The sequence below is a fragment of the Crocodylus siamensis genome, chromosome 10, assembly GCF_052110815.1.
Source record: "Crocodylus siamensis isolate JL-2025a chromosome 10, ASM5211081v1, whole genome shotgun sequence".
Lineage (NCBI taxonomy): Eukaryota > Metazoa > Chordata > Crocodylia > Crocodylidae > Crocodylus > Crocodylus siamensis.
In genome coordinates, this window is record NC_143404.1 from 16,663,635 (window position 1) to 16,735,723 (window position 72,089).

At 42.9% G+C, this 72,089-nt stretch overlaps 1 protein-coding gene across 1 annotated transcript; it reads left to right on the forward strand.

Annotated features, from left to right (window-relative positions):
• The first annotated feature begins 22,691 nt into the window (after positions 1-22,691).
• On the forward strand, positions 22,692-49,291 carry LOC149856290 (uncharacterized). The gene is made up of 7 exons (XM_090020484.1): positions 22,692-22,767; positions 25,307-25,394; positions 41,200-41,285; positions 42,005-42,112; positions 42,653-42,690; positions 47,052-47,109; positions 49,185-49,291. Exons 1-6 carry the CDS (start codon positions 22,692-22,694, stop codon positions 47,076-47,078), a joined length of 423 nt encoding a protein of 140 aa, XP_089876610.1. The 3' UTR covers positions 47,079-47,109; positions 49,185-49,291.
• Positions 49,292-72,089: the final 22,798 nt, after the last annotated feature.

The window sequence follows — 72,089 nt, forward strand, 5'->3', positions numbered from 1 at the left end:
GACGCTGAGCTCCTTTGGATGGATGGCTTTTTGTTGAGACAGCACTATGAAGTCCTGATGTGCAACATGCCTTCTAAGAGCAATTTCTATATAGATATATTGTAATTTGTGTCTTTCTTTCCTCTAGACCAAATGCGATTGGATGTGTTTGTTGAGCAGAACAGATCAGAATGCATGAAGGATCCAGTGACAAAAACTGCAAGTGTCATGGAACAAAAATACCTTGAACTGACTCATCATGAACAAGGAAGACGCTGAGGGGAAAGGAAGGAAGACAAGCTTAGGGCTAAACTGTCCTCTGTGCTGTGTCAGAATATAGCCCAACTGTGGCAAATGGGAGGAAAGGTAGATTTAAATGATCACTGTGCTCCCTGGCTCTTGAAACAGGCCTGCGACCATCCCATCTCAGACTTGCTGTAAATTCCACGAACTTGTAACAATCCCCACGGAGCCCACTCTGGTGGTGTGAAGCCCACCCCCCTCCCCCCGCAGTTATACTGCCAATTGAAATCATGTGCTACAAAGGGAAAAGAGGATGTCGAACTGGACAACTGAAAATTCCACCACACTGGAATCCTTGCTTATTAAGAGGGATAGATACTGGCCTTTGGCTTCGGGGGTGGGTATCCATAGGAGCCGAGGTGCATTAGTGAATTCCTGCTGATTTTTTTTAATACAATTTGATCCCTTAAAATCTTTTGAAAATTCCTGAATTCATGAAAAAATTGAGATTTTGCTACAAATCTGTTTTGAAACTTGCTAAGCGGTCATAGAAAAATTGTCATGAAGGTAGAATAAATATATACATAAAGATAAACACATAATTTTGAGGTTCAGGGATGGGTGCCAGGCCTCTAGTTTTATTTGCTCATAGTGTGACATCATGCCAGATTCGACATCATGCCAGATCCAAGAGGGAACTAACCTACATGTGTTGGCCTTTTTCTCCATCCCTTACCAATGAAAGATTATTTTCTTTGATAAATATATACTCAAGTGTTCCAGTCTGCAAGAACTGAAGCACTTGGCCTTAGCTTACCCCATTACTTTCCCTGAGAATTTATATCACATGCTATTTCAACCGTCTTTTTATTTTCTTTCCTTTGCTCACTTTCAGCTAAGAAAATGCACCTTCTGACTGCCCTCATGATTTGCCCTGTAGTCCTTCAGGATTATGGCATCCGATGGCTTCAATCCCCCAACTGATATATTTTTCCCTTTCTCCCCGTCAAATTCTCCTTTCACCAGAAAACCTCTATCTTGGACTTGTCTGCAGATTCTAAGTTGCTCATCCCACTCTACTATATTTATTACAACTAATTTAGATCAGCATAATATTGCTGCTGTTTCAATACACACGTATAATAATGCAGTGTATCTACAACCAGTTCAGCAAAGACAGCTTAATGCATTCTCCTGACCCCTTGATTTTTCACTGTATCCTCAAAAGTCCAGCATACTAGCAGTGTTGGACATTTTTTAAAGGGTTCCTTGGGTTTTTTTCTTTTCTTTTTTGAATCAGAATGCAAGTGACTACTATAGAAAGGTTTTAGAGATGTTAATACTGTCAGAAAACATACGTTGATTTCCCCCCTATATGATTACATTCATCAGCTGACTTCATTCCTTTTTCACAGAGTTTAAAGGCCAATTATGGTCACATCTGAGGCTAAATTAGAGTCTATGAGATAAGAGACACAGGAGCACTGGTTCTCATTTATACTAGCCTGTCTGGCAGAGTAAATGGGCCTTATAGAGATCAAAAATGTAGAAAATAGATATGTTACTTACTGCTAAGGAAACATAAAAAGGCCTCCATATAAATAAGGGTCCAAAATTGCTCCAAAAACGAGGTCCTGGGTTCTCACACCAAGTATCAGACTATTCCTTTGCTACCTCAGCATCCTGAGATTGCTTAGCAAATACAACACAGGAGACTAAAATGACATGACAGTGATTCTCAACCTGGTATAATCAACGTAAAATTAAATCTGAAAGCTCTTACTCTGTCCCCCTCTCAAACATATCGCAAAAACACTACATAACAAAGAGATAGATGAGCACAGTGGTACATCACTGTAGATTAAATTCATCTCAATCATATATAATCTAAGGAGAAAGAAAATGTTTTTCTTCACATTCCTGGATATCCACCTTCCTCTCTTATTGAAAAAAGCAAAGAACACAAAACTTGTCAGCCAAGTGATGATTTTGACCCCTAAGAAAAAAATGTGGAACTCTGCTACATGCCTGAAAATTACATTCAGGTTTTAGAATGATTAATTAAAATTGATGCTTTAAAAACAGAAAGGGTAAAGGACCTTTCCTTCTTTTCAAATGTTTTCTGGATTAAATTCACCTCTTATTTTACTGTGCTTAAGAAGTGTAAAGTAGTGGAATCCTGCTGATCTTTTGGGATTTCAATCCCCATCAGTATGCATTTTCTTATTTAATGATGCTGCCCAGCAGTTCTTTGGTTTCCAGATTTTTTCAGTTGCCCACAGTCTTCATAGAGGAGGCAATAATGCCTTTTCTTATAATTAACAGCATGGTATAACAATACTAAGAGGTTTGTTTTGTCTAATTGGCTCCTTTGCCACAGGACAAAAGATTTAAAAGAATGAGTGTGTTTAAGAGAGGGAGGAAAAAAATAGAAAAAACCCCCAAACCGTTAAAGAATGAATGTCAGCTCTGGAGTTGCATTATCTAATTACTTATGACTAGGGCTCTCAATTAATAGCTGTTAACATACGTTATTAACACGTTAACTGACTTTTGCATTACATTTTTCACGCATTAATCATGCACATGGCTTGGGAGCCACACCCGGGCTTCACTCCTGGGCTGCCTTCACTGCCACCTCTGCACCACCCAGAGGGACAGTGGTTGCAGTGCAGAGGAGCCACAGGGCATCCTGGGCATGGGGTGCAGGCTGCTGCAGCAGGAAAGCAGGGGGGCACATGCACAGACACACACGAGTAGCCATAGCATGCACGCAGCCAGAAACACAGCCCAGAGGCATATAGAGCAGTTCCCAGCAGGTAAGTTTTTGGAGGGGAAGGATTGCAGGGAAGGAAAGGGGTGGAGGGCACAGATCAAGGCCTCCATGGTTAGGGAGAAAGGCAGGGGTAGAGGCTGGGGTGAATAGGGCCCCAGGGGCAGGGTGGGTCATCCAAGGGCGTGGGGGGGGTGCATCTCCCCACTGCTGTATGCACCCCTGGGAGAGGTATGGGGGGCATGTGTCCCCTGGATTTGTGTGCAGGATGGAGACAGGCTGCCCATTGTGGACTAGGGCTCTGTGCCTTGCTGCCTTTGCCTTGGGAGTCACATACTGGATGAGGAAAGTTACCTATTCAGAAATGAGAGGGATAGAGAAAAGATGATGCATTAATCAGCCCCTGAAATAAGAGCCTGGCAGGAGTTTTGGCTATATATGGATAGAGAGTAGGGCAGGGAGGCACTCTGTAGTCTAACTCATTCAAAAACACACAGTGCCCCAAAATCATCTGCTGGGTCCCAAAGTCATTTAAGGAACATTAAATGATTTGGCACATCCCCTGGCAGACAGAGGCACAATATGGTGTTGCGCAGCTCCTGGGGCAAAGGCAGCAAGGCACAAAGCCCCAGTCTGCGGTGGGCAGCCCGTCTCCAGCCCGCACACAAATCCAGTGGGCATATGCCCTCCATGCATCTCTCGGAGGTGCACACAGCAGCAAGGAACCACACCTGCCCCCATGCCCTTGGACAAGCCGCCCACGGCTCCATCCCACAGCCCACCCTGATCCTGGGGCCCTATTCACCCCAGCCATTCACCCTAGCCCCTGCCCTACAACCTCCCTCACCATGAGGGTCTCAATCTGCCCATCCCTTCCCTCTCCCCCTACTCCTTTCCCTCCTCAAACTTACCTCCTGGGAGCTGTTCTGAACACTACCAGGTTGCATTCCTATAGGGTTACCATATTTCCAGTTTCAAGAAAGAGGACATCCGTTTGGGGGGGGTGTTTTGATTGTGAGGGGAGCAGTGATACACCTGTGCCCTGCTTGTGCCCCTCACTTCCAAGCCGCAGCCCCCACCCAGTCCTGATGCTGCCCCTCACTCCTGACCCACAGTACCCTGCATCCTGCCAGGGCATACAAGGGACCTCCCCTCCCTGGGCTTCAAACCCCACACACATATCCACAGCCCGCCACACCTTCACAAATTCCCCCACACACCCCCCCACACCCAACCATGCCAAGTACCTGCATAATTTTGCATAATTTTTAGTTTTTAGCTGTGCAATTAAAATCACAAATGCCATTGATATTTTTAATTGTGCAACTATTTGCAAACATTTTTTAAAATCATTTGACAGTCCCACTTGTTACTATACAGGCACTGTATACATATACGTGGAGTCAGTAAAATAGCCTATATATTAAAGAAGTCACACATTTTCTAGATATAGAATTCCAGGGCTCATGCTTTCATCAAAAGATATGTCCCCCTTTATCTATCTCACCCTGGATATGTTGAAATTGATGGAGAGAGGTGCACTTGGATTGTGCAAAACCCCATACAATATTCTTCAAAAGAGCGCTTCAAATTACAGTTGATTTTTCAGAGATTAGCACAGCCACCTTGCTAAAAAAAATGAAGCTTCATCCAGGAGAAATGAAGAAGAATTTGATACTTCTCTTTTTGTTCTCACTTAAGAATGTAGGCCATTTGCAGATGACACAAGGGTTTAATTCTCCCTAAATTAAAGCAATGTTTTTTTAAAAACAACCCTTCAATTTAGGGTGAAGTGAAACCCTGTGTTGTCTACACCTGTGTTGGAGCCCATGTTGGAGCCTGCTGCCTCTCCAGTGGCGGGAAGGGGAGAGCAAGCTGATGGTGGGTAGAGTGGTCCCTGAGCTGGGAGGGGGCTGGTGCTTTTCTCTGTGGCAGCAGCACTCTCCCCCCACCCCCAGGCAGCACCTGCCCACAGGCACCCAGCTTGGGCAGTCCCAGGGGCACCACAGCCATGGAGAGAAGCACCGGGCCCTGTGCAGTGCAGTCAGGCAGGCAGACTCCAAGGGGTAAAAAAAAAAGATCAGGCTCCCCGCTTTTTTATTTTTTCCTTCTGTGGAGCCTGCTATCCCAGGGTGGTGCCAGGCTGCTTGCATTGTCTGCCTGCACAGCCCTTGAGCCACACAGAGCCTGGTGTATCCCTCGGTAGTTGTAGGGCAGGAAACAAAAACTCCTTGGAGGTGTTTTATTTTGCAGTGCCCCAAAATCATCTGCTGGGTCCCAAAGTCAATTAAGGAACATTATGCCACTGGATGTGCTACAGCAGCTAGAATTAATGTGCAACACGCTGCCAAACGTGCAAACAGCAATGCCACTAAAGTGGTGCAAAAGGCATTTAACCCACTTTAAACCCGCTAAAAAGTGTCTACAAACGGTAGTCTCTAGATTCGTTTAGAGAGAGGCAGCAAGGAGAATGCTTGGGTTCTGGTGCATCTGATTGTGAGAAACTCATTCCTGGCATCCGAGTTGCAGCACTTTCTTAGTTTAAATTCCTTCACTAACTTTTGTAAAGCAGAACTGTTATTTGAACCAATAGTGAAGAATGTCCAGTGTAGTGAAAATGTGAACTGTTTTGTAAGTACCAGGCATTTTTATTTGACTGAAACCACTAGAAATTGTTCCACAGTCTACATCTGGTGAACATATATATAGTTTTTAAATATCATGCTGTAGGACAGATTCAGTGTTGGTTATATATTGCAGTGTCACTGCAGTACTTCAGAGATTTAAAGGGGTTGTAACCCAAGACCAAAACATCACCAGCAGAAAGTTTTTAACTCTGTTTATTCAGTTGGGCCCAGGAAGGCACATGGAAGAGTTACATAGCATTATGCTAGCTCTTCCACTGATGTAGGGTCAAATAAGGACCCTATGACAGAAATGTAATATGGAGCTACTCAGCAATAGCTCCAAGCCATGTTGGATTGTGGCCAGATTTAGCATCAGGAAGCCAAAACCAGGCCTCTGATGCCTTTCCATCTGTCCCACGCCAAGCAAAGCTCTGGCACAGGGAAAAATCTGTCCCTTTATATTTGATGGCAATTAAATTAATGCTGCTACCAACTGATTAGAGACAAAAATGATTTTTACTTTAACTGTAGTGTGCTTGGAGTTTCAAAGGCCTCTTAGACCATAATAAATATGACTTAGCAGTGTGTGGCTTAGCAATAGCTCTAAAAATAATAATTCTTGGTATTCTAGAACTAGTATTTATTACATATTCTACTCTGATAGACCAACATTTGATTGATTTTCTGTTTTCTTCACATAATCCATTGTCTAATCCATATTATTTGTATGATAAATACATTTCCTCTCTCAGTACAGAAATGCCAGTAGATCAGTTTTCACAAGTAGCTCTATATTAATAAATCTGTATGCACAATGACTTTCAAGAAAAATCCTATAACAGCTAAGTAATGGGTGGTCAAAATGATGCAGCAAAAAAAAAGTTAAATAGGGTAAGATATTTTAGTTGCAAGCTTCTAAAGGTTTAATTATAAACATTAGTAAAAAAATATTCCAACTGAGTTGTTTTAACATAGAAGAGAGGAGATCCTCTAGTGAGAAATGAAGTGGCATCTGCCTTGATTCTATTTGTTTGTTTGTGTGTAAGGCCAGCTGCTGCCACATAAAAAACCCAGAAAAAATATTTTGCCATCATTTCTGTTTACACACCATTTTCTTTCTCTTCTTTAATCCTAATGGGATGGGTATGAAAACAGGAATGCTGATTATATGATGTATATGAATTCTCTCTCTCTCTATCTATCTATCTATCTATCTATATATCACTGATGCTGATCATTATAACATTATCATCAAGAAAAACATCTTGATGGTAATGCTCATCTACATGATGTTCACATACATGAACATCTCTCCACACAGGAAAAACTGCCCTGAAGGATCTGTTATGGTTACCATAGTATCTTTAAAAATTGGAAGTCAGGTTGGATGAATGCCCCTTCCCAGACTGAAAAGATTTTGAATGCTCCCTGTTATTAAGATAACTGGTACTTACACAGCTAGCCTAATAATAATCATGGGTTCTCCAGAGGAGCCCAGCAAAGTTACAACACTATGCAACAACTGATTTCTCACAACAAAATTCTTTTAATTTAAAATGTGAGCTTTTGAATGTTTTATACCCAGTCCTTGGCTGTTTTTCAACCATGACAAACTGAAAGGCAGCAGCTAAGCATTTTGTGATTAAGGTCAGACAATCATTCAATGCTAAGGCAAATTTTCAAAGAAACTTCAAAATGCTTCTATAATGCTGGTGGGTACATGCAAATAACCAGGTTTGGATATACAAAATGAAAGCTTGTGTGTGCAATTACTCAAGCTATATGCCAGATACAGAGTTCCATTAGTGCAAATGAGTGTTTCTATAAAAAATGAGTGCATTTATGGAGATCTTTTACCAAAGGAGTCCTAACATTTACATTAGCATGACTGAAGAAGTACAGTCCCTCAATATTGCATTCTTCAAAATAAATTTATGGTCAACTGGAGGAATGGTACAATTTGGCCTAAAGACATATTACAAAAAATAAGAGCGCAGATTAAAATAATTAGATGCCATTGACATTAACAAGGATTTATGCGCTAAATAATAGGGCTGTGTGAAACTTCACCGTTACATTTTGCCCCTTTTTTGGCAATTCAAAGGAACAGTGTTTCGTCTCAAATTTCATTTTGAGTCAAAACAGCTGTTCCAGTCCATTTCATCGAAACAGAAATGCTGCTTTGACACTGTTTTGAGTTTCGCTAGGGATGGAGAGTCAGACCAGCTGGGCTGACTTCCCATCCCCAGTGCTAGATCACGCCGGGGGGGTGATCACACCAGCTGGGCTGACTTCCCATCCCCAGTGCAAGATTTGGTAGGAGGTGGGAGGCAAGCCAGCTGGGCTGCTTCTCCAACCCCTGCACTGGTTCATATCGGGAGCAGCAGGCAGCCCAGCTGGGTTGCCTCCCACCCCAGCATGATCTAGCATGGGGGTCAGGGAAGCAGCCCAGCTGGGTTGATTCCCACGTCCTACCGAATTTTGCGCTGGGGATGGGAAGTCAGCCCAGCTGGACTGACTTCCCATCCTCATCCTATGGTCAAAATATTTTGACTTTTGAAACGTTTTGACCAGTCTCATTTTGTTTTGAGGCTATTTCAAGGGCTTTTGTTTTGTTTCAATTTTGCTGTTTTGACCTTGAAATTGGTTGAAACAGTGTCAAAATGAAATGGCCAGCGAAATTTTGCCCAGCCCTACTAAATACCAGTTTGGATCTAGCTGTATGAGCTAAGAGTTTAAATTTAGACACATGCCATTATACACACAATTATATCTGCATCTCATTTAAGCTGTAAATGTGTGGTATGCATGGATTGATTAGGTACATGTGTGACCTGTTTTCTGCCATGCACAAAACATGCATGCACAAATCTGCTATTTGTAATTGGACACTGGACATCTGCATGCATAATTTGTTCTGTGTGCTCATGTGCATGGACAATCTATAGGCAGGACAGACTGTGAAGAGAGAATTTAAAACTCATCCAAGTTAAGTACAGACAGTCAAAAAGCCCAAAGCTGAATCAATTCAATCTTCACAGGTTAGTCTAAACTACATAGACTGAGCTGATAAGTAAGTGAACAGATGTTCACTTTTGATTCTGGAAATGCAGCCACCTGCCTGCAGTGGCCCAGGCTAGAAGCTGGCGGGCACAGGAGCATGCTTTCATGCTTAACTGGAGCAGACAGGTAGGGCCAAGCCTAGCCTGACCACTCTGTAAGGGGAGGTTTGTGGGGGAGGTGCAAAGCATCATGGGATGCTGGGGGACTGTGAGTTAACTTGAATCTGGAGGGGATCTGGGACAAAAGTTCAATAAATCAATTTAACTCAAATCAGTTAAGACTGGTTGTACACCCATCCAGGTTTATCTTAAATCAGTTTCAGCCATTTTAAAAGTGATTTATGTACACTGAACCTCTGTTGTGTTACAGATTTGAATCAGTTTGCAATCACATATACCAGTTTATGTGTAATTTCTAACTCTAGTTCAAGAGATCCACTTTTACTGCTGCCAAGCTACTAAAGATTATTAATCTTTTCTTAAAACACGCACACTTAGTCTGCTGACTGACATTTTTTTATCTTTCACTTCAGTGGGATCTTTCTCTCATGCTGTTGCACGTTTATAATTAATACATGTTAATGAAGGTAAGTGATCCAGCTGCCTGTACCCTGGTACAGGGTTTTGCTGAGTGCTTGTTTGGTAGGCTGTGTGTGTGTGTTCTGAGAAGCAGAGAGTGATTGCTGACTGTTGAGTGATTGTTGATTGTTGTGGGATTGCTGACTGCTGTGTGATTGCACAAGGGTGAGTCAGCCCAGGCCCAGAAGTGTATTAAAGGAGACTCCCCAGGCAACCAGGGAACCTGTGACCAGGAAGTCAGTGAACAGTGACTGCAAACAGAACAGGCAGTTTGCAGGCCAGTTCTTAGGCCTGTTTGTGGGTAGTAGTATAGCCTATTACCATACAATGGTGGGGATGCATCATACCGCACAGCTTTCTTCCTTGCACCACTGAAGCATCCACCCAGACAGAACCCATGGTTCTGGCCTCCACCCAGATGAAGCCCCTGACACAAGGCTGTGGGGGCTGCCTGGCAAGGCTGCCAGCAACTGGGAATGGGAGCAAGGTCACCCCCACCCCCAGTGAGGTCCCCGGAGTCCCAACTGACTGAGCTCCAGGCCCAGATAGGCAGACTTTGTGCCATTAGGGCCCATGAACAGGAGACTTATGACTACTACAGTCAGGCTCTTCTCCTGAAGAATGAAGAAGAAGATAAGAAGATAGAGTAGAAGGTGATCAACAAGAAGTCTGGCTGAAAAACACCCACCTGGAGCTACCTGGAAGATGGTCATCTCAGGATCCAGGACATGCAGGACTAGGACTGCCCCTCCCTGGCACTGCACAACATATATGCTCCCCTCACCCTGCATGAGGAGGCTCCAATGGAGACACCAGAGGAGGAGGTGGGTAGTCAGAGAACTGCCACCCCGAAGAGGATACATTTATAAGTCAGCAGGGCCATGTGAACTTCATCTGGCAATTTTAAGGGGGCTGGCCAAAGTCATCACGGGACCCCTGGTGAAACTTCCAAAACTCGTGGCACTCTGGGGAGGTCCCTGAAGACTGGAAGATAGGCAATGTTGTGCCCATCTTCAAGAAGGGGAGGAGAGAGGACCCAGGCAACTATAGGCCAATTAGCCTAACTTCTAGCCCAGGGAAAATCCTGGAAAAATTCATCAAGAAGTCTATGTGTAATACACTTACCGAAGGTAGGATTCTGAACAACAGTCAGTATGGATTTGTTGCAGGAAGGTCTTGTCTTACCAATCTCATCTCGTTCTATGACCAGGTAACTTACCACCTGGATAAGGCAGACTTATACTTAGACTTCCAAAAGGCCTTTGATCTGGTACCCCACATTCTCATGGGAAAATTGGAGGATTGTGGGCTTTACTGTTTGACAGTCAGGTGGAAAGGAAGCTGGCTGCGGGGTAGGACCCAGAGAGATCTAATGAATGGATCTGTGTTGTCCTGGTGAGAAATGGCCAGTGGTGTCCCTCATAGAATCATAGAATCAATGAGTCGGAAGGGACCTAGACAGATCATCTAGTCCAACCCCCTGCCATGGGCAGGAATGAGTACTGAGGTCATAAGACCCCAGCCAGGTGCCTATCCAGTCTCCTCTTGAAGATCTCCAGGGAAGGTGAGAGCACCACCTATTCCAGGCTCTGGCCACCCTTACAGTGAAGTAGTTCTTCCTAATATCTAATCTAAACCTATCCTCCCTCAGCTTGTGACCATTGTTTCTGGTGACTCCAAGGGGGGCCCTGGTGAACAGACTTTCCCCGAGTCCCTGCTGCTGGCCCCTGATAAGGATGTAGGCAGCCACAAGATCCCCCCTCAGTCTCCTCTTGCAGAGACTGAAGAGATTCAGGTCCCTCAGCCTCTTCTCATGGGGCTGGCCACAGAGGCATTCAACCATATGAGTGGCCCTCCTCTGGACCCTCTCCAGGTTCTCCACGTCCCTCTTGAAGTGCAGTGCCCAGAACTGGACACAGTACTCTAGCTGCGGCCTGACCAGCTTCCCATAGAGGGGGAGCAAGACCTTTCTGGACCTGTTAGTGATGCCCCTGTTAATGCATGACAGGGTGCAGTTGGCTCTGCCTATTGCTTCATCGCACAGGTGACTCATATTCATCCTCGAGTCAATCATGACTCCAAGATCCCTCTCTGCCTCTGTGCTGCCGAGAGGATCAGCCTCTAACCTATAACCATAATGCTGGTTCCCTCTCCCCAGGTGCAGCACTCTGCACTTGTCCTTGTTGAACCGCATCCTGTTCAGATCTGCCCACTTCTCTAACCTATCCAGGTCTGCCTGGATACGGTCCCTGCTTGCCGGTGTATTCACTTTACCCCACAGCTTGGTGTCATCAGTGAACTTGAACAGGGTACTCTCCACATCCTTGTCCAGATTGCTAATGAAGATGTTGAACAGCACCAGCCCAAGGACAAGCCCTGGGGGACTCAGCTGCCCACACCCTTCCAGGTCAACATCAACCCGTCCACCACCACCCTCTGGGTGTGCCCCTGGAGCCAGTTTGCCACCCATGTGACTGTGCATTCATCAGTGCTGCAGTCCCTCAGCTTGCCCAGTGCTGCTTTAGCCTCCCTTACCAAATCCCTACAAGCTCGGGTCAGGGAGGTGTCAAGTACGGACCCCCTTAGAGGTCCGTACTTGGTCCAGTGCTTTTCAACATCTTTATCAATGATTTGGATGTGGGGGTGAAGAGTTCACTGGCCAAGTTCATGAACGACACTAAGTTATGGGGGAGCGTGGTCATACTTGACGATAGGTTGCAGATACAGGCGGACTTAGACAGGCTAGCAAGTTGGGTGGATTGGAGCCAGATGAAGTTCAATATTGAGAAGTGTAAAGTGTAAAGTGCTCCACCTGGGGATGAACAACCCTCAACATACTTACAGGTTTGGTGGTGCCATACTGACTAACACCATGACTGAAAGGGACCTAGGGGTAATAATAGACCATAGTATGAACATGAGCTGTCAGTGTGATGCTGTAGCCAGCATGGCAAACAATACTCTGGCATGCATCAACCGACATATCTCAAGCAAAACCAAGGAAATGATTCTTCCACTTTAGTCAGCATTGGTGAGACCACAGCACTGCATCCAGTTCTAGGCGACACACTTGAACAAGGATGTGGGAAAGCTTGAGAGTGTCCAGAGAAGAGCCACCCATATGATCAGAGACTTGCAAAGCAAGCCATATGAAGAAAAGATGAGGGACTTGGGCCTCTTCAACCTAAAAAAGAAAAGGCTGAGACAGGACTTGGTAGCAGCTTACCACTACATCAGGGGAATACATCAAGGACTCAGCGAACAACTGTTCACCAGGGCATCCTTGGGGAAAACCAGGAGTAATGGCCACAAACTTCTGGAAAACTAATTTCAGGTTTAACACTAGAAAAAGCTTCTTCACAGTCAAGGTGTTCAGACTGTGGAATAAACTCCCTCCAGAGGTGATGCAATCACTTACGCCGGAAATCCTCAAGAGGAGACTGACCGGTCACCTTGCTGGGGTCACCTGAGCCCAGTTGTCTTTCCTGCCTAGTGCAGGGGAGTCAGACCTGCATGCTCCTCAGCGGACTCGGAAGTGGACCAGAAGTGCTTCTGGTCCACTTCCAAGTCTGCCACCAAGCACTCTGGGGACCACCCCGCACTCCAGTGGGACACTGCATCCGCCCCACCATCTCAGTATTCACGAGCCACCTGGTACCTTGAGGTATGTAGACAAAAACATTTAAAACTGTGTCTATGTCCAGAACATTGAATCTCTCCAAATCGATTCGGAGATATTAAAAGGTCTCTTGATTTGATTTGGATTTGGAGATTTGGCTGCCAAATTGCTGAATCTAATCGGCAACTGAAGCTTTGCCCAGCCCTAATACATTCCTTTTCTGGGCCTCAGTTCCACCCCTTCTGTTCTCCTGTGACCAAAGTCTTAAGACCAATGACAGATCCTACTCCTGGGGGAAAATAAAAATAACTGAATTCTAAACACCTGGCAGAATGGGTTGTTGAGAAAAATTGGGGAAAAAAACTATTTTAGAAAGAACATCTACTAACAATCCAATTTCACACTTGCAATTTGAAACTCCAAACAACCAATAAATGCAATTTTAGCATCAGCAGTTTATAAAAGCAAATTGCTGAATACGTGTTCTAAAAGGATGAATTCAGCTGTATTTTTTGCTAAGATCTCTCTCTCTCTCTCCCTCCCTCCCTCTTTCTCTCTCTCTCTCTCTCCCTGTCTTAGCAAAAATACAGCTGAATTCATATATATAGTAGAGTGCCTTCCAGAGAATTACTGTCTGATGTTAGGTCAGGCCTGTGCTTTTAAAATTCAGACCACAAGCATGCTGCATGGGTGCATTTAAGTCACTTGAGGGACAGGCCCAGCTTTCAGCAGAACTTGCATCAGTAACAGCTTTTTGATGGTATCATCACAATACTCAGCATACCAAACACTTGTAAACAAGTTTCTAAAATAGCTGAAGCCAACTCTGACAAGCAATTTCCATTTTTTGATGCCTTCTCAATACTAGGCTTCTACCAGGCCTGCTTATGCTGCAATCCATTAGCGTGCCATTGAAATCAATAGCTTATTATTTGGGAATGAGTGGAGCATTCAAGCAGGGGAATTAACTAGTCTGTAAGTACAAAGCTCATTCAATATGCAACACCCTCTTAGCTTGGTAGTTGAAACAACTGTGATCGTGCTACATCTGCTCAGCTTTCCTGATGCTGTAGAAAGCAGTAGATTGATTGCAAATTGGCATTGTGATTTTTTTAAAACCAGTTAACAGCTGCCAGTCCTGGCTGCAGCTAGGACCACCTCCACAGAGCCTTACCAGAATGAATAGCTGCACAGCACCAAGCTCAAAACCCTGGTGAGGGGAATGGCAGTGACTTTCACTCATCGTCTGGGGAGAAGTCCAGGAGGGAAGAGATGGACAGACTGAAAACAGATTCAGGGTCTATGTTCCACGTGCAATGTCCTCAGTGTGACATATGGTGCTCCAGAAGTGATTTTGCAACCCAGAGGACAGGAGGTGGGGAGAAGGGGGTGCTGCATGCTGGAGAGTATAGACCCCACACACACTGGCTGCTACATCCACAGTGCAAGCTCCCCACACTGTGGCTGCCTGCTGCTACACAGACTCCCTAGGGGCCACCACCCTGGTGCCCCCTCTAAATCAGTGCCAAGGGTCATGCTGTGGCTGTGGTCCTGCCACTCGTACCTGTCTTCTAACTTGCCTCGAGGACTCTGTAAAGGGATCTTAGGAATCTGCTCCGTGTCTGCCTTTGATAGTGCCTGCACCAGCATAATTTTCCTCTGTCTAGACATATAATATTAGCAGGTCCCCAAAGGCCATTCTGGCTTTTGAAGATCTCATTTTGGACAGCAAGCCAATGGATTTAATTCATTTGTGAGAGACGGTACATTTTAAAGTCTCATTTAATTTCCAAATGGGGTTTTTCTAGACAGGACCACTATGGCCTAATCAAGGCGACCTCAACTTTTGATCAAAGGAGGAAAGGAGAAAAGGTCTAACTTGCACAATTTAATTTATATCAGAAAGAAATATATCAATAGAACAATAGACAGTACTGTGGGCACTTCTCCACAAGAGATATTCCAAATTAAAAATGGAATTGAGCCAAAAAAACACAGATTGTGGATATGCCTAAATGAGGGGGTATTTAGAACCAGAGTTTGTTTCAGCCCATAGTCAAGATCACTCCAACTCTAAAATATGGATTAGGGTCAATGTTCAGATATTGAAATGCCCTAAAATTCTTTTAAGGTTTTGGTTTGGACCTCTCTTTGGACGCTTGGTACAGAGCAGTGATTTTCAAACTGGAGTGCAGGTATCCCTCTGGGTATGCAGCGCTTTGCCAAGGGGTCCATGCCTAAATTTTAATAATAGCTGTGGAGCCTCTGATTGGATAACATGCAATGAGTAATGGCACTGCTGTCAGTGCCAAGACTCTTCCTAAAAAAAATGCACATGCAGTGAACATGCAGATACACTGGATGCAGGGAGTGTGAGCAGCAGTACTTTGCAGCTAAAGAGGTTTGCAGTCAAAAAAAATTGACAACTACCATTACAGAGAAAGCAGGCCAGTGCCCGTTAGTAGTTATCTTTAAAATTTTCCAGATGCCAGGGATCACATAGTCATTTGAGCTAATCAAAACCTGGACTTTTCATTCTGATGGGACTTCTAACATTTTGTAACTAGAACAAAATCCAACACATTTGCCATCACTAAGACGTTCAGAAAGATTTTTCAGGTTTTCAAAGCTTCTGTTAATTTTTTTTTTTCAAAATAAAATGGAGCAGCCAACGACTTCGATGCCCAGGTACTCTGGAGCTTAGGGGGTCAGGGCTTCCAGAGTCCTGCAGCACACTCAGAAGCTGAGGAATTTGGAGACTCCTAGCTGTTGCAGGAGTTCCCAAAGACCCATTTCCTGGGCCTGGTAGCGCTGACACCACCGTATCCAGCTTGGTCTCTTTGGATCTTCTAGACTCCCAACTGCACAGCAGGGCATTTCATATAGCAGGGCTCCCCAGAGCTGCAGATGCTAGAAGTCCAGTCTCCCCAGTAGCACATCAGGTAAGCTGGCAGGAAACTGGGTAGTTTTCCAATAGAAATATGCCCATGTTTGAGCAGAACTTCATCAAAGCTGAACTATTCCCGTGAAACATTCCAGTTCTGTGAAAAAAATCCAGAAAATCTGTGTTGTCAAAAATTCCCACCCAAGTCTAGTAGCCATGTACAATAAGTAATTTACCAAGGAATGAGACATTTTGACTTTCCATAGTTGTATGAAACTGGTCCAGGACTGTGGGGTTTACAATTTAAATGGGATCTTCTCCTTTGTTTAGCTTGGTGGTACCAGAAAAATGGCCTCTTACGGAGATACTTTGATCAATTTTGTTGCTTCTTCCTGATGAAGTCCGGGAATGGAGTCTGCGAGGAGAGGATGTCGGCAGAGAAATGTAACACAAAGTTTGTTTGGGGCTAGTAGTCCAGACTTGGGCCAGAGACGATTTGATCAAAATGAGCTCATCCATTCCGAGGGCAAAATGCCAAGATCTGTACTTCACTCAGGAAAGTCTGCAAAGTTCATTTTTAATCAGGTTGTGCATTTGCCACGTTCGTGTTAAAGAACATCATTCATTATTTGTTTGTGCAGTTTATTTTCTTGTTGGAGACATTGTGAAAGTTTTCTTTAATTAAGAAAATGCCCAGCCTGGTATGTTTAATGAGGTGACCGTAAAACTCAATAGTCTGTTCCCAAACTTGAATTATAATATACACAACTTGTTTTGATATGTCTACTGTCATTTGAAAATGGATTTGATGGTGAGTCAGTTTTTGGTCAGACCACCCAGAGACATCATTAATAAGTTAATATGCAAAGTGATATACACACCACCTCCTGCTAGGGACCTCTGACATACCAATTACAAATGGGAACAGCTATTGCCTACTCTTGGATTTTATCCCATTCTCCTGTGCTTTAGGGACCCAACTCCTGAAGCAAGTAAAGTCATTAACACTTGTTAATCAGTTCTTTGTAAAGAAAAAAATATGCATAAGCTACAAGCTCAGTGTTAATTTCTGCTTCTCTCATACCAACCGTTAGTGAAGGACACGCTCTCTTCTTTAAGTCAGGCACTAGTGACAGTTCTGATTGTAAAAATCAAGCCCTCGGTACAACTACTCATGCAAGTAAGGGCTAGCTGATTTTGCCTTAATGATATAGGTGTTGTAGAGGGATCCGATGATTGGGACCACAGCTTTGACAGAGGTTGGAAGCTTTTAATGTTTTATGTAATATTGTATAGGACTCTAATGTGCAGTTTTTTGTAACTGCTACTTCTCCCTTAGGCACATAGACTGGAAGAGAGTTTCCAGGACCATGTATGGTCCCACTTCCCTTGCAGGTAACCACACTTCATAATCCCTTCTTCGTGCTGCATTCTCTCCTGTTGTACCTAACACATAGCTGACTATGATTTGTTGGTATGTGATTGACTACAATAATTCCAAATTAGAGTACTTGAATTAAGATCCTAATGACTGGTATCAATGATTAGCAGGAAGTAGCTACTCATTTTGAAGCTGATCCTGTGCCCAATGTCTAGTGCGTTTCTTTTTCAGCAGGAGAAGTTGCTATTGCCAGGCCTTTAGCCAGCATTGTACGGTTAGGCTACAGATATGTCCACTCTTTGGCATGTGAGGGCATTATTTTATAGCTGTATAAACAATGGACCATAGAAATATGGAGCTGATGGGAAGTTTACTTGAATAACTGCGGCATTTGCTTTCCTAAAGGGAACATAAGGATGTGCAAAGAAGCTTAGAGCCAGCAGACCTTGTTTTATTAGTTTCCTCAGATAGATCTGGCATACAGTAAACTCTGGTTAATGCAGCACACAAGGAAAAAAAAATCAAATAATAAAGAATTAGCCAGCATAGACCAGTTATTAAGAGCTGATAATTAAGAAGCATGGGGACAGTGCTGGCAGGGAATCAAAAATAATTAAATGGTAGCTGAATTCATTGTATATAGAGTAAACGGTATGTAGAGAGAGCACGGAAGAAACAATCCTTCTTCTCTCAGTTCAGGACCCCTAACTCAACACAGCCTGCAGCATAAATTATTAAGGCAAAGCCCTGTTTAGTCTTGCCCAGAGTGTACAGAATCTTTGGGGAATTTAGCTGTTAAAAGCAGAGTCTCTACTGTGAGCATGTGGCAACTATGATTTTTTTGAAAGGACTTGGCCAAATTTTGAAAGATTTTAACAGGGATAGCACAAGGCAAGTCCCTAATGCAAAGGCTATCCCACTGCCAACTTTCAAGTCCTTACTATGAAGCATAAACCTTTTAAATAAAGTAAGGCCGATAGAATTTACCACAGAACAACGTGGTCTTATGCCTTAGTCTCATTCTCAAATGAGCTGCCCCATTTTGGCTAAAATTTGCAAGAAAAAAGATAAGCTTCAGTCAGGCACTAAGCATGAAGTTTCAGCTTAAATGGCTAAAGTTATAGAAGGCCTTGCTATGGCAAGCATCAGGAATCTTAATAATAGTTAGTTGTACCAACCCTATCTATTACACGGACCTACAAAAAGCTATTAGTTTTACGTAGATATCAGAATTCATAGTGAAATGATTACTATAATAGAAAATATCAGGCAAAACAAAAACATATCTTAACATTTTACCACCCACTGACAAAAGTTCACTAAAATAGTACTTTTAAAATATATGTTCAAAGATTTGTTCATTTTGCTATTACATGCTTATAAAAACAATCAATCAAGCACAAAATAATGAGTTGTGCCTGTAAGTTTCAGTGTATCCAGCGCAAACAAAAAATAATTGCAGCCGAGTGTTAGAACATTAGTATTTGTTAGTGAGTCCCCTATACTTCTCATCAAATTTGGTACTTGTTCCATCTGTCGTGCTGGCATGTTCTTGCAAATGGCATCCCCAAAGGCATAAAATTTAAAGTATTTGCATAAAGAATCCTTTTCCTTTGAACAATTTTAACTACTGCTGCACGATAGCAGCAGCTACGTAAGTGACATTGTGCAATCCTGTTCCGTGGTTAGCATTCATTTGCTTTATGCCTCTATTGCACTGTTACAAATCTGCCAGTTAAGCTCTATGCATCTCCAGAACGTATTGTCTGGAATGAAACAACCAATTATTTCTTCAGGTTTTGTGGCATAATATCCTAGGAAACCAGCAATTACAGAATCAAAGTGGCATCAAATGGCGTAGAAAGGAGTTAGCATGTATTATTCCTTAAATAACAGTTACATGAACTCATAATAAATGGGTATTAAGTGCTAAATGTATGATAAGTAATTCTTGACAATGCAATTATCCAAACAATAAAGGAAAAAGCTGCAAGATGGCATTGTCAAATTCATTCGTACATTCTCTGCTTGGTTAGGTTAACGTAGTGTAGGCTATTTTCTCGTCATAAACCCAACTGAAACAAAATAATGCAAATACGTGTGTACAAGCCCTAAAGTACATTGTTCCAGTTCCCCAGTAGTCCCAATCTAGTAAATGTCAGTGGTTCCTTTGAACTCTCCCCTTGGCTGAAATCTTAATTTGTCCATATGAGTGAAAGGCAGCAGGATGTCATTTTAGCCTGTGACCATGCTATATTGACAAAAATGTCCCTGAAAGAAGGCACAGAATGAAGTCAAAGAAATGTGCAGTTGAGGATCGTTTCGACTAAAAGAAATGTTGATTAGGAGCTTTCAGGATGGTTGGGGAGCTTCCACAACTGTTAAAGCAGCAAGGAAGAAACGTCTAAGATGAGCAGTGTCCATACATGTGCTATCAGAAGTGTGATTTGATTGGACACTTGGCATGGGACAGAAGAGCTAACCCTCTGGCCATTGCCTTATTAACATTGCTAAGGGCACCTGGTAACTCCCTCCAAAACACATACACACACACACACCTCTGGAAGAGTCCCCAAGCAAGCTTTAGCTCCTAGAGCATTCAAACAGCATCCTGCACCTGCCCCCAAGTCTGAGTCCAGCTTCTCCAGCCCACAGTCCTGGCTGATTGAGCTAATGAGATCTCCAGCTCCACAGTGCACTCCTCGGTGTAGGGATGACCAGGCTCTATGTACACATTCCTGTCTCTTCCCCTTACTCCAGCCTCAAGCTTCCTCTTCCTTTTTCCCTTGCCCCTCCATCCCTTGGGAGTTGCAGTCCAAATTAATAGTCAGCATGGCTTTGCAGACTGCCCCGTTTCCTCCTGCTGTTACATACATTACATTCCCATTACAGCAGCATCATGAGGAACATAATGTCATAAGCAATTCTGAAGGTGCAGGCCCAAGGTGTCTGTAATTATCCTTTTCTCCCAGCCTCCCCAGGATTTTAATTTTGCCCTTCAATAGCCTTTTGTTTCCCCTCTCTCTGCTTGCTTTATATTTAATAATGCTCTAGCATAGCCAGCCAGGAGAAATGTAACATTTCAATATTTTTCAGGGTCCCTGGACTTTTGAGCCCAGACGAATATAAAAACAAACATATCCCTGAGGAAGGTAGCTTCCAAGAGAGGGCAACCAGATCATGTCCCACAGGCTGCACTTGTGTTTATCTGAAGTTTGAACTAAAAGAAGCCAAGAGAGAGAAGCTATATTTAAATGTATTCCATTTTTGTCCATCCCATTTGGTGTGCATTTGTATGGGTACTACAAGTTGTATATCTCCACCTATCCTCTATCCTATCCTACATCTATAAAGATGTATATCTCCACCTATCCTCGATCTCCAAGAAAAGGAAAGAACCAATCCACTAAAAGAATCTTACCTTGTGTATCCAAATGATTTGGGAAGTACAATAAAACCCTGCAGCACATTATTGAACAAGCCGATCAGGTCTGAGTTTCAATAGTGAGTCAGACTCTAATTCAGCCAGTTCACACCAGTACACTGCCTGCGTGAAATCCTTTTTGTGTCAATAGGGTTATTCATTTCCTATACTGAAGAGAGCACTGAATTACTTTGGTGAATTGAGGCCTAGGTTGGAAATAAAATTACATTTTATTTATGGTTTTTGATCTTTCTCCTGATTGGAAAGATATCATCATCATAAAGCCAACACCTAATAAAAATCACCGTGAGTCCCTGCATTTAAAACATTTAATTTAAGGCGCCGTACAAACCACCCATAAAAATGTTCTATGTATAATACATGCATGTAGGCTATTTTTATGGCTTGTTTGTCATTTTATGGCACATGGGTGCACATGTAGCACCCTTGCCATTTATGCCACAATTAACAAGTTAATCGTGGTATGAATGTAATGTGTGAAGGGAGCCCAAGTCTCTGCTCAGAAAAGAACAGTAAGGGGCCTGTGTGGACACGGGTTGAATTAGCCAAAAGGAGGAATATGGAATACTTATCTCACTCTCAGGGATGCCAAATTCAACTACAACCTGAAGTTGTTCATCTAGAAATAAGTTTGATAGTGATGTGGTACAAAATTTATGGTGAAGGATTTTGAGGAGTTGAAGCCTAGCAGGCACACTGCAGTCACAGATGAAGAGGTCCTGGGCTTCCAAACCTAAAAGGGATTGACAGCTCACATACTGTGCTGCCGTGTTCCCAAATCCCAGGCATTCAAGGGAAGATATACGAAGTCTTTTAGTTGGCCTCCTAGGCAGCCACGTAAGAAAAAAAACTAAGTTATAAACTAATAATTATCCCAGGCAGCTGTCACTGCATAGGATCTGTTGTGCCAGCTACTGGGCACTCAAAAATGAACCTGACTTTACTTTTCGTTTTCATTTTTAAATTGTTCCATTTTTAATGAGAGCAAGTTCATCTGAGTGAAACCTCAAGAATGAAATAAGGAAACAAACCAAGGAACATGAACAAATAATGAACAGAATCCAGCTTTTCCAGTTTTATTTATTTATTCCTTTGAATTTTTAATTCCTTTTCTTCATGCCCCTCTGTGATAGAGAAGGCATCACCGTCCTAATTTATTTCTGGGGCAGGGAGTGGTGATTAGAATGGTACAGAAGGAGAGCTTAGGACATTTGGCCTCTGTGATCAGCTCTGCGACTGTGACCCTTAGGCAAGGCACCAAGTGTGGAAATTTGAAAAATACCTTTGAGACTTAAGGGCCATAAATCCCAGTGAAATTCAATGTGCTCCTAAATTACATGGGTACTTTGGAAAATCCCATTCTTAGCTTCTCAGGGCTGTTCTTTCCCCATTTAACATCAAGGCTATAAAACCTGCCTCATGGGCAAGTTGTGAAGGTTAATGTTAGGGAAAAAAGCTCATAAAGCACAGAAAGTTCATAGAGGTGGGCAATAGCTATTTTCTGTGAACAGAATAAATATCAGGTGCCCAGCACCTAGAAAACATGCTTCCACTGATATACAAGGGAAAAACCTCCACTGGATTTAACAGAAGTAGAAAATGGCCTGCAAACAGGGGGAACTTCCTGTTGACAAGACCAGTCTCCATGTCTGTCACAACAATGTTAATTGTTTTTGCATTTGCATTCTCATTCAGTAATTAAAGATGGAAACCTACAACTAGCCTTGTTTCAGAGGGGTGCAAGAGACTAGAATACAAGGCATAGCAGGAGCCAGACATAGTCTGATGAGTAATTTCATTAACAAATTTCCATGAGGCAAGCCTGGCCCTACACTTGGCTCAAACTAGAGCTGCCGTCTCCTCTTCTTCATAGCACTGAAATCACTTGCAGATTTTAAGAGCAAGCTGCTCTGCCTTGTGCTCACACATGCAGTGCATGGATGCAAATGAAATGTCAAATTCCAGTCAGTTAGTGAGGGATTCATAAGGGCTGAAAGAGCAAGGCCCCTGTGGGTGGTTGTCAAGCTCCACTGGCTTCTGCGGGGTCCCCCACTGGTACGTGTAATAACTTAAAACTGTTTTGACTAAAAACCGGAAGCATGAGCTTGCTGCCAAAGGACAGTGCACGACAAGGCTGCTCTTCTTCACAAACGAAGCTGGGAAATGGAGAGCACTGTAATATGTTTAAAGATAGAAGGTTATTTTGGGCCATATAGCTATTGCCTGGTATTAAAAGAAGTGAAGCACTGAACAACAAAGTGGGATGGTGTCTCCCAGAGCTCAAAAGAAAATGCTTTCACTGTTACCTCAAGGGGTGGGAGGAGGAGGGGGAAGAAGGATATGGCACTGGTCCCTTCCAACGCAGTAGGGTAGCTACTGTGAATGGAGTGGAGGGGTTGAGGTCATGGATGAGCCTCCCAGATGTCCTCCCTCCTCCAGTCCTCACACTCTGCTCTCAAGGGAGTGTAGATACTAAAATCCTGGCCAACCCCTCCGTAGAATTTTTGTACCATCATTCTCACTTGTACACCCACATAAAGGCCAGGAATAATCCAGCACAGTCAATAGGAAACATTTTTGAGCATTACTGTATTGTATGGAAACACAAATGTCCTCAGAAAAGGAAGAAAGACGCTTCTTTTCCCACTTAGCACACCGGAAGATCTGGTTGGAAAAATGAGAAAAGGATTCCTCATATAGCTACTGCTGTCAAGTGGCATGCTAATGGCACAGTTTTGTGGGGAGGTACAACTCAGTTGGAGGTTTGAATGCATGTTATAGCATTGTGCCACATCAGTCACTTTTTCATAATTTCTCACTGGAGTGGCATTTCCTGCAGCACAAACCTTTGGATGAAACAGATTGTATAACAAATTCCTTGGTGGAAATTCACAAAGCTGTCAGTATGAATGTTCATTAAGGATGCTGAAATCAACAAACAAACCAGAGTGAGTTTTAGGTAACTAATTTTAATTAATTATCCATATGGCAGGTAATTTATATGGAGAATAACTCTAATACAATAGAAATAAATGTTATTTATTTACATTTTTGCAATGGGAATAGAGACAAAGATGTTCACATTCCTGGAATTAATATGTATGAGGTATAGGAACTAGGGAATCCTTTGTCTAGCTTCAAAATTTATAAAAAATATGCTTAGGTACATGCATGCACATGTGTGTTCATCTTGTATTTAACAACTAAAAAACATCCTTTGCATCCTTTGGTTTGTAGGCCCAATGACAATTTTCAATACATTAATATAGCACAGTGTCTCAAACTTTGTCAAACTTTTGACGGCAGCAGTATAAGTTACTCAAGAACAAAACAGGGAAGAGAATAATTTTAACATGCAGTAGTGTTATATCTTCTTCCTCCTCCTCACCATACTTCAATTCAAAGCCTACATGTCTAGTAAGCTAACTAGTAATAAGCCTTTATTGAGTAATGAACTGCTGCACCTATATCCTCTTATGAAGATCCAGAAACTTTTCTCTTTCTCCAATGTATGTGGCTAGCACTTAAGATATGCATTGTATCATTAAGGACAACATGAACATTTCTTCAGTCACTTCAAAAACGATACTTTGATTTAGTTGTTTAAAAGGCTTTTCAACACTAGGGCTGTACAAAGCTTCAGTCCCTGATTCGATATAGAAGAGATTTGGCCTGATTCGGTGGCCAAATCTCTGAATCCAAATCAAATCAGGAGACTCGTTAATCTCTCCAAATTGAATCAGAACCCTCCGAATCAACGTGGAGAGATTCAGAAAGATTCAGCAATTTGGACATAAACCCACCTTTAAATGTTTTTTCTACATGCCTCAAGGTAGCAGGCAGCATATCAGTGCTGTGATGCTGGGGCAGATGAAGCATCCCACAGGAGTGTGGGGGGTCCCCAGTGCACTCAGCAGCAGACCCAGAAAAGGACCAGAAGCACTTCTGGTCTACTTCCGGGTCCTCCAGGTAGCATGCAGGAGGGCCCTCCCACACCCCTCCAGCTCAGTGACTGGAGCCTCCTGGGTCTGGCGGGGCACCCAGGTTCCCCCCATGGCTGATAATTGAGCTGGGGGGAACAGGCGGGGGTGGGGCAGCACACTCCCCGGCAAACCTGGAAGTAGACTGGACATACTTCTGGTCCACTTCCGGGTTCACCGCTGAGCACACGGGTGCCCCGCCATGCTCCTGTGGGATGCTCCAATCACCCCAATATCACAGTGATCATACGTTGCGCTAGTACCTTGAGGTAGGTAGAAAAAATATTTCAAACTGTGTCTACAGCTGAATCACTGATTCTCTGAATCAGCATTGAATCTTCAGATTCAGCCAAATCGAATCAGGAACAGCGATCCAAATCAACGAATCAAAACACATTTGATTCAGATTCGCCCCGAATCAGGGACAATGGCCCGCTTCACACACCCCTATTAGACACCTATAGGGACCCAAATCCCTTTACAAAGCTGGGTATTTATCACTTACCAGATCTGGAAATACATACGTGTTGTGGCATATAGTAAGTGTAACAGGGCAAAAACAGCCCTGTTCCTTTGATGTTACTAAGTGGCAAGTAGTCAGGTCAGGGACAGGACAAAGTGAATTAATTAATAAACACAGTTGGGAAAGGGATAGTATCTAGAGTTAATATTAACTGATTAGGAGCCAGCAGTTACTTAAGTCCACAGCAAGGGGTTTTCCTTTGTCCCCTGAGGCACAGTGTGGAGGGAGATTCAGCAGGGACACCAGGAGTGGCAGACCCAGTGCTGGAGCAGCTTGCGGATAAGACTGACTGACTGGGGGTAGGTAACCACAGTGATCGGTGAAGTAAGGAGGTGAGGAAGAGAGGAAAAGCTTACTGGTTGAGAGAAGGCCCCATGGAGAAAGGATCCACTGGTACTGCAGGAAAGAGAAAAGACAGTGGGACTGGAGTGGAGCTGACTGACTTGTGGGAGTGGGCTGCACAGTGGTGGAGAAAGGGGAGACCACAAGCTGGAGAAGAGCCAGAGTGCTCCACAACCTGTCGGGAAGTTACTAATAAACCAGTTTTCTTTTTATCCTGCTTCTGGGGGGATTTACTACACTTTCTCTCTTTGGGGAATTAACTTCTTGTTCTTCCATCATTCCAAAGCATGGCAGGTGAGTCCTAGGGAGAGAGATTTCGTTATTCACCCCCACCCGGCCACAGTAAGTATAAGAGGAAGTATAGTAATCATAGTGGCTAGGTACAGGCATTAAAAAATCCTGAGGTGGAATAAATATAAGTTATGTGGTTTTCTGTAAATGACATAGTTCAGATCAGCATTGAACAGAATGAGCATTCCCCCTTTGGTGAGGCGGAGGGGCAACACTTAGACTAGAGTCTGCTATTTTTAAACCAGTCTGCGTGTGCCAAACTTCTGTTCTGTTCCAGATATAGACTGGTTTATTAGTAAAAGTGTATTGTCTGTACCTGAGCAGTGTGTCCAGGGGTGTGACATCCCAAGGTTTAGCCAGGAGGAAATGGGTGGAGTAGAACAGGAATGCAGCTAGACACAAGACCCTTGCAACGGCAGTAAGACTGTTACCACTTTACTGTATATAGTTCTTAAGTGAGTTCCTATATATAATAAAGAGTTGTTTGCATACCACAAGCCTCATCAGGTGTTATTCAAATATAGTTTCTTGGCTGTAGTTAAAAATGTAATTTCCCTTCAAGAAGAAATGAATTAAATTTGTCTTTGCAGAATAACATGCGCACCACAAGTCCATTCAATATTTACCTGTTACTTTAAAATGGAATTATGACTTGCAACTGAAATTATTATAAAGTAAGGCATCCATAATTCTCAGAGAATGCAGAAATATTCTCTAAAGCATCTGTTCATGACCATACCAAAGTGATAAATAATTAAAATAATTTTAAAAGGCCATCTTCTACATCGGATATATATAGGACTCTCTTCAGTAGGTTTACAATGCATATCAATTAAAGTGATATGGAGAAGTTATGGTTCTATATGGTCATAGCTCTGGTCTGGAGGGACTTTTTCAACTGAAAAAGTCAAGTCACAGATCTAATTATGGAATGAATTCTACATATAAAAGCAATATAAAGTGTCTGACTCAGCTGAGTGCTAATAACACTAAATGGTACCCTAGTACAATTATAGCAACTACAAAGGTTATTTTAGTCCCATGGATATCCAAAGTAAATGGTAAATAAGTTACTATATCCCTGGAGGTCAACACATTTGTTTTAACAAATTTGAAAAGTTGGGGCCTGATCTAATTGTTGGTTTCCATTTTTTTCCTGTGCTGCTGAGGTAAGCAGATTATATTGAGTAAAGTGGTTCAGGAATATCTTTGATAGCACACAGATAATATAAGGTCTCTGAAATACTAAACTCTCTGATTTCTAGGTACTGTAGTAACTTATTTGCCATTACTTTGGATATCCATAGGACTAAAATAACCTTTGTAGTTGCTATAATTCTACTAGGGTACCATAAGCAAAAGGGGAAAAATATAGGGAGAAGCAGCTGGGACTAGGGAAAGTCCGTGACACACAGAGACCAGGTGCTTGCCTGGTATCTCCAGTCATTATGCCCAGGTACAGACATTACACTGTTATGGGTATAAATGATTGGAAACCAGTCTATACCCATAACAGAACAGAAGTTTGGTACACATAGGCTGGTTTAAAAACGGAGGAACCTGGTCTAAGATTTGCCTCCCCGCTCCACTAAAGGGAAATATGTGTTCTGTTTGCTACCGTTCTGAACTTCTGCCACTTACAGAAAACCATGTAACTTAGATCAGTTCTGCCTCAAGCTTTTTGAATGTCTGTACCTAGCCTAAAGCCCACCCTTACCTAGACAACAACCCCACTGTAGACAGCAACAATCTTTTTGTTCTATGTATATGGAGTGCTCAACACAATGGGAATCCATTACAGTGGCTCCTATATGCTACAGCAATGCAGATAAATAATAAGTTAGAGTAGCTTGAAGACTGCTCTATTCCAATGCAAAGGAAATTGTCTTGCACAGAGAGAACAATGCTACAAGGGAAGGATTGGAAAGGTGAATAAGTGCTTTACATAACACTCACTCCCCAGTACTTTGTTCTTGATGACTGCATCTGAACCTCAAACCTCTGATACTGAAAAAATAGTAGCAAACTAAGTGATTTCAATAGACCAAGTTATGTTTTCCCAGAATTGTAGTAAGAAGGAAAGCACTTCTTACAACAGGGATATTTTTCCTGGTTTTGACTTTTGATGTAACAGACTAGATTAACGTTTTCTGCAAGATTTTAGGAGCCCACTTTTCCACTTTGCCCAATCATCCTATTTTTCGCTGGTATTTTTACTGCTTTTCCTTTTTCCCTTTTTCTGTCTGGACGTATATTTTGCTTTCCTCATTTATAGCAAAAAACTTAGCTATATGGCATCCTGGCCCTACGACAATGACCCATGCTTTGTAAAAATGCACAATTCTACTTAAAAGCAGAGAGAAATGTGTATGACAAATCTTTATCATATATTTCTTTCTCCTTAGCAACTTGTATAGAAAGCCCTGATCCTCAGTAGGTATTTAGCAACTGGTAGTAATTAATGTATAATAGTATTGAACAAGCAGCCACTATCTTCAGAGCAAAAATAATTGACAACTCTGTGGTATCTTTAAATGTGTGTTCACTTTTTTATAGTGACTGCTGTGCATTCTTTTCTATAAGACTCTAGCTAAAGTATTTCATTTCTAGCCCCCTCATTCTATTATTCTCTATAACTAAGACCATTCTTCCCATCAGTAGGTATTATATATAGTTTAAAATCTATAGAAACCTTTAATAAACTAAAACTGCTTATTTGTGAAGGAACAGTAAAATCATAGAATAGAATACCAGGGCTGGAAGGGACCTCAAGAGGTCATCTAATTCAGCCCCCTGCTCAAGTCAGGATTGTCTATGATTAAACCATCCTAGTCAAGTGTTCGCCTAATCTGCTCTTTAAAAACACCCAAGCGTGGAAATTCTAGAACAGGGGTGGGCCAAGTACAGCCTGCAGATTGGATCTGGCCTGCCAGGCCATTCTATCTGGGCCATGGAGCTGCTAAAAAATTTATAAAATTAATATGTATCTGCCCCTGCTGCCTGCCAAAGATTACAGGAGACAGGGCAGTAGGACCCAGGGGGAGCCAGTGACAGAACTAAGCAGCTGCAGCAGTAAGTCCAGCATGGCCCCGCACTCCCGCCGCCCCCCGCCCGGAATCCTCTGCCTAGCAGGAGCTTCTGAGGCAGGGGTATCTGGCCTGGGACTGTTTCTGCCTCCTTACACCAGAGGGAAATACAGATAAGGTGTGGAGGAGGGAGGCAGAGGAGGACCGTGGGTGATCACCCCAGTCCTCACGGCTGGGTCAGCCTGGCTGGCTTCTGCAGTCCTGACACTGCAGCTGGGAACCATGTGATGCTGGAGCAGCTGGACTGTGGGCCAGAGGGTGGGGTAGGGGAGGGAGTGGGGAAACAGCTGTGGCAGGCAGGGGAAGGGGCAGTGACAGGGCATACAGCAACAGCTGGGCAGGAGTGCAGATCTGGCCCATGCTGGTGCACTGGACCCAGCACCAGCAGGGCCCAGAGCAGGGCAGAAGGAGTACAGGGCTTAGTCTGGCAGGGGTTCTATGGAGCTGAGCTGGCTCCCCGCTCTCTCTGCTGTAGCAGCACAGCCCAGCTCCATAGAGCCCTTGCTGCTCTGCTCCGGGCCCCACCAGTGCTGGCCTCAGTGCACCAGTGCCAGCTCACTGCCCCTTTCTCCCTCCCGCTGCAGCCATTTCCCCACTCCCCCCTGCCCACCAGCTGGCTGGTTGCTCTGGTACCGTATGGTTCCCAGATGCAGTGCCAGGACTGCAGGAGCAGCTGGAACATGGTGCTGGAGTGGTGGGCAGGTGAGTGGCAGAAAAAGGGCAGTGGTGGTAGAAGTGGGGGAGGGTAGCAGTGGCAGATGGGGGGAAAGTGGTAATGAGTCGGAGCATGGGGCCTGTGCTAGTGTTCTGGGGCCAGGAGTGGCAGGAGTTCATAGCCTGGGCTTGAAGGAGTGCTGGCAGGGGCTCTACCTGTTGCAGGGGATGAGGGGCAGGATCTGGGCAAGTTCCCCCCTCCACACAAGCCACAGCCCTCCCCAGCCACCCTCCCCCACACACATAGCTCCCCCACAAAACCCATACCCACCCACACTCCACACACACCCATAGCCCTCACACCTATCCACCCCCCCCACAAATCCCCACGCCCCACATACCCACAAACCTATACCAAACCCACCCACACCCTCCCTCAATATACAAGAGTAAGACTTCATTTTAAGCTATTATACTATCACCTCTATAGACACTACACAAACATATATAAATCAGGACAAAACCACTTTTGAATTCAATTTATGAATGTTGTTGTACGTTTGATTTTTTTTAATATAATTTGGTATTTTTATGGTTCAGAGATGCAAACTTCCTTGCTAAAAGGAGTAATTCTGGGGGGCAAGGCAAGGGACTTATGGTAGCAAAGCTCAGGGGTTAGGGTGGGACCTCTGGTCCAAAGATGGTGACCAGAGGGGGTGGGCACCTGTAAAGTGTCAGGGCTACCCGTGCAACCCTCGATGGCTTGCCAAAACTTGATAAGTGGCCCTCCACCTGAAATAATTGCCTGCCGCTGTTCTAGAACCCCTCTGGGTAGCTTGTTCCAATGGGTAACTACCCTCATAATGAGAAAGTTCTTCCTAATATCATGAAGCAGTATATGATGTTGCATCTGGGTTTCTTGACTGAGAATGGAGGGTTGCTTTTCACTGACTTCAACTGCATCAGTGATGCATCTGAAATAGTGAACATAGAATTACCATTACTAATCACCTAGGATAGGTTGATGATAAAATACTGCATAAAGCAAGCATCCACTAAATAGTTAAATGGTTTAAAATCTCTTTTGTTAAGCCTTACAAAGACTATTCTAATGGAAATGTTTATGGAATTGATTCCTTTAACAAATCCATATTCATCTCAACAGCAATTCCATTGATTTCAAGGAAGTAATTTGTGATTGCGGAAGTCTGAATATCCCTTAACATCTCTGATTAAAATGACTCTGTGTAGAGGTACAAACGGTGTATAGCTCTTGAGCTGACCTTTTGCACAGGTGAGAATATTATTCCTAGATTCTGAAATAATGACTTTATAACAAATGTAAGAAGTGTATTTAAACAGCCTGATTCAAAATCCATTTAAGTCAGCAGGGAGGCTCCTTTCATTTTAAAGCTCTTTGAATCAGGCCCTCTCTTTGTGCTACACAGATTAAATATATTACATTGAATTATATGTGCTTGGCCAATATGTTCTCTAATTATATTTTGTTGATATCATACAGGCATGTTATTTAATTTAATACTGTTTCAGCATCAAATTACTTGATTGCATTTTCCAGAGGTGTCTACTCCAGCCATTTCTTTTAAAAAGGTTACACCAAGTATAAACATCTCAGAAACTGTAGGCTGAATAGCTAAGTGGTTAATTTATTTTGGTGCTTACATTGTACTTGTGATTTAAGGCAGAACTGTACTGTACATGGACAAGGAGGCTATCTAATTATATTGCTACACAAACTAAACATTCCAAAATAATCTGTATAAGTGTTTAGATAAAATCTAGCTATTATCTGGAAAACACATTTTCTCCAATTGTTTCCTCAGTTCATTTTGTCATATTATATGATCATATTCTATTTTTCATTCCCTTTTTACTGCATTGAATTTTTTATTGATGAATATTTGATGAGTATTATCATTGCTATTTCAACTGTTGTAATGCAGCTGCACTCCTGGTAATTTGTTTATGCAGGAAAGTTAATTTGAATGGCAGAAATGGTTATTATACCATTGTTCTTTCAGCACATCCCTTCTTTGTCTTTGATTCTTATTTTATTTTCATCCAGTTTTGCACTGGCTTCCCAGACACAGCAGAACAGCAGAGAAGTTATCATAGTGGCTAGGGACACAAGTTACACACAAACTGGTTTAAGTGATCAAAAACTGGTTTAAACCTGTAACAAAACATAAATTCAGTGTATATAAACCAGTTTCAAAATGGCCAAAGCTGATTTAAGACAAACCTGGTTGAATGTAGTAGATTTAACTGATTTGGGTCAAACCAGTTTATGCAACTTCTGTCCCAGACCCCTTCCTGGTTTAAGTTAAACTAGAGTCCCCCAGCATCCCAGCATGCTCTGCAGCCCTAGGCTTGCCTGTGCTGTCTGTTCCAGAGAGCAGGGCTGGTCCTGCACCTCTACTCTCTAGCCAGAGGCACTGCCATGGCACTGCCATCTGTCTGCCTCACTCACAACTGCAGGGCTGGGTCTGCAGGGAATAGCCAGGCCAGCCCACAGGGGCTGCTGAGGACGGATGCATAGGGCCATCCTGGGCTGAGCTGTGGGGACTGGGCCCTTGGCTCGGGCTGGGGGCATGGCCAGTGACTGTTTGAGCAGCGGGCTGCCCAGGCTGGCTTGGAGGTGCTGGCAGGCCTAGAGCCCAGCAGCTGCCTGCTGCAGGGGCTCGCAGGCCCTGCCATGCCCCACCATGCCCCTGTCCTGTACAATACCCACCGACTGCAGCTGCACCACGGACTGTGCACTGGCAGGGGCTGGCAAGGGTTTTCTGTGTCCCTCACCTCCAGCTCCCACTGCTACTGCCACCATGCAGATCCAGCTGGGCAGGTGGAAGCTTTAGTGCCATGGCTTCTGCCCAGCACACAGAGTGCTGGCTCCTGCTTCAGCTGCTTTCCACCACGCCCCAAGCGACTGCTCATCATGCCAGGTAGACAGAGTGGGTAGAGCTGGAGTCAGAGCTCCAGGCACTGGGCAGAAACCCCTGGGCTAAAGCTTGCACCCCAGTGGAGCAGTGCTGTGCAGTGGGGCAGGACCTTCACCTGGAGGTGAGGGGAGCAAAACAGCTCTGCCAGGCCCAGCCAGCACACAGCTTCCCATTGCTTCCAGCAGCTACTTCCTCTCCCCCTCCCGCTGCTGTCCCTGCTGCACCGCTCTGGGCAGAGAGGGAAGGGGGTAGCTTTAGCCTGGTGGCTTCTGCTCAGAGCATGGAGATCCAGCTTCTTTCCACACCTTTCCTCCTCCCCTCACCACAGGGGCTGCTCATCATGCTGGGTGGGCAGAGAAAGGCAGTCACAGCTGGAGCCAGAGCTCCCTTCTCTGGACTGAAGAAACCCACCCACCCCCCTCATCGCCCAGAGCAGTGCAGCAGAGACAGCAGGGAGAGGGGACAGGAGTAGCTGCTGGAGGCAAAGGGAAGGTGCACACTGGCAGAGCTGTTCTGCTCCCCTCACCTTCAGCTGTGGCTCCTGCTCCTGCCTGTCGTGCAGCTCCGGGTGGGCAGGTGGAAGCTTTAGCCCCACAGCTTCTCCCAGTGCCTGGAGCTCTGGCTCCAGCTCTGGCTGCTTTCTGCCTGTTCTTCCCACCTGGTGCAATGAGGAGCCCCTGCAGGGAGGTGGGTGGGGGCAGGTGGAAAACAGCCAGAGTTGGAGCCAGAGCTCCATGCACTGGGCAGAAGCCGTGGGGCTAAAGCTTCCACCCATACAGTCTGTGGCAGCTCTGCCCACCCTGCTCCTGCCTGCAATGCAGCCTCCTGCTGGGAAGAGGTTTCCACTCCCAGGACACCATGAGAGGGGCTGCTGCCCCTCTCATGGTCCCTGCCCCCTCGCTACTCCAGCATCGGGGCAGGGGCGCAGCTGGAGACCAGCCAGAATGGCCCCCTTAGATGGGGGGGGCAAGAAGCGGGGTTATTTCTCCCCTCCCTCCAGTGTCTGGCAGAGGGGGCAGGGAGGGAGCTTATCCCACTGCTCACCCCATGCAGGGAGCGATCAGCAGCAGCAGTTGGGGCTGGTATACCCTGGCTGCAGCACCCCAGGGGTAAAAGGGGTGGAAGAGGGAATAAGCCTGAATGCCTATTCACTTGCAAATTGGTTCAATCTAGGCAGGTCAGACTAACCTGCAAAGATTGAATCAATTCAGGCTCCTGTCTTTTGAACGTCTGTCCCTAGCCAGTATGTCCAGAGTGGAATCAAACTGAAGGTGCTTGGTATTGTTCAGTCACTTTTAAAATCATTGGCTCATCAGACACCAACACAAATGGCAGCAGTTACACTTTTGGCTACTGTAATTTGTAATCAAGGCTCACGGACAAGTCTCTGTACTAATCTCTGTCAATCCAACATCCATGCACGTGTAATAACCGTCAAGGAATGTTCCCAAGCCACCTTGCAATCACAACCCGACTGAGATTTATTGAAGAAAAGTTTGTGCAAAACTGAAAGCCAAATTCTTTGACTTGTCAGTAAGCTGTTTCTATCATGTTATACATGGTAAACTAGCACATTTACTCTGCACAAACTAGTAAAGTGGACTTCAGACAGGTGATACCCAGGGCACTGTGTCTTTTAAGGATGTAGCCCAATATTAGCACTGTTAGGTGTGCAAACACCTACACATGATTCACAAGATAAACCAAGACATTTCAAATAGGAATTCACTATGTCAAAAATGTTCTGACCTGTTGTGGTCCAAGTTCTTTGCAACAGAGGAATTGCTCTAGTATTTTTCAGTAGTCAAAACAAGAATGAAAGCTAAGAGCTGGCACCTTCCAGACGTGCTTTGTGTCTCCCAAGGTTGAGAACCACTACTTCAGATAATGTACACTACAACAGTAAGGCTCTCAGTTTTAATTACATCATGAGTCCATCACTATACAGCATAGGAACAACAGGAGTAAAAGAAGTCAGGGCCAACATTTTTAAAGTATTTAGGTACCTAACTCCTACTGAAATCAATGGAGTAGACATCTGGCCTTTAATGTTTAAGATGTGTTTATATATGTTGCTTAGCTGGGACATTATCCACCCAGCTTTAATCTACTACATTTATTTGCTCATATTATATCAATTGGGAACTTTCAAGACATGACCCTTCCCCAACTAAGGATCTATTAACAAAATACAGCAGATTTTTAGGTAGGTTTTAATTTTACTTTTGAATAAAATACAAAGGGAGTGATCCTGTACTATTTAGGCATCTATAGAAACATAACTGGATTTAAAAATATATATTTTTTGCTATTTTAAACAGTTTTGATTTTAATATTTGGTCTTGGAAATTTTCTCTTATTATATGTTTGTCCAGCAACAGAAGGTATTATTTAGTTTTGAGGCAACATATATTTAAGTACATACTAAGTGTTTTTGGAATGACTTTGACAAGTGTTGACTGACTTATTTGCTGCTGTTTCCAACACATTAGCTTTCTTTTAATGGGTTATCTGATTTGAATATAGCAATACAACATGGTTCAAAACAGTCGCTCCTTAACAAATCTCAGATCTCTTTAATAAACTCTTCACCTTTTCCTTTGTTTTATTGCCTGTGCTTCACTGCAACATAAATTACATATTCATTCCTGTGGTATGTTGCTAGCTCTTCATCAAGCCATATTGAAACAGTAAAACTAATTTTAATATATAAAGGGTATTTCTCTGTAGACCTCTGTCTACATGAGTTATTTAATTTCATTGTCCACGAACAGGCTGACAAAGTCATTTCATTTTGTTAGTAAAACAACGTGGGCTGTATCAATATTACTCTTGCGAGTTTCTGTATTAAAATAAGAAAGAAAGTATCAGATTCTGATTTCATTTTCACTACATTCAGTGAAGCCGTTGACCCCACGTTGGTGCAAATGAAATCAGATCCTGGAAGAAGAAAGTAAAAAATTAAATGTATTGCGTAAATTGTACGCAAATGATGCATCTTTCCAAAGGCTCGCAGTCAAACGCAAGAGTTACATGCAACTTAATCACCTTCATCTAAATGGAAAAGTTATGTTTGGTAAAATAACTTGTCCTCAAGCAGAATTTCAAATGAATTGCCTAGATAGCAGGTACTGCACAAATCCCAGTAGACATTATGTTCTGTTTGAATTCAGGGAGCAATTTTAGCTGTGTAGTCTTGGAAAATCAATCTCCTACAAGGATTATAGGAACGAAGCATTGGTTTAAAAACTAGAGCCCTGAGAATCCTTCCTTAATAATGAATTAAAGATGAATAAGTCAGTCAATCATATATCTGCAAATGATGGTCATTTAATCGCTCTAACTCAAAAAGAAATAAAGTAAAGTCAGACTCAAACACTGCCTTGAGCTATTCTTTCCCTGACTTTTCCCCCTTCATTCTGTAATCTGTTAAAAAGGAAGAAACACTAGCTAATACTAGCTAATGCCATTTTGAATGCTGCTTTTGGCTCTAAGGCCTGAACTCTCAAAAGAACTCACAGCTGTGGCCAACTTTCAGAAGAGCTCAGTGCCCAGACTTAAGTACTGCAATACAAGCTGCTTAGCACTGAGCACTACTGAAAAACCTGTTGTAGCTAAGAGATGAGCTCTTGATACTCTAGCTTTTGTTGTCAGGAGTTGGCCTTTGAAAATCATGGCTCCTGGTTTTTGGAAATCTGATCTTCAAGGACAAGTTCATTCCTGGTGTAACCTTGCTGACGTTCACCTGGGATGTGGTAGACAGCAGCAAAAGAAAATAGCTTAAGAGTCCTAAAACAAGGTAGATACGTGGATACCCTTACATTTTCAAAGTGTGGAGCTATACTGGTTCCTCAGCTTCAGACCTACTGAAGAGAAGCCTATTTTCAGAGGTTGAGTGTTCAGTGGTTTCTGAGAATCAGCCTTCCTTAAAAGGTCTTAGGTTGGGAGTATGAAAATTCAGAGCACTCAGAATCACTTGCTACCACCGAATAACTGACTGTATGCTTCAAGTACATCCGTTACAGGGAAACTGACCCAAGAGTGGAGGTTTCCTGCTTCACCTGTTTCAGATAAGTTAGTATAAAAAACCAATGAGTAGGTGAAAAGAAGAGGAAAAGTCTGGAAGGGATGTGACATACATCAAGCAAATCTGTATCAGAGGAAAATGTCACAACTACTTGCTATGCTTTTTGGAGTCAGATCTAGCATCCCTTACTCATATGAATAATCTTCACTCATGAGTATAATCAACCTGAACTCATCTGTGCAATCTTTATTCACAGAAGGAATCATACCCTTAATGGGACTGTTTGTATTAATAGTGATTATTCATGCTCGTAACTGATGCTGAGTCCAAGGATGAAGTGCTGGCTCTATTGAAAAATCAATGAAAGTTTTGCTGCTGATTTTTGTAGAGCCAGAATTTTATCCTTACCCTCTCTGTCTCCAGACACAAATTGTATCCACCAAACTGACACCTGAAAATAATGAATTGTGGGCACAAATTTCATTACTTTTACCTCTTATTGCCTTATACATGGATACCCTTAAGCTTTAGTGTGAAATAAGGTAGTGCGTTCTAGGCGTATAAATTGCTTATAATGTACTCCTGTTTCCCATAATACTAGTGAAGTGTCCAGCTTAAAATTCATCCAGTAAAAATTACCTCCTGACATGTTACTTCACAAATATCCAACAGACAATTTTCTGCTTGGAGAACTGGCATGTAAACACCATCACCTGATGGAGAGACTGTACCACAATGATGTAAATCTGAGTAAACCACAGCTATTACATCTGCATTATAATGAAAAAAACCTGTTATTTAGACCCACCAAGTCTGTGTGTGCATGTGCACTAATATACAAAAGATGCATTTCAAACAAATGGATATTTTATATATATCTACAATGAATCTCAAGATGTAGCTGAACATTCAGTCCTCAATAGCAGAGGTCTAATATGTTGGGCCAATTCCCCAGCCCATGCCAGCAGTACCCAGTGTACCAGAGGGTAGGATTCATTGCTTCCTGCTATCATTCATGCCCACTAGTCCTGGAAGCTGCTGAAGGGCCTAGACTCAGGATTACATCTTTTCTCATCCAACCTCTGATTCATTTCTGGCTCATAGCTTACTTACATTATGGCGCACATGCAGGAGCAGCTCTTGTACCCAGTTACCTTAAGACAACTTGAAGTCCCTTTTTTGCCAGTCCACAATGTACACGGGATATAACAGAAACCAACAACCTAGCCTGTTTCTTTGAGTGTCCTGTGAAGAACTGTATTTATTTCATATGTGACTAATCACTCATTTTCAAATAAATTCCATTTAGAATTTTGAACGTGGTGACTAAAAGACCTGGTAAAACAGGAAAAATACTAGAAGAGATCTATAAATCTTGTACTGAGTTAGTGCGCCAGCTTGCCAATGACAGGCTTTTGCTGGTGATGTGAGGAAAGCCATCAATATGCATCCATGGAGGTGAAAAGTTTAATAAAGTATTCACTTCAGCAATTGATTCAGTAGCAATTATTCCTCCAGCCCTAACTCTAACAATGAAATGACACTAATGTGAGCTGTGATTTACTGTTTTCAAAGGATGTTTCTGGGTCATAGAACAATGAAGGGGAAAAAGAAGCTCCATCTTAGCACTAAGCATCTTACTGGAACTAGAGTATACAGCAACTTGGATTCATACACTAGTTAAGTTATAGGCTGACATTTCTAAAACAGGCCTCTCTCTTGCTTACAGAATGGATGTTCAAGTAAGCTGCTGATTCTCTGTGGCAACATCAGCCTATTGCCTGTCCTTTGCCTTTATTCTTTATTTGTTCTGGTCCTGATCTGCAGATCAGGTACATGTTATCCATCCAGATTGGTTCTCTGAACATATTAGAATTCAAAATTAACCAAAACCTGAACAAACAAAAATATCATTAGTCCATGTCATTGCTATTGTTATTGCAACTGAGCACATGTATAGCTGCACAGGCTCCTTACTAGAGAATCCCTTTAGTTCTCTAGGCAAGCTCGCTTATGCATTGCACAGCATGTGATTCTGAATATACTGGTGGACAAGATGTATTATAGAAGCTAGTAGAGATTGAATCACTAAGCTAGCATCCATATCTCCCTTTTTAGGTATGTAAGTATAGATTAGATGGTGGGAGAATCTGTTGAGACATCAGGGAGAAGAAAGGAGTTCTGTCTGTACAGGCCATGGGAGAGATGCTTGGTTAAATAGGACTGATCTAACTATGACATTATTTGGAACTCATTTGGGAGATGGGCCGAAGTATGGTCTAGTTTGTATTTATTTTGAACCAGTCCCCTCACCTACAGACTTATCATCTAATGGACTGGCTAGGGCTGGGCATCCCCATACAAGAGGATAGGATGGGCTTCACTTCAGCTGCAGAGAGACGCAGTTAGTCATGTTAGTCTGAAGTCAGGCAGAAGGCAGGATATTTGCACACAAATGCCTCCTAGGTAAACCTTAGACCTTTGTAGACCATTATCAAGGAACTGTCTTTGGGTAAGATGAGTATGGAAATACACTGGTGGTTTTGTTAGACATTTTCACTTTGTTTATGCTTTGTTTCTTCTGTTAAGACTAATCAATATTTTTCCTTTAAGAAGGCTGGCTGGTTGCTATATTCACCATTTGTCACAGTTCCTAAAGGGGAGATCCATAAATGCTAAACCCAATGAAAACGTTGGTGAAAAATCTACCCTGCCTTCCGTTTCACTTCATCTACCACAGAGATGATAAACATGGGCTTGCAAGCCTTGGCCTCACACTTTTGAGGCAAGCTCTTTCTCTATATCTCACTTTTACTCCTACTAAAATGGAGAGCCATGTTTAATTCAATGGGATTCTTCAGGGTACTAACTTCAATAAGAATACTACGTTACCCTAACTACTTATGGCGTTCTTCAACTTAGGAGGTATCTAAAGTTTAAAAGTCCCATTAACAATGAATACCACAGTTGTCCTTGGGTATTCTAATACAGCCAGACTTTGAATTTTGTATGTTGCCATGGTTTCAATATTTTAATCTGTTCTAAAAGTCATTAAGATTCCACTGCAGTATGCCGACTGATTGCATTTGTATTAACAGGACCTTCTTGTTCAGAGTCAATGAGCTAACATACACAGATAAAGCCACATGGGTTGGGCAAACATCACAGCTCTGAGTAGCAGTATCTGAATGGGACAGTACTGATAGTGTCAGATTAGTTCAGGCTTTGGTTTAGTGAATGCTTTCTTAAAGGGTTTGTGCTGTATGACGTGACTTATGGCAGTGCAGGAAAAGCCTGGGGTCTTGCAGGCCAAAATTCTAAAAGGAAAACAGGAAAAGATTTCTCAAAGCCTGCTAAAGAAATGATTCGGCCTAGAAGAGATATGTCCCAAAAAGAATGAACCGTCTCAAGGATCACCCTCCTGCCCCCACCAATCCTCCTTTAGATGTTAGGGCGGTCCATATTTCAGGCCAAAGAGAACTCAACCTTCTGAAATCTACTTCTAGGTTATCTCCAGAAATCCTCTTCCAAACAAGAGGAGATGCTGTAATCCAGTAATATGACAGAAAAGTAAGACTCTACCTCATATAGTTTAACTCAGAATATGCAATTAAGAACACACGGGCCTCGCCATTGAAGAGTCAACCTTGCTAAAATTCTGTGCAGGGTCTGGAATTAGCTGGAGAGTCTCTCCAATTACAAGCTGTGGTGTATCTACTGACTGTAGCCCTTGTTTGTCCTGTAAATCAAAATCTTCCCTTTCAGTTTTCCAGAATAAATCTCCTCTGGTCACCTAGACAATCAGACAAGCTGCATTTAATGATGAATCATAAAATACTGGTGAAGAATCCTTTGAACAGGTCCTGGCTAGCTTTCTCCTGTGTCCCCTATGCTTGTCTTGGTGTACTTCCTTAGGCATCAGACCTTATCATGTCAGACCATGGGCTACTATAGTACCACCTGTACTAGTCATACTTCTATGCTTAATGCAGTGGGTCTAGCAACTATAGATCTCTCCTTTAGGAATTTGTGACCAATGGTGAATAAAAGCAACCGAACAACCTCCTCAAACTAAAAGTATTGCTTAATCCTAACAGGAGGAACAAAGCATAAGCAGAAGTGAACAATGTCTAACAAGAAGTGACAATGTGTTTCCATGCTTATCTTACCCAAAGCCTTGCAATCCTCTGATAGCAGTCTAGAAGGGCGTAAGTTCTTCAGCAACCCTAGGAGATGTTTCTGTGCATCAGTTCTTTCCTCTAAACAGCTCCCCAACAATTGCCTCTGCCTTTATGAAGACACAGAGGAGTATTTGCCATATAATCTTTTTGATTGGCTCATTTCCAGCATTGTTAAAGCAAGCTTTGTAACTGAAGCCCAGAAGTAAGGTCTACAGGACTAATAGTGGAAGCAATGCTTCTCAATTGCTGTAAAGTATTCACCTAGGGGTAGCTTCGCCTCAGCAACCATTTCACTTCCTGCTTTTCCAACAACCCAATAGATTAGCTGTTAAACTAAGCCAACAATAAATTCATCCAGTAAACAGCCATGTAACTATTTTACATACCACATTAATAAATTATAATCAAGCAGACTCACTTCTGTCACAAAATGTAGCTTGCAGATACACAAGTCTTAAAAATCCCAGCCCACTGCTGTCGCCTTGCTATCTGAGCACTTTCCAGAAAAATTATGTATGGCCAATAAAGTCTTCAGGTATTTCCATTTATCTCTTTCCAACCAGATTACAGAATCTCTTCTTTATTTTCATATATATCACTGGGAGACCATGGCGAAGAGGCAGTTCCTGCATTTTTAGCTGGAAAAAAGGTAAGACTCGTTATCATTTTGAACTCTTGTGAGAGTGAGTTCTATAACAAATGGCCAGGTGCCAGAAAGGCAATGCTGGCTGCTTCCACAGTCTCATTTATTTTGTTGACTGATCCCTTGTTCCTGAAGAGTGCACTTATCATGTTAAATCATCGTCTCAGAGTGAAAGGAGGTCTCCGAGTTAAATAAGGTCCCAAAAATCAGGAGCTTGAATTTGACCCAATGTTTTTAAAAGGAGCCAAATGCCATAATTTAGTACAGGGGTAACTGAGTGCCACAAGTGACATAGGCACACTCTGCATGTGTGGCACATGGCAGAGCAGGGAAGCAGCACATGACACAGTGGCAGATATGTTAGGGAGCAGAAAGCAGAGCAGCAGATTGAATGGGAGGGCACGCGGCAGGGAGCAGAAAGCAGAACAGTAGATCAGGCTGGGGAAGGGGACAGGAGTCACATTCGAGGTGGGTGCAGGGCTAATTTGTGGGACACCTGTCAAAAAAGTTAGCCTCCACTGATTCAGTGCCTGGGTTGACATGATCACATCTCTTTGTATCATCAGTCATATAAATAATCTCATTTCATTCACATGGGCCTTTTCAGCACCCCCGGGTTCATCCCAGTTCATAGTGCTTTGCAGTGGGTAAGCCCGGTGGTGATAAATATATGGGGCCATGTCTGCATCTCATGGTAAAGGGTAAAACTCCCTTTCCATTTGTAGAGAAATGTCTAGCAGGAGTGGAGAATCCAGGGAGGACACTAATGCTGCAGACCTCTCTGGCCATCGAAGGACAGATGCCTTCAATAAAAAGTAAAGTGAAGAACATGGGTAGGCCTCTCAAATGCAACTTTTTCTCTATTATTGTATTATCTGTCTTGCCTGAGCTTAATTTAGTCAGCTCAGTACTCTTCATTCAGGTACTGCTCTCACCTTGTTTGCCCTTGTTGTGAAAAGCAAGCACTACTGGTATTAGTTGTATACTGCTGGTATTTAACTCCATGCTACCTCATCATCTCTGAGTGGCATTTAATTAGAATGAGAAAGGGTCCAGAATCTTACAAGTGTGAACACGCTGAAGGCAGGGATATGAACTGATACTGCAAATCCATCACAAACAGATCAATGATAATCTATCATTATAAAGACATCTCCTGAATCCCATCTTGCCAATATTTGACCCCAGCAGTCTTTGCTGCCCAGACTGGGGGGCTGGGCCTGATGATCTCACGAGGTCCCCTCCAGCCCTAAACTTCTGTGAATCTGTGAATGCTCATTCCCAAATCTTGAGACTGAGAAGTCAACACTATATACAAAAGAAATTACTCTATAAAATATTGCTTATAGTGGAATTCTTTTTTCTTTACTCAGGAGCAGGCACTTCATGGACAAATCAAGCATTTGGTGGGGTAAAGTATCAGTGTGACTCATGAGCAATTAGACATTCAAGGACAATATGACTGTAGCATGCACAAAAATATAGTCCTTGCTTCCCCTAGATCCACAGTGGTTTCAGTGAATTTACTTTGATTTATACCCACATGAATGAAATAAGTAACTTCTTCTGAACCATATGATATTGAACACTTTCAGCAATAGTTACTGCATAAGATGAACTGTTAATATTTCACACTAAGGCATTTCCTCTGTACATTCCTGTAACAGCCAAACTTATTAATGTTCACAATGTTCATGGGTCTGTCTGCAAGTGCTGGATGTTCTGGAGGATGATGCCAGCTAGATACAAAGGTTGTTTTCAAGCTGCTGGTCCCAGAAGGATTTGATATGAGATTAAAAGCTTAAGTTTGTGTCCTGTCTGCAAATATTCTGAGTGACTTCCAGACAACTTGATTTGTAGCTTGTTCAGATTTTCTTTGATCTTTTTGTTGCCTTCAATACTGTTGATTACACTCTCCTTCTTAATATTGTGTCCTTCATGTGCTGTTTGCATTCAGTTTTCCTTTCCCTGTCCCCTCTGATCACTTCTTCAGGATTCTTACTTGATGAATCTTCATTCTCCTTACTCCCAGCCTTTGAGACGGTTTTGCATGGCCCTATTGTAGGTTCATTTTTTCTTCTGTTTTTACGATCTCTCTACAAGATTATCCCTGCACACACTATTTCAAGTGGCATCTTTATGCCAAAGATTCATAGATCTCTTTGCACCCAGCTCCAGATCTCAGGCTCCATTACCTGAAACAAAACCTGGCCAAAACTGATTTCCTGGTCTTCCCTCCCAAATGCTATATATTAGGCCTGTGGCAAAGCGGCTAGTATTCGCTTTGAATTCAGCCGATTCAGGGGACAGTGATTTGACTTGGTGATTCAGATCACTGGCCTGAATCAATTCCGACAAATCAGCCAGGCCCATCCCCCCAGCCCGGCAATGGCTGCCCCATCTGCCCCAGGTCTTTGGAAAGAAAAAAGCCCCGATTCACCTGGTGCTGCCAGGTGGAGGGGGGGGGGTGCAATCTCCACTGCCCCCCACTGCCTCCTGCTGCATGGGAGACTAATCCCCTAACCCCCCCCTCACTCCCCCAGCCCCCCATGGGTGCCCCTACCAGGGCAGCTTGGCCCTTTAAGAAAAAAGAATGCGAAAAGCCCTAAACTCACCACTCCTGCTGGCAAGGGGGCAATCCCCACTGCCCCCCACTTCCCTGCACCACATGGGGGGGGGCTCTGCATGAGCCCCCCAAAGCCCTGAGGCTGCTGCAGGAGCAGTGAGTCCTGGGGCTTTTCTCTGTTTTTTTTTTTTTTTCTTAAAGGATCAGGCGGGGCACCCGTGCGGGTTTTCATAGACATTAGACATTAGGGCTGGAAGGGACCTCAGAAGATCATCGAGGGGTCTGGAGGAGCAAGGAGGGGGTCGGGGGCTCATGCAGAGCTCCCCATGCAGTGCGGGGCAGTGGGGGCAGCAGGGATCGCCCCCTGCTTGGCAGCACCTGGTGAGCGCTGGAGCTTTTTGTTAAAACACCAGGAGCTGGGGCAGATGGGGCGGCCATGGGGAGGCTGAGGGAGCAGGCGGGGGCTGGCAGGGGTCCCCCCATGGTCCTCTTCCCTCTTTCCCAGCCCCCCTCCCCCCGCCCCTTGTACTTACCAGCTTGGAGTCAGCTGCAGCTCCCTGCTGCAGCCACCAGGGACTGCCTGAATCATCAAAGGTCTCCAAACCTTTTCCAAAGATTCGGAGAGCTTTGAATCGATTCAGACCTGTTCATTGGTCCCCTGATTCAATTTAGATTCAGAGATTCAGCCACCGAATCGGGCCAGATCTCCTCCAAATCAAATCACCACCCCAAGCTTCATACAGCCCTACTATATATGCAATCTCTCTCTCACGGTTTACAATATAACCATGCTGAGTCACTCAGGCTCTCTCAGGGTCATTTTGAACTTTTGTCTCTCTTGGCCACTGCACCCAGGCTGTGTCCAGATCTGGTCACTACTTACTTTATATAATGTCTAAGTTTTTTCTTTTTCTGTGTTGTTGCTAAGATCATAGCTCTGACTTCCTCTTCTCTTTGAATCTGCTCCCTAGCGACAATGGTTTCATTGCAGAAACCTGCATCTTCTTGTCTTCACTGCAACTGGTTTTTACAAACCCTTTTCTTTCTTCCCATACACTTGTGTATTATTGTGAAAGACTTTCCCATACAGGGACAATCTCTCACAAAACCTGCTCATCCCCTGTGTTAATTTTCTTTATGATGAACATACTGAGGAAACTAGCTCTTTAGCTCAGTTTCATTTAAAAGCTCCTTGAAACAAAACAGATCAGAACAAATAATTCAAATACAGACTCCCGGGGCATGTCCAGAGAGTGTGTATGTTTGTTTCCCTGAGGGCAAGTAGCAGTGTGTGCACAGGAGGTTACCCTGGGTGTGGTAGGGGAGGCAGGGGCCAGCAATTATGCTGGCCCCAGCAGCATTTCAAGGGGCTCTGGGGACCTCCTGGGCCTGCAGACATGACAGAAAGCCCGGCTGGCAGTGGAAGTGTGGTTTCAGCTGGCCAGCCTTCAGCCATGTATGCTGCCCTGCTTTTTTTTTGGTGTGGGTTTTTTTTTACCCCAGGTAGCAGTGCAGGGAATGCCTGAATGTGCAGCATGTAGCAGTGCAGATGGGTCTGCAGTGCCACATACTACATGTCCACACTCATCTGGACATGGCTATTGGGTGTGTCCAGACAAGTGTGCATGTGCAGTATGTGACACCACAGACCCATCTGTGGCCCTGCACAATGCACACGCCACACATGCAGGTGTTCCATATGATGTTAATTTGCAGTGCAGGTGATTTTTGGACACCAGGAGATCCCAGTGTCAAAAACCCACACTAGAAAAAAACGGGGTGGTGCATGTGCCACCTGAAAGTGGAGCCTGGCCAGTTGGAGCTACACTCCAGCTGCTGGCCGGGCTCCCTCCTGCTGAATCACTACCACTGGAGCCCTGAGAGGCCCCCTGGACCCCACATAAGGCTGCTGGGGCCAGCTCAGTCCTCCACCCCACCTGGGGTAATCTGCTATGCACCAGAGCACATGTGCATGGGTGTTCCCCAGGGACAAGTAGCAGTGGCACAACTATGTACCACTCTTATTTATCCCTGGAGAAACACATGTGCACACTTGTCTGGACATGCACATTGGGTTTATTTCTGTCTGTGAAACAATTGGATGCAGGGATGTAAAGTTTCAACATCTCACTGACCTTGTATTATATTAGAAAGGAAGCTTTTGCCCACGGTCACTTGTGTGCAATACCTTTGGCTACTGCCTTTTGGCTTCATAACCGACATTACACTGAAAGCTAGAAAAGAGTTTAAAAGAATCTCTAGGGGTTTTCTGAGTCATATTCTCAGTCCCACATGACATGAACAGGCTGAAGGCTGCCCATAATCTTTTGTTAGGGCTATTTGCAGGAAAGGGTTCTCAGCAAAGTTGGTTCCTGCCCCACAGGTGAGTATGCTGTAATGAGACTTCAGCTAGACAAAGAGCCTAATTATCTCCCTTGCACTCCTTCTACTTTTCATACAACATAATTTGGATATAGCAGAGACTGTTCCCAGTGCTCATGGAAACCTGTGTGAGGAGATTTCAAGGTGGCAGGCATAGCGTACAAAATGCTTGTCTATGCAGATGGTGACTGATTATTGGCATCCAGACTCACTTAACAAACAGTAAGATACAGGGAAGACTTAGACACTGGAATTGGGATTACTCCCTCAGTGCCGCAAGATAGCACTGGCTTATTGTGATGTGCTGGTCATTTAACTTTCCACCTCTCTGTGGTTGTTCTGTCTGCATCAGAGATGCTTTCAATTGCTTCTGGGATACATAGAGAGACGCCATGGCAATTTCTTCTTCATGTAGCAAGGTTGGTCCTTTTGTAATTATGACCCTAATTAGCTCTCACTGTCAGCACTATCTTTTCTGCTGATGAAATTATAATTGAATTAGCAATTTGATTCACTGTGTTATAAAGGTATTCTCTGAACCACTACCAATTTAATTGCTGTTTCCTGAATTTTGTACTCCACTATCTGGAAAAAAATAGGCCTATGTTCTCAGTCAGTTAATTCCAGATTGCAGTATCCTTCCTTACATGAATCCCACTTTCCATTCAATGCAAATCTCATATGGGTCACATGTAGAATATATGGACAACAGAGCCAGATGTAGAATAAAGTAATTCTTATAGTGAGAAAGGGTATTACGATTTTGCCACTGACTAGCCTAACTCCTTTTGCTGACTTAATTCTGCTTCTGGTATCTCTTTCAGGATGTCCTGCCAGATAACTCTCAGTAACAGGGACCTCTAGTTGTCTGGTACTTCTGAGGTGATTTGATTATATGTTCCTCAGTTGGAAATGACAGATAGAGCGTAATCTCATATTCCCTCTTAAGTTGCAACTGTTATGCTTGCATGATCTTACAGTGATGCAAGTTAGCTAAATTGCCCTAATTTTGCCACTGAATAAAGCAGAGTTAAAAGTTGGACTTTTTTGCTTCACTTGTATTGCTACAGAATCAGCAAGTGCAGCGATTGCAGTGTAACTACTTATCTGAGTATCCTTGAGTACACACAATTGTTTCATCTGTCTATACCTTTACATTGTCAATTCTATGGATAGGCTCTTTGTTCTGTCTTTTTGTTGTTTTTTGTTGATTGCCATACTGTAATGAATGTACCTGTGTGGCAAGCTCACACCCCACTTACTGCAATGCTGGTGTCTAGGTGGCTGGTCTGTGGGCAGATTGGCCTGCAGCCTGCGGCTGGGAAAAGGCCCATAGATTGGTCCAGTGCCAATACTCCCCATGGGTAAAAGGAGCTCCATAGCCAAACCACAGGAAGAAGAGAAAGAGGGTTGTGCTACCAGATGCTTTGACCTCAGCTGGAAAAGAACTGGCACAACCCCATGAAAATCAGTGCTCAGTTTTCCATGGGGTTGCTCAGTAAGGTGACATGAGCCCAGTCCACAGCGGGGACACTCTCAGGGTGCCAGAATGCACATTTACCTGCTATATTGAAACTGGAGACCCTTCCTGAGGCAGGAAGCCCCAGCAAACCAGAGGACACAGTGAACAGCCAGACTCCTGGGAGAGAGAAACCAGGTATCAGCATGGGAGTGACAACAGATGGGTTAAAGGGTGCAGACCCAACCTTGATCTTGCCCACTCTTCACTTTGCCAGCAGGGCTGTACAGATTATCCAGGATGGGAAGATGGCAGCCCAATGGGTATCACAGGCCGCTGCTGAAGGGAAGAACCCTCTTGGGAACCCTTCAGTTCTATCCATCATGTGTGAGCAGTCATGGACCCAAAACTCCCAGGCAGGGAAGTATCAGAATCATGAGACTTGTGTGGGCATGAAGAAATGCCCCACAGGATACTGCAATACATGGCCAGGTACAAGCTAGCCCCAGAACGTCAGTTCTCCTGGGACATACCCACAACATGGGACCATGTGAGAACCATGCGAATCAATGCCATGCGAAGCTTGGAGAATTAAAGACAAACACTAGATGTGGCAAGCATCATTGTCCTGGTCATCTGTATCATGCAAGTGGTTTTAGTTCTAGTATTATTAATTTGCCAGTTTATCAGTCAGAGAAGCCATAACCATATTCCTGCCAAGAATTATGAAGCCAGGTGCCTTCGTCACACCAGATACCATTGAAATCAGTCCAGACCACCTGAGCAGAAAAGGGTGGGGTGTAGGTAAGGAGGAGCCCCACAGAAGAAGTACCAGCTGAGACACCCAGGTACAACTTCATATAACATCAAGTCATGGCGGGTGACTAGACTCCAGTGTGGCACACCCAAATGGACAGAGCATGCTAGCAGTGGCAATGTGATCGTGAACCTGCCACAACCTGATTCTGTCTAATCTTATAAATTAAACGAGTTGAAGTTGGGCTGATATTGCAGGTGTAAATTCCTTTACTTGACCTTACCTACATACTTAAAGCTTACAAATGTCTTGATAATAATAATAATATATTTTATGGGCTATGACTGTCTTCTATTGCTGTTTATCCTCCTTGCCCATCTGGACCTGTTGTGTGGATAAAATGAACCATAATATCACAATGGTTCTAATGGATCTGCTGTCCAGTTCTATCCACATCTGTGCTATCTGACTACCAAGTTCTTTTAACCTATAATAGTTTGCTGTTATAGTCTTGACTGTTCTGTTTGATTTCTTGTATACTTGTAGTTGACAAACTACAGAGAGGACAATTCCGTAGTATTATTTCAATGATTTTACTGTTGTTTACTCTCTCGTGTCTTGATTGACTCTCTTTTCATGGCCTGAAGCCAGTGATACAGGTAATTATAACCTATTGCAAGTACTTCATCCTTTATTTAATTTCTTTGTTAGCTGACATTTGTGGCTTATGTTTTTTTCTAGCTGTGCTTTTCCCAAAGACTAGTAATAGAGCTTCTATAGGGAGCTTACACCTCATGACACAGCTGGAGAGCTTAGCTTAATGACTGAACCATCAAGTTTGAAGGCCCTGGATTCAACAGAAGCTCCAGTTCAAATATTGGCAGCAGAGACATCAATAAAAACAACCCTCATAGTTAAATAGATACCACCAGCTCCTTGCCCTTGCATCAGCTTTCTTTGTACTACCCTGGAAGCACAAAAAGGTTAACAATGCTTCCCTCTGAGTAGCTTGGTCTTCCTCCTGCAAAGGACAATTGTAGAGTTGCATAAAGAACAGGGACATGTCACTGTGTCAGAGCATGACTGGAGTATGCAGTATTGTGGTAATCCTAAGGGGAAGTAACAAGCCAGTGCAATTTAGATCAGTTATGAGATGGACCTGAATTGTGCAAGACTGTGGATTTGGGGGTCATAAGCGAGCAGATTGCCATTCAGTGTTGCTCCTCCCTTCATGTGTGTTGAGCACACCAGCACACATGAACATCTTGCTCAGAGGCTAAAGACTTCCTTCTCTCCTCCGTCCATAGCAGATTTAAAAAATGCATGCAGACTGCTCTGTGGTCTTCCAACACTCAGGTTCTAGCTAATATTCATGGACTTAAACATCATATGGAACTTTAATGAAAGCTAGACTTTACGTGGCCTTGGCCACACATTTTCCCTTCTACTTTGTGATGCAATATGTTATGCACCAACTCTTCAGCTGACTGATGGGGCTGGGCAGGGTGGCACTAGAGGGTGGTTTGGGGTGTCTATAGTCACCCCAAAATTCACCTTACCACCCCATAGAAACCCAGTGTCACCCCTGTCCAAGCCCCCCACCTCCTCCCTGGGCTGCCACCACCTGCCCCATGCAGCTGAGCCTGCCCTGCTGCTGCCAGCAGCCCAAAGAGGCATGGCATTCTTGGGCCAGCCTGCGGGGCCCATGTCCTGCCTTTGTCTGTACAGCTCCCACAATTTTCTATCTAGCTCACTTCAGCCCCACAACTGGGAAGAGGCTGCTGCTGCTCTTGGGGCTGGGACAGCCATGGAGTGTTTCCTGTATGTGCACTGCAATTTTCAAGTAAAGGTATCTTGTTTGCACTGATGTAAATCAGGAGCAATTTGTTACCTGTTGTCATCATCATTGATAGTAAAAGCCTGTCCTGGAATTGCAAAGGGTGGGTAGGGCATATATTTAGGCACGAAGCAAATTAAAAAAAAAACACACATGACTTTCTGGTCGTTTGAAAAAAATATTTTTATACTATTAGCTTTATTTTTTTAAACAGACAGGGTCCTTTGGGTAAATGTGGCATCTTTTATTAAACCGACTAAATAGTTGGAAAAAATATTCTTTGCAAGCTTTCAGGCACAAACATCATCCTTCATGCATAGAAAGAGTCTGCTGTTGTTCTGTGTTTTCCTAGATGGAATAGAAGCCAAAATGCAAAATGCAGGTCTGTGAAAATGTGTGGCAGTGAAGATCAGAGGGAATGGGAGACAATAGGTGTGAGACAATTAGGTGGGAATGGGAAAGGGGGAATGTTGACCTGGTGATAGAAGGTAGCTGGTAAAATGCAGACAGGTTACATGGGGTTATCAGATGGGAGGCAGGCTATAATGTACCATAAATCCAATGTCTATATTTAGTCCATGATTCTTTGTATCCAGTAGATTTATGAAGTGAAGTTCATAGGCTCATCTGTGAAAGGTGTTTTGTAAATTTCCTTTGAGGATTAGAACTGAGAGACTGGATGTCTTGTGAGAGCTGTGCACCTACAGGTAACTGGGTATTTTTGTCTTTGAAAGATTTTTGGTGTGCATTCATTCTCACACACAGTTGTTGTCTGGTTTCTCCTACATATTTTCCATCAGGGCATTTAGTGCACTGGATGAGATATATTACATTTCTGGAGTTGCAGGTGTAAGATCCAGGAATGGTGATGGTTCTGTTGTAGGGTGTTGTTATCGTGGGAGTGTTGGAAATATGTTGGCAGATTTTACATTTCTTATCCTGGCTTGGTCTGGATCCATTCGGTGTGTTTGGGATCATAAAAAGTTTGCTTCTGGTGATGAGACTGGTGAGGTTTGGTCCTTGTTTAAAGGCTATGGTCTGGTGGAAATGTTGGTTATTGAAAGTGAAGTTTTTGTGTGTGAGAATGAGGTATATAAATTCAGTAATATCTTTAGGTCTGTACTCTGAGATGTCATCTTGCTCTTGTAAGTATATAAGACAGGCTTTGATGCCATTCTGGTGTGGGATGTTGGTACTATAAACTGGGAACATCCATTGTGGCTAGGAGGGTATTGCAGGGAAGGTGGTCTATGTTTTTAAGTTTTTGTAGAAAGTCTGTTGTGTCTTGGACAAAACTTGTTCTTTGGGTGACAAGAGGTTTTAGGATGGATTTGATGAAACCTAATATTTTCTCAGTTAGGATTGGATATTATAGGTCTGCCTGGGTTCCCTTGTATGCGGATTTTAGGGAGCAAGCAACAGTCCTTGGGTTAGGTAGCAAGGGGACCAAGTTCTGTAGGTCTTCTTGTAGTTCAGATGGAAATGATTTGATTGTGGGTTTGAGTTTTAAGGTGAAAAGAGGAGTTGGATCTTCCTCTGGTTTTACATAGTAGGTGGTATCAGAGAGTTGTCTGTTGGCTTCTTTAATGTGGTTTTCATGGTTAAGGATAACTGTAGCTCTTCCTTTATCTGCTGGCTTTATTACTATTTGGTGATTGGATCATAGAGATCCTATGGCCCTTCTCTCTGAGAGGGAGAGGATGTTATGGTGGTGTTTGTTGCTGATTATTTCATTGTTCATTCTTTCCCTGAAGTAGTCAATACAGAGGGCAAGGATTGAATTTCGCCCACTGTGAGGTGTCCAATTTATTGCTTTTTTAGTTTTTTTGTGGTTAATCTTTCCCTCAGTGTTGTCAAAGGATGAAGTGTTGTTGGAAGTGGATTCATTTTGGTTGCAGAAATATTCCTTGAGATGGAAGCATCAGAAAAAATTCTTCTAGTTTTCCTCATTGTAGTATATTATTAGGGTATTTCTCTGGACAGAAATTAAGGTCTTTAGAGAGGACAGATTTTTAAGCTTTGGTAAGTATGTGCATGGAGAGATTGATAGTATTTGAGGGTTTATTGTTTAAAAGCATTCTCCAAGCCTTTTCAATCTATCTTAGAGTCTCCTTGGCTTCTGCAGTGGAAACACACATATATTCTATATATAAAGGATTATGGAAATGCAAAGTCATTGACATATTACTTTGGCTTTGAGTTGGTATTACATTTAAGAACAACAGGAACTCAATGTCACAATAATCCTATTTCACATCTTTTAAGATACATTTGTGACAAAGGGTTGGGAAATTTGAACCTGATGTATTCTACTAAACTCTTTAGGGCTGTTAATCATTCACTTACTACTGACCCTACATCCAGGGAAAAGTGCATTTATATCTAAATCACTCTCATTTCACTGCTTTGAAAGGCAGCATGATATCATGCTGTCAGAAACATCTCTTCATGAAAAGAACTTGCATTCCTGGGCTATTAAATGGAAATGGTTTACTGATAATCCTGTTCCCTTTAAATTACACAACAAATGTCAATCTTGACCTCCAACCTGATTTGCTTCCTCCCCCCTCTATCCTCTGCCATGGCTTTTACACATGGAGATTTTTCTGTGAAATCACTCTCAGCTCCATCTTTGAAATTCCTCCCTCAAGAATCATTTCTCTGCTGATAGCTAATACTGACTGGGATAGAAAGCCAGGTGGGTATAGGTGATTTTGCATGTTTATTTGTCTGAAATGAGTATAGTCTGTGTTTCTTTTTCTCCTTCATTTACCATTTGTTCTTTGCTCTCTCATATTGTGAACTGTACTGTCATAACTAGATTGTTACCACGGCTGAGTTTAGCTAGTTTGGGAATCTCTACCTTATGCTGCAGTCACAGGAAAGACATACCTATATATCTCACTGTAAGTCTGAATAGCACTTAACCCACTGTCGGTTGTTCCATTGTATAAATAATTAATATTACTTCCTTTATTAGTCTCATCTGAAAAAGTACATTAAGAAAGCACTAAGGTTGAAAGTATGTTACAATTATTCATGGTTAAAAAAATGATCTCAAATTAGCCTGCAACTAAGTATTATACGATCAAGAAATGCTGAGTTAATGTCACACCTACAAAAATTCCAAGTTGAGGTAAGAAATAACCAGGTCAGACCCCCAAAGAAACCTTCTACCTGCCCCAAAAAAACATCCTTTGATTATGGTTGTATAGTTACATGATTTTTAAAGACAAAGATGAATTATTCATGCTCTCCTCCATTGTAGCATCCGTGCAAGAGGAAGTTATAGTTGGTTGGGGTATTACCTGCTCATTTCTTACCTTAGTTAAAGAGGTGATATGACTTATACCAACCAGACAATCCCTCCAAGGAGCTTTGCCTCAGAATCACAGCATGTTTTACACTTCAGCTCTGCCTTTAACTGCCCAATTACCAGCCTCACATCAGAAAGGTGGGAGTGCTGATGGCACTCAGCCAATATTCCAGCTTTATTCAAGTTATAGTTTTCATCCTACAATTAGGATCTCAGCTTGCTAGATGGACCGGATATAAAACCTGCTTGTGCCACTGTGACATCATGAAGGGACTAAAGTAGGAGCTGAAAACTTTCCCCAAAAATTTCATGTATCAAATTCATGGGTGATAATTTCAGCCTCTGGACCAAAGGGCGGATTCATAAATGACAAGTGTGGTCTTGAACTCTAAAAGTTGCTTCCCATAAACAAAAGCATATTTCACCTCCTGATAGCCACTCGGTCCTAATTGACTATAACTTAATCTAAGGTAAATGAGTGTTTTGAAGCTCTTTGGCTTGCAGATTATGTCAAAGACAATACCAGAGAAGTCTACTGGAAGGTTCTCAGATACTAAGATGATGATTAATGCAGAGGGAGAATTCTGTTCAAATAGAACATTTCCAGGGAAAAACTTTGGACGTTGTTTTACTTCTTAGGAATGAAAATAGTCCAAGCCTGAAGAAGATGAGATCAATAACCTGTTACTGTATTTAGCCAAATTCCAAAGTCTTCACTCGAGCCCCATGCTTTGAAAAAAAAGAACTGCATTTTTTTAGTACAGCAAGTCTTAAATCCATCACTGCTTTGAAATGGTGAAATAAGCTTTTCTATTTTGTCTTTAATAATCATGTGATTCTGAGGCTTGGACTCACAGTATAATGGTCCCAAAAGCTTGTTATAGTATCAGGCTCTCAGCCCTGCTGCACCTTTCATTCAGGATAAAGGGAAGGGAGACTGGTTGTAACCTCTAGGCTGATGTTCCCAGCATGGCAGAGAGCTTAATCAGGCACTGACCTAGCATCTGCTAGTTCCTACAGCTCCTTCACCACAGCCTTTGGTACAAATATTGTGACGTGGGCAGGGTTCTGCGTGTTGGATGCATTCAGACAGTCGGGAAGAACAATCAAGTCAAAAAGGGCTCCTTCAATTCACAACTGATATATTCCCTCCAGGCAGCTCTGACTTAAACTGGAGCCAGAGAATCAGGGACTCGTTGCACCTAAATGAACTTGGATGCAGCATTATTAGCTGACTCATCCTATCCATGTAAACAGTTGTTCATTAGGTTGCTCTTCTGGCTGGGCATGATTCTGTTGCTGAGGCATGAGAAAGAGACCTGTTCACAGAAAAAATTACCGGTATATACCTGCTTTTTTAGGAAGTTCTGCTGACAGATTTACAGAAAAAAACTTCAAGAGATTGTTCTGCCTTGCCTATCTGAAAATGCCAAAAAAGAAGGTATTTCTAAGCATATATCATTCTGTAAATCCTGGGATTTATTTTTGCTGGAAATGATGAGCGAGTATGTCTAGTCATTGGAGATAACGACAAGGCATGGGATAAATTACCATCAGCAGAATAATTAAAGATCAGTCATTACATAATTGCACAATAGCATTCAAAAGCCTAAGAAGGTACTAAATCTTCCATTTTGTTAATTAAATAATATACACTTATTATTTACTAAGGCTTATGTTGGGATAGAAATACCCAATCAAGTGTAGTCATATACTGCAGAACGCCACAATAAAGTCTCCCTTTACTGTAAACACTGGGTTACATCCTTGCTGTGAATCAGGACAGGATGAGTTGTGGAGAGTCATCCTACCCTATAATGCCTACATGCAGCCAGAATGCAAGTGAGCCTCAGGCAGACCTGTTCAAGTGCAGCAAATGCTGCTCAGCAGCTGCAAGGGAATCATAGACTTGGACTTAATGCATCCCTCATGAAACTGAGATGACTTCTGCATCAGGGATGTGCATGACATTTTGGTTGTATATCTAGCTCTTAGATATATTTTTTCTGCTGTTTATACAGTGTAGTCTGTTGAATATATATGTTTAACGCAGGAAATTTTCTAAAAAAAACAGTGATATACAGAAGCATTGACACATTAGTGGCATAGCAGATGGCACACAAAGTGGAGATGCAGAACAGTACAACACAAGTGACATTTCAGTGACAAGAAATGAGGCAGAAAAGTTTTCCCTTCACTACAAGAGCTCTTCGTAACAAGTCAAGGAGTGAAACATAAATCATTCTCTCAGCAAAATGCAAAGCTGTTCCAAAAAGATGGTGATTTTTTTGCATTTCATCATGAACTTGAAATAGAGTACAAAATAACAATGAAACATTCATAAAGTTACTTTTTCAGGGCATATACTCACGAACTCTACAGAAAATTCAAAACTCAAGCTTTCTAAATGTTGCTCTCATTTGTGTGAGTCAAAAATCTCAGTGGAGACCTAATGTCATGTCATTTTCTGTTAATGACCCTAATAGGAGTGTTTTTTTAGTTTTAATTTTAACTAAAGACTCATTATCCCTGTATCTTTCACCCAGTATTAAGTATCTGACACTTTGCAAATTATTTGTAAAAAAGGGAATTTAGATTGATGGTATCATTGATTGCAAAATAAATAATCCTTCATAAAATCAAGACAACATTTAGCAAGGTAATTTGGACACTTTCTATGACATGATCACCTTAAAAATACAAGTTTTTCACAGATTTTCCCTTTTTCCTACCAATTTACTTCTGTAAATTTACTTCTTTTGTATCTAGAGCACCAGGGAATATACTACCTCAGTGGTGAACCACACATCAGTCATGGCTCCTCTGGAGTGCAGCTATTCAAAAGGATGGCACTGCTTTCACCCCAGCACAAAAGTCACGGTGATGACCCAGGAAGGTCAATGGGCCTGATCAATGCACAGTATCACAACAATACCTGAGGCATAATACCTTCAAAACGATGTAGTGCTTTCACAAACATTTGCTTTTAGCTCTTTCGGCTCTTATAATTCGATTCTTACATTTAGCTTTACAACTTCACCACCTAGTGGAAGAGATGGTGGTTTCTTTCAATGATATAAGAGCTGAAGGAATCCAGTTCCAAATCGACTCAGCAAGTCAGTTTCTTTGGGAAGAATGAGCATATAAAAGTCACTGGGCACATCTACATGGCTTTAATACACTGTTCCTACTGCACATTAAGTTTAGCACCTCAAAACTACATAAATGCGTAGTAGCTGATGCTAATACACAGTAGCAACAGCGCATGGTCTTTTTGTGACACCTAATGCACAGTAGATTCATTCTACTGTGCATTAGCATGGGTTTTGCCATGATGTGCTAATGCACAGTAGAATTAGTCTACCTGCACATGAAGCGTCTCATGTAGACGTACCCACTGTGTCCTTGTTTCTGGAAATTTGTTTTCCAAAGGATAGTACTTTGATATACAATTTGTGGAGTTAAACAGGGATAGAGGGAGAATTGATAGATTTTGAGAAAGTGTGATTAAAAGTAGGTATTTCAGATAAATGCTGTAGCTAACAAAGTATTTTAACCCCTTCTTTTCTCTCTCTCATATCTCTTTGGAGTATATTTACTGAAAGGTACATGAACATAGGAATATAATTTCAGGACAGCTGAGAGTACCGAAACACCTTTTTGGGTCAAGCTAAACTATGACCAATGTCAGACCCAAATGAGGAGTGGTAGTTGACTCTAATCTATTTTTCCTCTCCCTGAATCCTAGTAGGGGTGATTGGAAGCCATCTCAGCAACATAACAGAAGCTGAAATAGAGCCTTAGAGACTGTTTCACAAGCTGGGACTCGCTCAAATGCAAGCTACCTCTTTACTATTCTCTTTCATCATGCTGGGTCCCCTACGCTGGGGAGTCAAAGCGGGGTCTGGGACACACCAATTAATGCAGAAGAGGATTAGGCCCTTGAGCTGAAAGGCACTTCGACGTTGTAGAGTATGAAAAATGTTTTCTTGCTTGTTTTTGTTTGCATGTGTATGAATATAAGCATAAGCAAGCATGCCACGTATTTGGAGAGGTATGCAGTTTGTAATGCCAATTTTGCAGTAATGACAGTTTCCCATGGAAACGCTGGAGAGAACAAAAACCCTCCCCTCCTGAGATCATTCACTCAATTCCTTCAGCTACAGAGAATTAGTTCTTAACCTGAAATAACTGTTTTCTCATAACATCAGTAATCAAAAATCAGGGTTGGTGCTGGTCAATGACTTCTAAGAAAAGGTTTATGAAAAATGTAACTACTGCCATAAGCAGTGTTCAGCAATTCACTCTTTCTTGTTATGCAGTACTGAACTGATAACAAAGCACAGTGCTCAAAACAGACAGCCCCTTATGTTGTCGATAAGATATAAAACTGGAGATCTGTGAACATGTCATTGTCACAAATGTTGTAGAAGTTTTCCTAATAGCAGTGTTGCTTATACTGATGCCTTTTCTGAAGGCAAACCCTATGAGGAGAGGCTACAAGACCTGAACTTGTTCAGCCTCCACAAGAGAAGGCCAAGAGGGGATCTGGTGGCTGTCTATAAACTGGCCAAGGGAGACCAGCAGGGAACGGGAGAGACCCTGTTCCCCCGAGCACTACTGGAAGTAATAAGGAATAACGGTCATAAGTTAACTGAGAGTAGGTTCAGGCTAAACATCAGGAGGCGCTACTCCATGGTCAGGGCGGCTAGGATCTGGAACCAACTTCCAAGGGAAGTGGTGCTCGCTCCTACCCTGGAGGTCTTCAAAAGAAGGCTAGATAGACACCTAGCCAGGGTCATTTGACCCCAGCATCCTTTCCTGCCCAGGGCAGGGGGTTGGACTTGATGATCTGCTCAGGTCCCTTCCGACCCTACTAACTATGAAACTTATGAATTTCAGTTGGATGCTGTTATCTACCTTTCCTATTGTTCTATTAAAGAGGTTTCATTTTTGTTTCATATTTGACATTTTGTTTGGACTGAAGTTTAGATTTATTCTGTGCTTTTTAAAGATTTCTGTGTTTCATTCAATAGTTTCATTCAATGGTGGGGAAAGAAATTCCAAATCATTATTAATAAATACCATAAACTTCATTAATACCATGAGTCAAAGATAGGGAAATCTCTCAAACAGGTCTAGTCTTAAAATGCTAATTATGTTCCACACGATACATCTGATGAGAGTGAAACATTTTCAGTATATAAAAAAGAGACTGGGTGGAAAAGCCAATGAATAATTAATAATCTGTAAAAATTCAGTGCTCATAGGAAAAATAGAACATTTTAAAAGCAGTAGAAAATATCCATGAAAAATTGAAAATGTTCATTTATTTCCCATGAAAAAAATCAGTTTCAAGTACCCCAGACTCAAAAAATGTGTCTGTGAATGTCCTGTATGAAAAGTGGATTGAAAGTTTTTCCTTCGATCATAGGTTCATAGGAAAGAAATGCTGGAAGGGACCTCATGGTGTCATGTAGTCCACCCCTGCTGAGCCAAGGCAGGATCATTTCTGACTATATACCATTCCAGTCAAGTGACTGTCTAATCTGCTCTTGTGGATTTCCATGGATACCCATTTTATGCCTGTTTCCTATCACTGAAGTAGCAAGTGAGTTTACTGGTAGGACTATGTGCACATGCAATGAATTTTGGGGTAATAGTCTAGATAGAACAGACATTTAAGTGTGTTTTTTTCAGTATGAACATAAACATATCCTCAAGAGCTCTTGATGCCGTGTTTGGCAGTATGGTGATTTTTCAGAGACCAGCTTAATGCTTCCACTTGGTTTCATTTTTAGGCTAACACGTTTCTCCCACTCAAACTCTCTCCTCTTTTGATGGTCCTTAATATACTACTTCTCTCATCTTATCATTTCAAATGACCATATTAGCCAGGAGCCCCAGTCGGAGAACAGGTATCCCATTGTGCTAGGAACTATGCATGCACAGAACAAAAAGTAATTCCTGCTTATATCCTAGTTTCTCGTTATAAAACATCAGACAAAATGTTGTTGTGGAAATAATTTTGCATAAAACTCTAATCCCCAGGCTGTATTTGGCACAGATCAGGGGCCAGAGATGATAGGAGTGATATCTACTTGGCTATGCATGGTCCTAATTGGTTATTTCACCCACCATGTGCCATCAAATCATGGTCCTTTTCTCCTAGCATAGGAGCTGCAACAGCAGATCAAACAGTGCAAGTGGGAGAATCCTCCACTGGGTGAAACAGCTGACATTATCTCCTTATCCTAGTTTCAGCTTTTTGAGCATATATAGGAAGTTACAGGCTGGAGCTTAGCTTCTGCCCCAGTTTTCAGACTCTATTTACATTCTGTTTGTCAACTGAAAGAAAAATAGCTCTGTGCTCAAATACTTTCTGATTTATCTTATCTGAAAGTTCAGACAGACATATGAATGCTTTCTAATGTATACTTATATATAATTTCTTTCTTTCCTTGATTGTTCTTGTTTGTCTTTAATAGTATTATATCTCATTATCTTTTAGCAGTTTGGAAAATCATTTGATCTCGGATCCCCAGGAAAGCACAGAACAGCATCTGCATAGTTTATCAGAAATTATTTTCCTAAAAGATCAGGTTTTTTGCTTTTTGCATGCACCTCTCTCTCTCTCTCTCCCTTTTTCTCTTTTCCAGTAAAGTAGGAGTTTTGTTGGAGTGGACTCTTACAAAATGGATAGGCACTTTCTCCCTAACTTGCTAATAATTTAAATAATTGCTACCTGGGAAAACGTTACCAGAAGGCGGGATAACATTGTAGATGAACTTCATAACTGAAAACTAGGAGATTTCTAAGTCTGATGGGCTTTGTTTTCTTACTCCAAACTGAACACCATACACCTCAGCTCAACAACAGCTCAACAACATCCAGATTTTGGGTAATGGCCAGGAATTATTCCTGTTTTATCCCACACACAATTGCTAAAGCAGGAAGCACAGATCCACCAATTCAGAGAAGAAGATCCACTGGTTATGCTGGAAGCTGGCAACACGACAGTAAAGAAAAGCTAGATGTTTCAATATTCATATGACCGGATTGTGATGGCTCTACGTGATGAAAAGGTTCTGAGAAAAAAGTACTATTCAGTTGTTGCACAGAGGAAAGGCTACTGAGCTGGCAGAAATACAGCACATCTGGTTTGGAGCATTACACACCTCAGGGCTCAGAAATTGTTTTTTGTTCCAGGCATGCATTAATTCCCAATTCTAATCACCAACTTTGCTGGCAACTGCTAAGTCAAAGATTGTTCAAGTGAAGTCAAGGAAGAAGGGAAAGTGAAATGGATGAGTTTATGTTAAAATTAGTTTCGATAACATTTTGGGAAGGAGAAGAAACCACCTATTTAAATTTTAAAACAATCACTTATTTAAAAACAATACCAGAAAATTGCTGCCCAAACTACAAATAAAGTTTGTTGCAATAGTTTAGCTTATCTTCTTTGGCTGAAAGACATGGCAGCATCAAAGAGATTGATCAAGGACTTCTGAATCCACTTCTGTCCCCGATGCTGGGGCGCAGCGCCACACTCTGCACATGCAGGCATTCCTACCTTGCTATGTGCCATTGCTACTTGTCCCCAGGGCAACAAATATCCACGCTTGTCTTGACGCACCCAGACATACTATTTGAATGTGCACCCAGGAGCAAACTTGTGTGCAGCTTGTAGAGCCCAGTCAGCAAAGCCCAGGATGTCAGGGGGCCCAGAGGGTCAGCCTGCTAGCCCAGGACTTCTCCAGCAAGGCTCCATGTGCTGTGGATCAGCTATCTGGGGCACAAGGGTGCTTCAGTGTGAGTCTGCCTGCTGGCTAGTCCTATACTGAAGCACACTCTGCCCTAGCCAGCTGGGGCAGTGTCTACACATGTGCTGCTGCACATGAATAAACTCTGCAGCAGGTTAGGACTTGTAAATACAAGTTATTAGTTTTGTGCACCCTAGCAGGGGCACATGTTAGATGCCAAGATGTTTGCTGTGCAGTTAGTTTGTCAACTGCACAATAAATGTCTCATGTAGATGCAACCATTGAGAAAATTAGTGAGCTTCAGTTAACACATGCTGTAATCATTATGGCAGGCATACATGAGAAATTCTGAAAGAGACAATGGAACTAAAATGAAAGAGACTAGAAAACATAAACCAGCTATCAGAAATACAGGAATCATAGTAAATTAGGGTTGGAAGGGACCTCAGGAGGTCACCTAGTCCATCCTCCTTCTCAAAGCAGGACCATCCCCAACTAGATCATCCCAGCCAAAGCTTTGTCTAGCTGGGTCTTAAAAACTTCCAAGGATGCAGATTCCACCATCTCTAGGTAATCTGCTCCAGTGTTTTACTACCCTCCTAGTGAGGTAATTCTTCTTAATATTTGACCTAAATTTCCCTTGCTGTAGCTTGAGACGGTTGCTCCTTGTTCTGTCATCTGCCACCACTGAGAACAGGTCCATCTTCTTTCAAACCCCCCTTCAGGTAGTTGAAGGCTGCTATGAAATCCCCTCTCACTCTTTTCTTTAGACTAAATAAGGTCAGTTCCCTCAGTCTTCCCTCATAAGTCATGTCCCCCAACCCCCTCACCATTTTTGTTGCCTTCTGCTGGACTTTCTCTAATCGGTCCACATCCTTTCTGTAGTGGGGGGCCCAAAACTGAACACAGTACTCCAGATGTGGCCTCACCAGTATTATTCCTCACAAGGGAATAACCGCTTCCCTTGACCTGCTGGCAACACTCCCACCGATGAAGCCCAGTATGCTGTTAGCATGCTTTGCAACAAGGGCACACTGTTAGCTCATATTCAGTCACTGTAACCCCCAGGTCCTTTTCTGCAGAGCTGCTGCCCAACCAATCAGTCCCCAGCCTGTACCGGTGCATGGGATTGTTCTGTCCTGAGTGCAGGACTTTGCACTCGTCTTTGTTGAACCTCATGAGATTTCTTTTGGCCCAATCCTCCAATTTGTCTCGGTCACTCTGAGACTCTGAAAATAGCATACTTCTGACCAAGAGAGCAACAAGTAAACAACTGTAAGAACTGCGTCAGAAAGATATTTACCACCAGCAACATAGACTAGCTTCAAATCATTGACTTAAAGACAAAAGGTTCAAGCACTCCATTATAATCACAGAGCCACTTAAAACTCCATGTGATTTGTTCCTTTGCAAACTGCCTAATCCATTACGGTCTGATTTTCCTTCTTTGAAGGTCATAAGTCGCTAGGGTACTGTTGATGGAGGAGGAGAGCAATGATACCAGACACTACTACTGTCTGTATTCCATTCAAAACAATATACTGTCCTGTAAGATGTTATTTTAAAGCAATAATTAAAGGGCTGCTCACATCTGAAACTGATTGTCCTGAGTTCAGGAACTAGAATTTGGATCAGCATGTTTTACCAGAGTTAGTAGTGATAAATTCAACAATGTTTTCAGACCACACACACAGCTCAGTCTTATTGCTAATACTTTCCCCTTCTTTGCCCATATCCTTGTGGATTTAAATACTCAAAAGACGTCCTGCTATAATGAGAGCTGCACATCATCTAGATTCAGAAATAAAACAACGGACCTGGTGGTATTTCCACCTTTGCTAAATTAGGAGGAAATCCACTCAGGTCAGTAGAACTAACTACATGGGCATAAAGGCAGCATAGAATCAAAATCAGTGTTGAACTGTGTGTGTTTGAAGTATTCTTCTGCATAAATGTTTATAACAAAACAAATGTCATCTCTAAGTGGAACAGTCTATATTTTGCATAAAGACATTTTGCTCTATGCACAATTAAGCAAATAACTGCTAAGCACTTTGATATTAACTTTGTAGGTTGCAGCAATCTGAGGAAAATAGCACATCACTACTAAAGCTATTTAGACCAGGTGTTTTCAGTATTTCAGTCTCAGCTTAATGGTTTATAATTTGATACAGAAAGTAAGTACCTTCTCCCTTGTCTTCAGCTCACATTGCCAAGTGTTCTGACATTCATTGCACTTCTAAAGTGATCTTTACATCAGCCAAGCATACCAAACAGACAGCAATCTACTTCTGAATTGTGCGTCTTGTCAGAGCATTCAAGACTACATCAACAAGCACTGACAAAAGGATTTTAGAATGGTTTCCTTTTTCAGTGATGCTTAATGATCACTTCAAACTGAACCATAGGTAGGAAGGGGACAAGCTGTTTAAGTGATATGAAAGCCACTGAATGCCAGATGTGCAGCAGCAGACTCTTTGTTCTTTGTTTTTTGGTTTTTTGAATTGCTACAAAATCAAATAAGTTTATTTGAAGAACAAGAGATGTACTGATTTGCCACTTTGCTTCACTGTGTGATGGAAACACAACTGTAGTACCATTGGAGAGGAGGAACAACAGTTGTCTTGTAAAAATGTGCTAACTATTGATCTGTGCCATGAATAGTTCATAGATTAGTGAGCCTCCTGCATCAACAGTTGGGGGGCATTCAGACAAATGTGCACATGCAGTTTATGGTGCCCACAGACCCGTCTGCAGTGCAGCAAAATACACAGTGCACGTGCAGGCATTCCCTGCACTGCTAATTTGCAGCTCAGCAGTTTTTTTGATACCAGGATATCTTAGTATAAAAAAAAACCTGTGCCAGAAAAAAGCACAGCGCATAACACAGTAGCATGCACCACCCAAAACCGTAGCCTGGCCGGCCAGAACCATACTCCAGTTGATGGCCAGGCTCTGAACACCCAGATCACCACTGTTGAAGTCCTGGGATGGCCCCCAGGTCCCAAGTAAGGCTGCTGGCCCCAGACTCCTCTACCCCACAGGCCAACTTACCAAATGGCAGAGCTCACATGAAGGGCGTTCCCTGGGGACAACTAGCAGCAGCACAAATATGTGCCGGTGCTAGTTGTCCCCGGGGGGATGAATGTTCCTGCTTAAGAAGGACACCTAGGGTGCGTCCTCATATCATCCCCCTTTCCCAACTTTCTTCATTTTCCCTTCTTCAAGTTCTCCCTCCCTGGCAGGCATACATGAGAAAGTGTGACAATAACACTCCATCAGGTAGAGACTAAATGGCTGAGAAGAAATGAACAAACATAGATGATAAATATGGAGTGAACCATTAAGCTGCGGACCATACACATAACAAAAATTAATCATGTACCTTAGGTTAAGATCTGAAACAGTGTTTCTCATCACTTTGCATCCATTTTTAAATAAATAGATGCTGCTTTCACTTCACCATATGTTAACATTGTGCATACTAATAACTGTGCATACTAAGAAACAGCGATCCAGGTTTTCTATTTTCTGTGGAAAAGAAGTATATTTTCTCCTTTAAAGGAGAAAAACATGGGAAACTGGGTTTCCCCTTGCAGACTGGCAGAGTTCCAGCCTGCAAGGGGCTGCCTGGGGCTAAGGGGAGGGTAATCAAGCAGGGGGTGCCGGGTGCATGTGCACATGGCAACAAGGCACAGTGGAGAGCAGCTTCTGCAACTCCCCGCAGGTAAGTCTATGGGGCAGCAGGGGGCATAGATGATGTGCCGAGAGGATATGAGAGGGTCGCATGTCCCCCCAGATTTGTGCACCCACCATGGATATGGGGCTGCAGCCTAGCTGGACTGGCATGGGCAGAAGCTGCCTCTGCAGCCCAACAGACAGGACCGAGTGTGGGCAGGTGCAGCTGGGTGGTGAGACTCTTTGCTGCCACTGCTGGAACCCCTGTGCCAGTCATGCTGCCAGCAGCTTGAAGAGGAATGGATGGGGGGGCACGATGCCCTAACCTCCTCCCACTGCCAGCCACTTGCATGCTACAACTCTACCTCACCACGATGGCCCAGCTGCTGCTGCTGCTCCTCTCAGCACAGCCCCCCATCAATTACTCCCTGCACTGCTGGTGACATGACTGGTGCAGGGGTCCTGGTGGTGGCAGCACCAGCAACAAATCCTGCCACCATGCTCCATCTTCCCATGCCAGGTCCTGCCCACTGGGCTGCAGAGGCAGCTCCTGCCCATGCTGATTCAGCCAGGCTGCAGCCCTGTGCCTGCTGTGGGTGCACATTAGGGCTGTGCAAAACAGCACCATTCCATTTTGCCTTGAGTTTTAAGGTTTTGACGGAACAACATTCTGTTTTGAATTTCATTTTGATTTGAAACAGCTGTTCGGTTTTGCTTTGTTGAAACAGTCAGGCTGTCTTGACACTGTTTTGACGTTTTGCTAGATTGGGCTGGGGACATGAAGTCAGCCCAGCTGGGCTGACTTCCCATCACCAGTGCTAGGTAGCTGGGCTTACTCAGCGCTAGCTGAGCTGACTCCCCAGCCCCAGCCCGATCACAGTGCTGGGGAGGGGAACTAAGCCCAGGTGCTGTTATCAGCTTCCCCTGTGCTGTTATCAGCTTCCTGCAGCCCAGCAGCGGGAGACGTGGAGAGCCACGGCTGCACTCCTGGCTGCTGCTGGGAGTGCAGCCCTAGTTCTCCCCTGTCTCTTACCACCTCGCTGCTGGCGGCTTCGAAACTTGAAACATTTTGAGTAGCCTCATTTTGTTTTGAGGCTGTTTCAAAGCCCTTCATTTTGATTTGATGTCACTGTTTTGAGCTCAAAATGAATTGAAACAGTGTTGAATCAAAACAGCCAGTGAAATTTCACACAGCCCTAGAGCATATGCCCCCACCCATGTTCCACACACACCACCCCATAGGCAGCACATAGGGGGTGCATGTTCCCCCCCTGAGAGCACTGGTACCCTCTCTGAGAGCAAGCGCTGTCAGCTTAGGTGATGGGTAGGGGAGGCAGGTCAAGTGCTGGTGCCCCCCCGAGAAGTGCCACTGGAACTTCCAGGTTTGCCACCAGCACTTCTGGGCTCAGTGTCTGGCTGAGGGGGTACCCTCCCCTCCCCCCCCGCTGCCAACACTGCCACAACCACCTGCAGACGATCCCGTCTTGGCCTGTCCTCACTACCGATGCCTGCATCACCACCTGCATCACCACCTGGGGGGAGCTGCCATCCCACCCCAGTTTCAGGAGGCACACATCACCAATGCACCACCCCCTACCCACATACTGGAACAATGAGTCAGGAGTGAGGGGCACCAGCAGGGCTGGGAGGGTGGGAGTGAGAAGCACTGGCAGGGTCAGGGAGCTGTTTTCTACTTCAACTATTGACTGGATCAGGATTGGCTATTGATGTTTACAAATGGGTCCTACTACAAAAAAGGTTTGAGAACCACTGGTCTACAATTACCATTTTAGAGGCTGGTAAGGAGTTACCATCTCAGTACTAAATAAGTGTCTAGGTGCAATGCTGTTATAGACAATTTTTTATCTTTAGAGATCCTCAACAGAGTACCTGATGAACTGTTCTGATCTGGTATGGCACATTCACCACCCCCTCTCCCGCCCCCCTGCTCCTCCCAGTAGAAAGGTTTGATGGGCACCTTATGAAAGGCTGGCTCTGAGACCCAAGTGGAAATGAGCTAGCCCTTTGAACATATGCATAGTCCCTAAAATGAGCAATGAATTTCACACTCTATTTTCACAGTTTATTGGTCATAAAACTAATCTTGAAGGTATTCTCAGCCAGAGCAAACTGCATCATGATTGTTCTGTTCTGTCTTGGTTACCTTGTGGAATATATGTATACAGAGAATTCAGACACTGATTTAAAGAAAAAAACTGTATTTCAATTAGATAAAGAGATGTAAAGGTGCTCTCCCTCATTTTTATATTAATTCTATTAAATAATCAAAATTTCCCAAAAATCAATACATTCATGAAGCTTGGATTCTGTTAATAAAACACTTGAAAACTGATTAGGTTCCTAGCAAGCTGAAACATTGAAAAGAATGAACAAAACAGTTTGAAATAAAACAGATACTGCATTTACTAGTGATTTCTTTTGGAATGACAATGAGTCGCTGGGGAAGGTTGTTTTAATCATATGTTTCCAAGTCTCTGCTTTCCATGCATCATTTAAAAAAGAAAATTCTTAGATGACATTTCCAAGCAATCAATTACAGCTCTTTCAAGTCAATTAAAATCCCCTTCTCTATAAACTCCCTTTTAATCAATAATCAGAAGTGGATAATATTATTTGTTTGAATAGCACTGAACCATAAAGTTTCTTTACCAAGCAAATAAGTGTTCCACTTTATGTAAAGTGTGTGTGAGCTAGCAGTCTGCTTGTTTTAAAACAATTTACCATTTTCGTCCTTCTCTCCAGATGCTTAGTAGTTTCATTTCTATAAAATCTCCATCCTTGCAGGTATTTAAGACCTGACTAGACAAAGCTTTGGGAGGGACGATATAGTTGGGGATGGTCCTGCTTTGAGCAGGGAGTTGGACTAGATGACCTCCTGAGGTCCTTTCCAACACACATTTTCTATGATTCTATTATTTGTTTGAACAATCTACAAGTGAAAAGGAAAATATTAATTTCAGATTGTAAATCACATGAACGTCAACACTATTCTTTCAGGCCTCATATACTTGAAGCTGAATCTCAGAGTTTCTTACTGAAGTCATGTGTATTCCTAATAGATGCAAGAATTTCAGTGACTTCACTAAGCCAAACATTGAACCAAGGATACATGATTTTCAAACCTGAGAGCTAAAAGAATTAAGGAATTAAATGGACATCTGACATAGAAATTGATCTGAAAACAGAAATTGATATATTACAAAGCCAAGGCAGGATTTTTCTTTTAAAGTAGGTTTGGAAAAACAACAAATAACACCATACATCTTTCTTCAGTTGGTGAGTTTTGCAAACCTGGTTGGAATGTCCCTCACAATCAGCTTTCACTTTTCATCAATGGGCAGAAATTACACATAGAAGAAGAGCAATATCTATATCCTACTGTGCTTTAGAACAGGGGCAGGCAAAATATGGCCCATGGGCTGGATCTGGCCTGCCTGGCCATTCTATCCAGCCTGCAGAGTCCCTAAAAATTTAGAAAATTATTATCTGCCCCTGGCTGCCTGTCAAAGATGACAAGGAACCAGCAGCAGCAGGACCCAGGGGGAGCCAGCAGCAGGATCAAGGGGTGGCAGGACCCAGCAGCCACAGCAGCAAGGCCTGCATGACCCTGCTGTTCCCCAACCCCAACCCCCAACCAGAAGCCTCTGCCTAACCATGGAACTATGCTGATTAACAGAAGCAGTATGTTAGTCATCAACAAGGATCCTGGTTTTCTCTGATTTAAAAAAATCCCCAATTTCTGGTTAAAAAAAGTAACCCCAAATCCATATTTTTCCATGATTTAAGTGAAACACCACTAATATGTAGAGATATATATAGTGATACTTCATTTTAATCGTGGAAAGTGTGGATTTGAGGTCACTTTTGTAACTGAAAATTGGGGATTTTTTAAAATCAAAGAAAACCAGGATTCCTGGTCATCAATTATGTGGATTCTATGCACAGCAATCAATCATTTGGCAGGTGACTTTTTTTTTCTTTTAACTGAAGTACCAAATACACAGCATTTGTTTGGCTATATCACCAGGACCTTAGGATGCAGCATGACCTGGTCAGGCCTGACCTGAAATAAGCAGCCTTCCACCCAAAATAATCACCTGCCCCTGCTTTAAGAGTGTGTCCTTTTACTGAGAATTGAACCCAAATAAATGCTGTGTATCTCAGTTGCTTCAGTTAAAAGAAAAAAAGTCACCAGCCAAATGATGATTGGTGTGCATAGGATCCACATAAATGATGACTGACATACTGTTTCTGTTAATCAGCATAATTCCATGGCTTCATTAGAGCTAGCCTGATTTACTTCACCTGAGAACCTTACCTTAAAATGTATATGATAAACAAGTTGCGCAAGTTTTTAGATCATACTCTCCAATTTTGAAAACAGGTCAACGAGCTGCATAATCCCTGCAGAACACACTTCGAAATACAATGTACCTAGTGGGGAATTCACAGCTTTCATTACAAAGTGTCTAATTGTTTTTTTCATTCACTGGAAACTGACCAGATGTTTTGGTCCTACTGTCATCGTCCTGGATGCTGAAGCAAGCTGCCCTCAGTCTCTTGTTCATTGCACTGAGAACCATCTGCTCAGCATTTTGCCCTTTTTCTGCTGTTGGTCTGTGCAGGATTCCCTGAAGGTTTCGATCTGCTTTCTGTATTTTGAGCTTCAAGTCTAATGAGGATACTTTAATTCAATCTTTTTTTTGAAAAACAGTCAGACAGGATCAGAATTTGCTGCTGTAGCTTCACCAACGTAGCATGGCTGCTTTTCCAAAGCATTCAGACAACATCTGTGGGTTTTTCCCTGGTGGGTAACCCTCTGACTCACATGTATGTAAGTACAAACACACGAGACAGAGTCCACATGAGAAACAGAGCAACGTGGTCTCCTCTAAAACTTAAAACAAGAGAGGAGACTTTAAAATGTTAACTCCAATAATTAAAGGGCAGTGAGACTTCTATCATCACATGCAACGCTAACATGAGGCTCTTTAGTTAATCCAGAGATTGTCTGAGATACTTCTTAAAGGGTCCTTGCCTTTATAATGTATTTCCATCCTAGTTCTGTCAGAAGTTTCATTTATTTGCTCTGGAGGGTTCATCAGGCCTTTCCTCATGGTAGCTGACAAGATGCCTCAGGGACAAGTGTTTGTTGAAAGAGAAGTCTTTATCATCATTATCTGAACGGTCTTTGAAAGTCTGGGTTTTGTTTTTGCACATCTTTGGGGTGATAATGTATACATACTATAAAGCATCAATAAGCAAAGCCAATAGGGAGAATTCACCTGAAAGATGCATGTGAGGAGTTTTTGCACAAACCCTGATAGAAGGGATAATACTTTTCTTGCCCTTTATTTTGCAAATGGACAGCTGACTCACAAAGAAACCCAACACAGAGACGAGGAGATTTTTTTTGTTTACATTTATATAGCAGTAGGAAGGTTGGGTGACCATTGTAATGTTCTTCCTCCATGACCTAAGCAGTTTTTTGGGCATAATTTGAAAAGAGCTCTCATCCAGAGTATCCATGAACTTTTCCAACCAGGAGGTCTTGCACTACCTTCAAACTGTCCTGTGAAATATGAATTTTCATTTCCACCTGGGAAACATTTTACAACCTTTGCATTCTCCTAAGCCTGAGGAAGGGCACATGTGCCTGAAAGCTTGCAAATAAAAATTCTTTTTTGCAACTATCTAGTTGGTCTAAAAAAGATTTCACCTCCCCAAGAGTTCTGATTACTTTTGCCCACAAACCAACATGACTACAACCTGTATCCCCACCTCAGACTTTACACTTCATGTAGTTACAAACTGACATTGTACTTCAATAATGAAATCCTGGCCCTACTGATCTCAAGGAGCATTTTACCTTCTAAGGAATAGGATTCTACTCCAGAAGTTGTTTGAATGCTTATGCGGCACTGACAAGCACAGGGAGGTCAATTGAATGCTTGACTAGTGAAGCTTTGTTACTGCAGTTTGAAGTATTCCCCTTTAATCAGAGACACGGGGCGCATCTACACGAGAGGGTACAAGCAGAGTAAACTAATTCTACTGCATGCTGCTATGCTTGTAACAGGATGGTTGGGTCCTTGCCTTGCCTTCCCACCCTGGACAATATCTTGGGTAAAGCCTGCCTCTATTCCAGTGCCTGCTACATGGTTTTGTTCCATATTCTTTCAGTCGTTTTTCTACTTCAATGCTGAGTCTGCCCAGGCTCCTGCGGGGGACCTCCTTTTCACCCATTTTTAATCCCGTCTTTTCACCCATTTTTAATCCCGTCCCTTCCTCTGGTCCTCCAGGAAGTAAATAAAATCAGGCCCTTCCAGCCCTCTAACTAAAGAAAAGATGTTTCCCTTTCGCCTAGGATAGTTAAGGCTCACTGTCCCTTTAGGGCTGGGATCTTCCCAGGCCTTTCCCTGTTTGCCCAGCTTTGGCACTCTTAAGCCTTTCTCAGCTGGCTTCTTAGCAGCTTCCTTCCTGCAGAAGGGACTCTCCTAATCTGGCTGTGCACCCCCATTTCTCTGCCTTCCAGTATCAGCCCCAGGGAGGCTTCTAATCAGTCTGCCCAGATGTCCCTCCTTAACCAGGCAAACCCCAGAGCTGTTTCCCACTCCCTGCTTGTTAATCCCCATGGTACTCTGCCTCTTTTCATGGCTCCCCTTCTCATACCCTGCTCCCTGCCACTGCACTAATGCACAGTAGAATTAATCTACCACATGTTAGCATCACAAAAAATGTGCACCGGCGCTACTGTGCAGTAGGGCCAATTATGGCGTATTAAGTTAGGACCTGTTATTACAACAACTACTACATAATTGACTGGAAGCCTTGACACTGAGTCTTGCAAAGTCTTATCTTGTAGCTTCTTACACATATTTCACTGTGCCCTTTCTGTATCCACCCCATCTCTGAAAACAGGCAGAGGCTGCAACTCTGTATTTTAATGTTGTTGACGACAATGCTACAACCTTATTGATTATTGCGTTTAATTAGTGTGAAGTGCATGGGGAGGAATGGAATTAGCTTGT

Excerpts from the sequence above, each read along its gene's own strand:
- LOC149856290 (XM_090020484.1), top strand. The coding sequence starts at position 22,692 with ATGAGCTTGCTGCCAAAGGACAGTGCACGACAAGGCTGCTCTTCTTCA. Across the intron at positions 25,395-41,199 it reads ATAAGACTGACTGACTGGGG|ATTACAGAATCTCTTCTTTA; the intron begins GTAGGTAACCAC and ends CTTTCCAACCAG. Across the intron at positions 41,286-42,004 it reads CATTTTTAGCTGGAAAAAAG|AGAAATGTCTAGCAGGAGTG; the intron begins GTAAGACTCGTT and ends TTCCATTTGTAG.